The sequence below is a fragment of the Camellia sinensis genome, chromosome 13, assembly GCF_055761805.1.
Source record: "Camellia sinensis isolate YWXY chromosome 13, ASM5576180v1, whole genome shotgun sequence".
Taxonomy (NCBI): domain Eukaryota; kingdom Viridiplantae; phylum Streptophyta; class Magnoliopsida; order Ericales; family Theaceae; genus Camellia; species Camellia sinensis.
This window is the reverse complement of record NC_138973.1, coordinates 67,900,815-67,972,903: the sequence shown is the minus strand read 5'-3', so window position 1 is coordinate 67,972,903 and position 72,089 is coordinate 67,900,815. Positions and strand designations below refer to the sequence as shown.

Here is a 72,089-nt window from a genome sequence, read left to right as displayed (position 1 = left end):
AGTATTAATACTTTAGGACTTAATAGATTCAATTAATAGTTTAAAAAATAAATTTTAATTTATATATTTTATGGAATAAACAGACTCAATCAATAATTCAAAGGCTAAATAGATAATTTGATAATAATTCAAGAGCTAAGTAGATAATAAATTTTCCTATTTTTCTCTTCTCTCCAAATCTCACCATCTAAACGAAGTGAGTATCTTCAATATGCGCTAAAATACATGTCAAAAATAAAATTACCTTAAAAAATGAATGCTCTTTAACTTGTGGAGACAAATTTAAATTAAAGGATATAAAAACTCTTTCAATTTTTGTTTGTTTTCTTATTTTAAATTTTTTAGACGTGAAAATTTAAAAAATTTAAAGACGTAATTCAATCATTATACATATATTTTATAATTAAAAAAAGGAGAGAAATTCATGTCAACATTTCCACCACTATAGCCATTTGGTTTGAATGATGACACACAATAACAGGAGAGGTGAGCAACCACTTATTAGATTGATGAAGATATTATGGAACAAAAAATCTCATTGATAAAGAGAGATTTTAGATCAGACATACCGATTAACCACATGTTTAAGTTTTATTTATTTTTTATTTTTTTTTTTTTTTATTTTTATTTTTTTTTTGGAAACAAAATGCCAAAGTGAAAATTGATTGTGAGTGACCCTTTTGAAAGCGAAAATTATTCCATTCCGTACACTATCATCACACATCCATCCACTAATTGACAGTGATTGATTGTCATTGTGATTTTGATTGAGAATTTTCCCAAGTGTTCTTGAAATAATGTTTAGATTAATGATTCTTTTGGTGAATTTATTCAGTTTAAATTCATTTGGATGAGCCTCTTCCAAATAAATGATTCGCACACACAGCTTTTTAAGAAGAGATTTGTTTAAACAAATTTAAATTAAACAAATTCAATAAATATAACGGTATTATAATGTTTGAATAGTTTTATTCCCGTGCCACATGAATGTGCTTAAAATTTAATTTTATGTACATATGATTTTTTTAATAACAGTACGTCAACTCTCTCTTTTGATGTCATATATCCAATGACTCCGAGCTACATAAATTCAAAAGTTATGTTCTTAGCAAATTTAATAATAAATTAATTTTCATAATACATGCAAATAGAAAACATAAAGTAATTTGTTATTACAATTCAGAGAAATACATAGGAATTCAAAACAACAATAAATTAACTTAGTATTGTACATAAATATTTATCAAAATTGTAATGATATGAACACAAATTATTATGAATTCCTGCAATTGAAACACATAATATTATTATTTTTTTTTTCATTTTCAATTGTTTAACAATTGTATTTTTAATTTGATCTTCTTCTACTTTTTTTTTCTCCCTTTTTTTGGTAAAACTTTCAAAACAACAATCAATTAACTTATTATTATACACAAATATTTATAAAAATTGCAACGATATGAACACAAATTAATATAAATTTATGCAATTGAAACACATAATATTATTTTCAATTTTTTAACAATTGTATTTTTAATTTGATATTGGTAGAAAACATAAGACGCCTCTGCAAGCATCCTTGATGGAAGAGACATAAATTGAAACACATAATATTATTTTCATTTTCAATTTCAATTTTTTAAACAATTTTATTTTTAATTTGATCTTCTTCTTTTTTTCTTTTTTCTAAAACTTTCAAAACAATAATAAATTAACTTATTATTGTAAACAAATATTTATCAAAATTGCGACAATATGAATACAAATTATTATGAATTTCTGCAATTGAAACACATAATATTATTTTCATTTTTTGTTTTTTTTAGCAATTTTATTTTTAATTTGATTTTTTCTTTTTTTTATAAAACTTTGAATATAGTTTAAAATTGTTTTTTAAAAATAGGTTATTTAAAAAAATTATAAAAACATTTTGCTAAAATAGTTCCACACAGGCATGTTAGGTATTGATTTAATTTGTTTCCCCCAAGAATAGAACAATTTTTGAAATGATCAATTAAAAATTCTAACTATAATTGTCTCATAACACGAACGCACTATAAAATTTTTAAAATATAAAAATATTAATGGAAATTCTTTTCATCTCCTCCCTCTCATATATTTATGTTTTCATCTGAAAAATCTAAAAATTCCTTAAATATTAATTTGTGATTAATCAAACAATCAAAGACAAATCGACACAACGATTTTTTGTGAAAAAACCACAATTGGAGCGCATCCAATTATGATAAAGAAAAAAAAACTACGGGCAAAAGCCACAAAACAATCCATTAAGACAAAAATGAATTACACAATTGTACTCTCAATTACCTAGCGAATCCACGCTCAAATCGAACCGACCCCTATGTGCCTCTTCCAACCCCGTCTTCACCTCGGAATTGTCTTGTACAACGTTGAATCCACAACGCCGATGTCAAATCTATGATGATGAGCCACTCCAGAATCCACCAAAGTTTCAGGCCCAAATTCTCCGGAATCTACCGAAGAACAACTCTCTCTTTTGTATTGAAAAAATAAAACAAACATACCCTTTAATATAATCCACTCAATTCATGATTGAAACTCTCACAAATATAAAAGGAAATAAGCAAAGAAGCTCCAGAAGAAAACCCTTATACCCAAGAAGAAGATCTGGAAGTCGTACTCTAAAATTGGACTGAAACACATATTTATAGAAAACGATCTTCGCTCGAGCGCAAGAATGGCCGCTCGAGCGGATCTACGCTTGAGCGCATGAATGACCGTTCGAGCAAAAACAACTTCGACTGTAATTTAGCTTTTTGCTTCAGGGGCGCTGCCCATCGAGAACCTGGGCACTGCCCTGGACCCGTCAAGGGGCGTTGCCCCTTGGACCCCCACGAGCTGACTGGACAGCTCGATCCCCAACATAGTCAGCGAAGTGGCAAACATGAAAGAATTAACTTTTAAAACATCTCTGCATGGCACAATTCGGGTTGGATTCGCATTTAAAAACTCATAGCTTCACTGAAATAAGAATTGAATAAAATTTCAACTGAAAGGAGTTTTGTTAAACGTAATTGCCAATAACAAAAACCTAACATCATCAAAAGAGAAAATAAATAGAGAGAAGGCAATAGATGAATGAAACTTAGGGGTTGTTTGGGTGTTCTAAATAAGTGCACTTTTTGTCTTTTTGGACTAAAAAATTGAAAAAAAATATTGGATGTTTGGGTTAACTTTTTGACTTTTTATGGAAAAATGTGCATTAAAAAATTATATAAATTAGTGTGTAGGGAAAAATTAGGATTGGGAGTTGTGCAGCCGTAATTTTTGACTTTTGGTGAATAGTAATAACTTTTTAACTTTTTGAGTAACTTTTTGACTTTTTAACAACTTGCCAAACTTGACCTTATTATTGAATAAAGGTAAAAGAACACAAAAGGACAACAACAAATATTTTTTTTTTTGCAAGTATGTCACATGAAACAATTTTAAAGTATCTGAATGAAAGGCACTACTTTTTAAAAAAAAATAATTCATAAATCATTTAGACATTGTTTTCATATAGTATATATATATTTTTTAATTTTCAAGAATAGAAGACAATTTTTTGAAATTCATATTCAAATTGAAAAACTAATGTCTCATTTTCTTTCCATCTATCCTACATTCACATCTCTATCAAAAGGGAAAATAAATACAAATAAAAAGATGAGACAATTTATGGAGTTAACAAAGACAAGAAAGACACAAAAATGAAAGGCACTACTTTAAAAAAAAAATCATAAATGCATTTTAGACATTGTTTTCATATAATTTTTTTTAATAAAAAATTCAAGAATAGAAGATAATTTTTGAAATTTATATTCGAATATTAAAGCTAATGTCCCATTTTCTTTTCATCTATCTCACATTCATATATTTACATCTCTATTAAAAAAGAAAATAAATACAAATAAACTGGAAAAGGCAATTTATGGAGTTAATAAAGACAGAAAAAAAGGACACGAAAATGAAAGGAACTACTTTTGAAAGAAAGAAATATCATAAATGTATGTTAGGTTTTTGTAATTGACAATTCTATTTGATAAAACTTCTTTCATTTGTAATTTTATTCGTTCTTTTATTTTAGTAAGACTATAAGTGTTTAGATGCGAATCTAACTCGAATTATGCCTATGCAGAGGAGTTTGTTATCTTGAGGCATTCATGTTTGCAACTTCGCTAACTATGTACGGGGATCAAGGGGTAGCCCCCCCGAAACAAAAAGCAAAAATATAGTTGAAGTTGTTTGACCGCTTGAACGAAGAAAATGATCATCCAGTATTTATGCAGAGCACCTGAACTTCTGGGAAGAAAGTTTTTCCGCTCGAGCGGTTAGCTTATATGTTTCGCACCGCTTTTAGTCACATTGCTCGAGCGATGAAATGTGCGCTCGAGCTGTCTTCGCGATCCAGTTTACTAAAAGTGCACTGTTTACTCGTTTTAAGATTTGAGCCGCCTAGATTTTTAGAGAAAAAGGGGAAAAAAAGTGTTTTATATTGGAGGGTGCTTTATGAGTATTTCCTCGATGATTTAAGAGTGATCAATGAATTTATGAATGTTTTATCAATATCATCAAGGGGTTTGTTTTTTTTTTTATTCACAAAAGAGTAAGTTGTTCTTCGGTGGATTCTGGAGAATTTGGGCCTAAAACTTTGGTGAATTTTGGAGTGGCTCATCGTCGTAGATTTAACATTGGTGTTGTGGATTCAACATTGGGCAAGACAATTCTGAAGTGAAGATAGTGGTAGAAGAGGCACATTGGGGTCGGTTCAATTCAGTCGTGGATTCTCTAGGTAATTGAGGATAGTGTAATTCATTTTTGTCTTCTTTATGGATTGTTTTGTGGTTTTTGCTCGTAATTTTTTTTTATCACAATTGGAGGCGCTTCAATTGTGATTTTTTTACGTTAAATCATTGTGTCGATTTGTCTTTGATTGTTTGATTAAAATTGTTATTCGTTATTTAAAATTAAAATATAATCACAAATCAATATTTTGAAAATTTAAGATTTTTCAATGCATTTTAGACATTATTTTCATATAAATTTTTTTTTATAAAAAAATTAAGAATAGAAGACAATTTTCGAAATTCATATTCGAATTAAAAAACAAATGTCTCATTTTCTTTTCATCTACCTCACATTCATATATTTGCATCTCTATCAAAAAAGAAAATAAATACAAATAAAGAGATAAGGCAATTTAACGAGTTAACAAAAACAAAAGAAAACAAAAGGACACGACAGATAAGGAAAATAAATAAATTGATACACACTACAGGAAAAATAGGTTTAGACGGCATTTTTTTAACGGCATTTTTTTAAACGCCACTTTTTTTAATATTTAACGACGTTTTATAAAAACGTCGCATATTTCGTTAATAAAACGACACCATTTTAAAAACGCCTCCAAATACGTTGGCCTTCATGCGCTATTTTGAATGTGAGAATACTTGTTAAAGCTTTGGAAACCCTTATTTTGAATCTCACGCCTTCACAATCCTTACGCCTCTCTCTTGCTCACCCTCAATTGCTTCTAAACCCTTGACAACGATTTCGATTCAGATCCATTTTCTTTGAGATTCATAATTTGACTTGGTTGGAAACCAGAATTTCGATTTGAAGCTCACATCAGAGCTCTTTCGATTTGAAGCTCTGAAGCTCCGCTGTCTTGCTCTCTCTCTCTCTCTCTCTCTCGATTCATCCTTTGTACTTTGCGATATCGATCTGAAGCTCTGGGAGATTGCGAAGAGAGAAGAGGGGTTGGTTTCGATCGCAGAGGAAGTGATCTCAGGAAAGGCTGTGCTTGATTTCTCAGATCGGTCTCAGAGTGATTTTGATTTTGAGATTCATCTCAGAGCGATTTCGATTTTGAATTTCTCTCTCTCGATTTCAAAGCTTTACCGCGATGTATTGATCTCTCTCTCTCTCTCTCTCTCAAGCTAAAGTCTTGTTAAAACAAGTGTTTAATTGTGTTTTTTGCTTGTATTTCACAGGTATTAAGTCTGCATTAAATCAATGTTTCAATTTGTGTTCTGATAATTGACTTTCTCATTCATTTTGTTTGTTAATCTTTGTAATCTATCAAACCAATGTTTCAATTTGTATATATATAATAGATCCGTGTGTTCTTTTTAGATTTCTCTTCTATGTTTTGAGTTTGTCTGCTGTGTAGAATTAGTGAACTCGATTAGGATAAATTGATAGAGACTAACAAGTTACTTCATGGATGCCTATTGTACTTTCAGTTGTGTCTGACTTCCGTGTAATTTCTCCTCTTGTGATTTCAATATAATTTATGCTAAAAAACACTAGCCATCTCTAACAATCTGCTCAACATAGGTACAATGTTGATTTGGTTGTTGATTTTTTATTTTATTTTTTATGTTGTTATTAAATTTCATCACCTTTGGATACTTTGACCATTTTAATTATATTCTTGTGTATCAGACTTCAATATAGTAATAATATCCTTCTGAGGTGGTCCACTTATCCTGATGAGCTGAGTTGACCCTTATTCTTCTCTCTTTTGTGTTGTTGAATAGCTTTGACAATTTTATGTAACTTGTGATTGGTACATTATGAACACCCATGAGCTGAGTTGAGCTAACCTGGAGCTGAGCTGCAGCTTTGGACTCTATTTCGTCTTCGCTTGCCAATTGCTCCTCCTCCAACCACTCATCTTTGCCCTAGGTAACATTATTCCACTTCGTTCTCTTCTTCTTCAACCTCCGAATTGGTTTCACTTATATGATTCGACTTTAAGTTCAATCTTGTACAGAATACTTGTGGTTAATCCACTATATTGAGTTCTATACATATATATATATATATATATATGTGTGTGTGTGTGTGTGTGTGTGTGTGTGTGTGTGTACTAGAATGTATGCACACCTGATGGGTGATATGAAAATAAAAAATATATGTGGGGAAAAAAAACTGAAGAAGTTACAGAATTTGAAATTTGAAATTTAAACTAGGCCTCAACTATATAGTTAGAGATATGAGTCTTGGCTTTCTGTGATATTATGCTCCACAGAGCAATGATTTTTTTATTTTTGGACTACATTTTGCTATGCGACTTTTTGTTCTCACTTGCTAAATGTTGGCAATACTTTTAGAGATGGTTTTTGTTTATCCTATCAAAGTTATCATTTTACTTACCCAACTTCTACTACATAATCCGATTCATCTATTTATTATTAGGATATAAAAGCATACCTCATCAAGATAACTAAATGTCATTTGTTATCATCACTATCATAGTTCACTCCACTTAGCTTAACACAACAATGCACCAATTTTACTTGTTAGTTTGACTTAATGAATCCTTTTCTAGAAAGATTTCTGAAGAGCAATATCCTCAGTCAAATCCATGGCCATTATGCCCTTTCCTACTAACCCTCACATGCTTAATTTCCTCATCCTCTTATACTCAACTTTGGCTGTGTATTTTTGTTTAACTGTAAGACCCTAACTAAGCACAATAAAGGTGAGTTTTGTCCCCTTTTCTCTGTGTAATGGATACTTGAGAGCCAATTTTTGAGCTCGTTAGATGTGTGTCTTCTTACATTTTCATATTCCTTACTTATATTGCTTGCATGTAAATCAGGTGCTCAAGGCCATGCGAGAGTTGGATTCTACTAAACCTGCCATTTTTGCTATGTCAAATCCAACATTGAATGGTTTGTCTTTACAAGACCTCTAAATTAACCATATTTTACTTATAGAGCTCCCAATTTCTCTATTGAACATAGTATTTGCATATACTTTGGTGCAGCTGAATGCATTGCTGTTGATGTTTTCAAGCATGCTAGAGAACATATAGTTTTTGCAAGTGGGAGTCCTTTTAAACATGTTGACCTTGGTATTGTTTCTTTCTCTTGATGATAACTTATTATGAAGTGTTTTGGCACAATCTGCCATCACTTTTTGCCGATCCTGGGTTCGCCGAGAGGGCAGCGAAGTTTTCCTACTTCGGAAGTCGGAGTTTCAATGGAAGAACGAGCCAATTGGGTTTGAACAATGGTGAATTTTCCATACAGATTGAGTCCATTGATGGCAAGTGTGAAGTTGCCGAGAGTTTTGAGTAGTCCTTCTATCAAGAATTCATTACATAATGCCAAAAGTTGAGAGCTTTGTCTTTTCATTCCCATTTCTTATGAAACTTTTGCTAATATTTGCAAGAGAGCACAAAAGTTTATGATAGTTGTTAATCTACAATCACATAATCAAATCTGCCCAGACCTTGTACTTTTCAGTTGCCCTCATTATTGATTAGAGATAGATGATAGGGTGATTGTTTTATGCATTTTGTGGTAACCACAATGGTTAAAGCCATGGAGACTTGAGTTCTAGTTTTGGATGTTTGTCTTTGGAACATAGTTATGAACATTAGCGATGAATCTTGATGTGTGTATTTTGCAAAGAATAACTAGAAATAATTTTATTTGGTTGTGCAGAGGTATGAGATGTCTGTTTATTATTTTTACCTTTTACTTCTCTTGTTTTTGTTTCTGAAATGGGATTGGAAACCCCATCAGTTTTTAATACTTAGAATTATTTCTTATTTTAGTCATGGAAAAAGTTACAGATTTTGGGTCAACCGGGATGGCGTGAATCATGATTTGTCTAGCTAAGTCTTCAAGCAAGTACTTTGTGCATGTACTGCATAATGAACATCCCGTTCCAATGCCAGTAAGCTTTTATGGACTAAATTCTTATTCCTCATATTGATATATATTTATTAATTTTTAGTTATTTTTCGATTGATGTTACTTAAGTAGTTGTCTATCATGATTAGCAATTATTATTATTATTATTATTTTATTTTTATTTTTTGGGGGGGTTTTCATTTTGCTTTCAGTTGTCTGAGGAGCATCGGTGCTCCTCAGACAACTGAAAGTGAAAGTTTGGAATTTGTAAAGGTTTTAGTGCCTATGGGCCTCATCCGATCAAGTTTTTGGTCAATTTGGGTCTCATTTTATGTCATTTACAAGTTATTTGATGCTAGTTTGGTTTTATTTATGTGTTATCCGGCTTTAGGGTATGTATTAACAAATTTTAATTTTTTTTTATTATACGTCTTGTATTATTAAACTTATTTTTAATTTTTGAGTCTTTTCAGATGTTTAATTCAATGCTTTATGTTATCATCTTGTCAATGTTATAGGTTTTGTTTGTGAGCTGCATCCTGACAAGAATAGTGATAACAAGAAGCATGTGCTTTACACACATAAAAACATTATTGTAATATACAAGGATCAAGTTCTTTGCTTATGAATCATTTGATTTTTTGGTGGAGAATTGTAAATTCAATTTTTGGATATGTTATTTTGTGAGTAATGTTAAAACATCATTTGTGGATATGTTATTTTGTGGGTAATGATGATTGGATATTAAATTGAATGGGAAAGTGAATTAATGCTACATTTACTATTTGAATGCATGTTATTATTTCATATTAGTGCTATTCAATTTTATTAAAGGTATTTTTTTAGTTTAATCACATAAAATTAGCACAATTTTTATAAAAAAAAATTAAAAAAAAGGATATCACGACGTTTTAAGAAATGCCACCTAAACTCTAGCTAATGGTCAGTTTTTAAAAAAAGATATGACGGCATTTTCAAAACGTCGCTAAATCATAGTGATGTCATAGTGCTGTTAGGGTGGGACATTTGGCGGCGTTTTAAAACGCCGCCTATACTAAATATAGCGATGCTTTTAAAGCGTCATAAAGCTATGGCGACGGCCGCATCTTCGACGTTTAGTACTAAACGTCACAAAAAAAATTAACGGTGTTTTTGATAGCTATAGCGGCGTTTTTTAAACGCCACTAAAAGCCTAATTTCTAGCAGTGACATGTGTAGACGTCCCCGAACGCCCCCGGGAGGGTGAGCTCCCGTTCTGTTCATTTTAGGGTCACTACAGCTCAGGACTCTTCAAATTTGTCACGGTTCTAAATCTGAACCAAAGAGTCCAAATCCGGCAAATCGTTTTGAGAAAACGGATTTTTAGAAAAGAAGTGCCAAACATGGACTGCTTTGCCAGATACAGAGTCGCCACCTAAATATTTTATTTTGGGAAATTTAGGAAACCCTGACTCGTTGCCTAAGGCCACGTGTCCGCCATCACCAAAGTTGCCTCGGCTCGGGAACTTGGGTACGATTGGGGAAGGTCACTTCGTGAGCACCCCCGCTCGCCCGGTCAGAGACCGGCCTCTACTAACCATGATATCTATTTTTGAAAACATTGTATGTTCTTATTCCGGTTATTAGCCTAGGTTACTATGTGATGCGCACAGCATACAAGTATAGACGGGGTCGCCTAGATTGGAATAAAACATTTCATGTTTGTTTTTGAAAGATGGTTTGCTACTCGCAAGTAGGCTTAAAATGCAGATTTTGCCACCCTCGAGTGGGCTTAGAAAAGATGGTCTTGCCACTATCTAGTGGGCTTAAAACTCACAGTTGATGTTTTGTCCCAATCCAAATAACCCAACCTTCACCCACAGGCATTCAGGCAGTTATGTCACATAAGCATATAGCCTCATGGTAAGCATGCTATTCATGGCAGTCACTTACACGCATGCAAGGATGCTAAAGCATAAAACTCACAGAGTACTCCAAGCTAAAACAAAGACTTTATTAGAAATCATGCATGATCCTAAATATACAGAAATGCCTAATGCAACACATGCAAAAATGCAACTATAGCAGGCTCGGCTATTCTAAACATGGCATATGGTATGCTACAGCTAACATGTATTTCAATTTGGAATTGAAAGTACAAATGCAGTTAGTATGATGCGCCGAGCCCGGTGCATGCAAAACAGATGAATGAATGCAAACATGCTGTCATACTGTATGCTAATTGAAATATGCCCTAATTTAACCATCATAAGCGGATAAATAAAAGGGAGAAAGACGTGGGGTTGGAAGACATACAACACACACACGCACACTTATTACAGTTGTGCCCTCGTGCAGAGGGTCCGAATAAATATACAGTCCCGAATAAAAGAATAGTACAGTCCAAATAATACAGTCCGAATAATGTACAAATTCCTAATTAATTAACAAATTAACTAAGAAAGCTGTAAAAACTGGCGTGCAAGCCAGGGACTGCCTTGCTTCTGATGAAGGATGTATGTTTAGGCTGTCTTGCGCGGAAATCCATGACAATGCCCCAATTAGCCTCTGTTTGCACCTGTTCTTGAAATGCATGCCAAGCCTCGAAAGACCGCTGATTCTTGATTTGCTGAAACAGAGAGCAGGAAAGGGGGCATAGCAATGTATTTTCACAAATATATGCAAGCCTCGATCCTCGTGCCACCAATAACGCACATCGAGGCATGATGGCCGAGGAGTCGAATTGCACAATTCAATATAGGATGAATGCACATGAAAACACAACAAGACCTAACTCCATCATGGATGATCCGGAGTGTCGGTGATTGGGGAATTGAGACACGTTTCGTCACTCGGAGTACGAAACGTACCTCGTTTCTCGTGCCCGGGCTAACTCCTATCCCAAGCACAATGCAATATGCATGACATGTATGAAATGCAACTAAGATACAATCCTAACATACACAATGTTATGGAATGGCACACACACTATACGAGGTAATATACAACCGAGCATACACAATGCTATGGATGAAATGGCACACGCAATGCAATAATGGGCTTACACCAACATGAGAGAGCCTCAGCCACACTCACATAGGAGGCCAACAGATGAAAATAAGACACCTCGAAAAGCGTGCACGCGTGCACGCAAACCGAGAACCGACCCTCAGGCACCAAAATGCCACTCTAATGAGACATGGCAAAGACATGGAATGTGATATGCAAACATGCAAAAACCAGTAGCAAAACGAGGGACAAAACAGCCCCGAAATAAGGCGAAATAACACCCGATGCATGGAATTTCTCCCGAAATGCAAGACTAGGTACATGAAATGGCTTACAGCTATACAAAGCATGCATAATTGGTACATGGAATGAAAAGACAGAAGCAAGGCAGCCCCAAAATAAGCACTTTTACAGTTCAAAGCATGGCCAAACAGCAAACAAAAATAGGGCAAAACTAGCATGTAAAAAAAAATAGCCCTAAATGCGAGATAAAGAAGCAACTCACAGCTGCTGGCCCCAAACAGGTTAGGGCCCTTCAACAAAGTTGAAGAGGGGCCTAAAACATGATCTTTTACAGTTCTGAAAATAGCCCAAAAACAAACACAGGTATGGCTAAACCCTCATGCAAGAAATAGGCCAAAAGGTGGACAAAGAAGCAAGTGGTAGATGCAAAGCCCAAAAAGAGAAAGACTCTTCGACAACACCGAAGAGGGACCAGAAATAATGCATTTTACAGTTGATGGTTGGACCCAAAACAGCATACATACAAGCCAAAAATAACATGCAAAATATGGCCAAAAAAGAGAGATATAACACAAAGTATATGAAGGATGCCTCAAAAAATGAAATACCCTTAATGAAACATGAAGAGTAGGCTAAAATAAGACTATTTTCAGTTCTGCAAAATGCCCAAAAATAGAAGCACAATAGGTTAATAAATCATGCAAAAATGGGGACCAAAGAGGGGTATAATGCCAAGTGGCACATGGAGGTCCCAAACAGTGGTGAGCCCTTCTTCAATGTTGAAGAGGAGCTCAAAATAAGCCTATCTACAGTTTACATCATGCTCCAAAACAGATCACATATAGGCCAAAAATACTATGCAAGATTATGGCATACAAGAGGGATAATGAAGAAAGTGCAAGATGGGAACCTCAAACAGTGAGAGGCCCTTAAGAAAAAGTGAAAAAGAGCTCAAAAGAAGGCCACTTTCAATTAGGGCCAGAGCTCAAAACAGCAAGCATGTATGGCTTACAAATGACACAAGATATGGACCAAAAAGAGGGAAATGCTACTCACCCTTGAAGACAAGTCTTTGGTTGCTTCTTGGCTTGAGAAGTGATGCCTCCTAGCTGCTGGAAAGCTCCCCAAACTGCTGGAAATGGAGTAGTGGTGGTGATGCTAGGTGGTGATGAAGAAAAGGTGGTAGAACTTGGATGCTTTTGCTTGAAAGAGAGAGATGGAGGGAGATTTGTATACCAAAGCTTGAAGGCAATTTCTTCCAACCCTTCTTACAATATTGGAGGCTGGTTATATGGACCAAGGAGAGGGAGAGAATGGAGGGAAAAGGTGGGGGAAAAAGGACCAAGTCTTTTCCCCAAAAGTTGTCCCCCCCGGATACAGATTTTTTTGGGGAAAAAAGTATACAGCTGGAATGTACACACCCTGAGGATCATGGCCGGCCAACTTTTGGAGCTGCAGGTGGCTGGCCGGCCACCTCTTATGGCCGGCCGGCCAAGGGTCAAAAAGGTCAATGAGAATTAGTAGCCGACCATATGATATTGGTGGCCTCCCATGTGTGCACAACACAACCATGTGGTCAAAAACTGGAAAAAGTGACCCAGGAGAGAGAACAACCCACTTTTAGGAGGGGTTCAAAAGGGTCAAACAACATTAGTGGCCGGCCATATGATATTGGTGGCCTCCCAGGTGTGTACATCACAAATATGTGGTTTTGGGTGCAAGAAAGTGGCCCTAGGGTGGTCAACATTGGCTTGGAAGTGAGAAAAACGGGCGTCGGAGGGCGCCGGAGGAATATAACTGGTTGCTGAAACAATTGCTGGCCTCCCACCTTTCTACGGCCTTCCTGGCGATGAAACAGAGGTACCTGCCAAAAATGAACGAAAACGATGCAAAACGGATGTTCGGGGGCCAGAACGCGCAGTTCGGGGCCCTGAAAACTACCTGTTAAGCACCGAAAGTGGCATTCGACCACGAAGTGGGTCTCTCAGACCTCAGTGTCCCTCAAAAGGGAGCAAATAAGAAGTACGCCAAAAACCGAAGCAAACGGAGATGGCTAGGCGGTCCCGAACCGAGGCACACGGCCAACGGCTCCGAAAAATCGGGAACCGGGCTCCGAAATGGGCAAAATGGCCTACAGCCACAAAAGTAGCCCACGGCCACTGAAAGATGGTCTACGGGACCTCTCCCTCCCTATGGTAAGAGAAAACAGAGAAAACCGAGCCTGGTTCGCAAACCGAGGCAAAGCATGAAAGGGTCCGGAAGTCCGGAGGCAAGGCTCGCAGCCGAGACTCTAAAACTTCTGAACGAGCACATTATGCAACATCACCAAGCGCTCAATCGGTGACGTCTGAGTCTTAAGGTCGGTCAAAAATGGGGTGTCTACAACATGTCAAGTTTTGAGTATGCCACATGGTACACTGTTAAAGTATGCTAATGAAAAGCACTATGATATGATTTAGCAATGAAAAAATGATAAGAGTGAGAAATGGAGTAATTACTTAAAAGGTCGATGATGTAATTTTTTTGTGATTTTATTGCACATAAAAAATTATAACCCTCATTTATTTGTAATTATTTTTGGCATTGCTACACTGATTTGTAAGTCCCCTTTATTAATTAATTGACACATTTTGTACTATTTCTTAATATACCAACATAAAAGTGATATATTTTAAGAAAAATTACATTAAAAAAAAATCATAGGATTTAACCCTTGTAACAAAATAAATTTTTAATTTTATCAATTTAAATCTTAATATTTTGAATTTTTTTTTTCAATTTAAATCATATGCCTATTTTTGTTAATTAAAAACTAATGAAAAATTGGTATTTTAGTCATTGAACTCAACAAAAAATAATATTTTAGACATTTTATGTACGTTTACATTGAGTTTAATGACCAAAATATATATATTTTTTATATCAATTTTACTTATCAAAAATAAGCGAATAGTTTATATTAAAAATAGATCTAAAAATTATGGTTTTAATTTAATTTTATTTTTTTAAAATTTCCTTATATTTTATGAGTTAGATCAATAATTATTTATTAAGTGTCACTTTAAACTTGTTTCAAGAGTATTAAATAATTTCTCAAGTTTGATGTGGAATCAATAATAACTTTGATTTGTTTTGTTGTATCACTTTCATTACCATCAATGATAATGAATAATTACTCAAATGCAAAATTATTTTTTCATATTCTTTTGACTACCACATGGAAGACTTGAAGGCTATAAAAATCAATCTCAAAAGTAAAAACATAATTGAAATCTTCGGAATAGGTTAAAAATATTAAAAAGTCAAAAAATTGTTACGAAAATGTCAATTTTGTTCTTTATTTTTCTGTAAGTCTTTTTGCAAAAAAAATAAAAAATAAAATAAAAAAATCAATTTTCAAAGAACTCTAAGTAAACAGCTCCGTTTTGTAGCTCGAATTTTCCGTGACTCGAGCAACCTGAAATTCCAAAACGACGTCATTTTGGGATTTTTATTTTTATTTTTATTTATTTATTTATTTATTTTTCTGTTTTGCCCCTTTTCTTCATAACTCAAAAAAAGAAGAAAGAAGAACGGAGAAGAAGAAGAAAGAAGGGGATCTGGAGATCATCATCACCATCATCATCACCATCATCAACAACCAACACATCTGGAAAATACTTGACTAGTTTAGAACCCCACACACATACAGAAGAAATTCAAACCCACACACACATATATCTGGAAAATCAAACCCCCCTCCCACACACACAGAGCAGCAGCGGAAGCAGCACGAGCCTCGTCAGCGGAAGCACTAACCTCGTCGGCACACACAAAAATCGGCGATATGGGTCGTCGTTCGTCGTCCTCCGTCGTCCTCCGACGGAGGCGAGAGTGAAGAGAAAGAGAGGAGAGAGAGGCGAGAGTGAATGAGAGGGATGAGGCGAGAACGACAAGAGGGATGAGGCGAGAGTGAGAGTGTAGACACCCCATTTTTGACCGTCCTCAAGACTTGGACGTCACCGTTTGAACACTCGGTGGTTATCCATGTTTGTGTTCGTTTGGAGTTCCCGGAGGTCTCGGCTCGCGCGCCTTGCCTCAGGATCTCCGAACTTGGCTGTTTAGTGTCTGGTTTTACACCAAACACTTGTGTTTTGCCTTGGAGGGGCAGGGAATGCCTTGTGAGGCATCCCCACACACCACCGGCAATGGCTAGAGGCCACCGGCTGGTTTTTGCTGCCACCGGCAATGTATATTGCCGGCCGGCACTATTTGTTGCCGGTCAGCACTGTTTAGTGCCGGTCGGTACTCTTTTTTGCCAAGATGGCATTTTTGGCCGGCCGACTACTGTGCATCTGCTTTTGCAGATATTTTAAGACAGCTGTCTTGCTTTTTGCTCCCCTCCATACACGTGTATGGAGGGATCTCCCTCTTATGAAGCTTGTCTTGTAAGCTTTACAAGACAAGAAGTTCCATAAAGGGAGAGGCTTGTCTCTTGGCTTGAGAGGTTAGAGACTTTAGACATTTTAGAGACAAAAAACACAGAGAGAAGCTCTGGTTTTTAGGGTTAGGATCCATACATATCCTATCTCTCTTTTTCTCTCTTTGTGCTCTAGGTGTTTTGTGTCTTACTATTGCACATAAACACCTAGTGTTTCACCTTTGTCTAGCTACTGAGGTTCTAAGGGACTGATTTTAGTGTTTGGTGTTAGATTCAAGCCAAGGAAGGCCATTGGAGCATCATTGTTGAAGAAGTCTTCAAGGGTAATGTACGGGGAGCAAATATTCCGGCGTGCCCGTATTCCTTTCTTCCGAGCTCCGTCGATGTCCGATCACCTGCGAGTCAATAAGGATGAGCTACCCGGCGGTGTGTGGCCGGAAAAACCCTCCGACGGTCAAGTTAGCACACACCTTAGAGGGAATAGAGAGAAGGGAGAGAGTGTTTGAGTGTAAGGATTTTCTTACACAGTGTTCGTCTGTCGCGTATGGGGGGCGCAGACAGGCTTATATACCTTCTGTGCCCCATATCCACTCCCTGTCATCTCCTGACACGTGGCTCTGCTATCCCATCTGTCAGCTTAAACCATGCCGTTCATCACCTGCTCTCAACTGCCTGCCAGCATAGCTGGAGCTCGGCAGCCGAGCTGCCCTACCTCGGTCATACCATGCTTCATACCTTAAGCGCCCGACCGGATAACCGAATGAAGGACCGGGCTAGGCGGCATCTCGGCAAAGCTTAGCCCGGGATCCTCCTTTGGTCGGTCTTCTCGCCGGTCAGTCAACTACCTCGGCTGACCGCGCCTTTCCGAGCGCCGGCCTCTCGGTCTGTCCGATCTCGTCAATCCTCGGACCGAGCATCCTGGTCTGCACGGTTCGGGGCAGCACATAGTCCAAACTCTGCCCGGCCCAAGTTCTGGTAGCCCATCTCCGGGTGAACAGTCGATCACCTCGGCCCACTGCTCTGCTGGGCCCCCAACCTGTTCGGTTTATACCTCGGCCCAACGCCGGAGCATAAATCACCCTCTCAATTGCCCCTTAATTCCGTCCGCGGAAGCGTGACTGGGATTATTCACCTCGTCCGAGATAACGTTTATCTGGTCGTCAAGATGCCAAGCTTCGACCGAGCTAGTTGACGCAATTGTCCGCAGATCTGACCGGTTATATTCCTCGGCTGACCTTTTCTCGTTGAAAGTAGCTCGGTTGGCTCTTCGTCTTTTCAACCCGTCGCTTCAGTCCTGCCAAAGCCATAAATGGTGACACGTGGCGGTCTGCCATTGGTCATCGGGCAGCCAACCCGCCGTTTTTGCCAGAATTTGAATTTGGGCGGTCTCTAACGCCTATACAAACTTGCCCCCCCCCAGTTCCATTTTTCCTCTACTGCTGCATCCATCTCTGTCGATTCTCAGACCCAAGCTCGACTGCCATCCCGCCGTTCTTCGTGTTTGGGAAGAACACCTTCGGCCCTTCACAGGTAAGATGTCCAATCTCTCTTATGTTGCTATTTACTCTTATTTTGCACACATTAGGACCCGAAAACATAGCTTTTAGGGCTTAGACCATAGAAAACATTCTAAACCTCCCAATGTTCTTGGTGTTCTTCGTCTTCCTGAAGAACGTCGAAGAACTGGGGTGAACCGGGCTCTGGACCTTTTTTTTGATCCAAGAAGCCAGCCAAACCGGGCAAACAACGTGTTTGTTCTAACCGGGGCAAAAACCGAGATAATCAAAGGACTTGGTCGCTCATCCGGGCTAACATCAGGTCTGCTTGGGCGACCGAGCTCCTTAATCAAACAACCGAGGTAGTTTGGCCCCCTTACCGACCGAGCTGAAGTCTAGCTCCCTTTACGAAACCACACTTACACTTGCCATCCTTTTCCTGCAGAGTCCAAGGGGACCCCTGTCATTCCTGAACCTCTCAGGACCGAGCTGCAGCAATTTATCACCGTGCCCAACCCATCAACCGGGCTATAGTAAGTCGGCCACAAATGGGGAAGTTCCGCTTCCTTGTGGATACTCCGGCCGCGCTAGCCGCTTTCAGAGAGGACTACGGCGTCCCGGCCGATGTCCATCTCGAGCTGGCCGAAGAAGAGACCACGCCTTGGGGTAGGGAGGAATGCCCCTTCACCGTGCTGTCCATTGTCGAAGGGGGCCTTCGTTTCCCTCTCAACCCACTGATTACCGAGTTCTTACGCCGTACCGGGCTAGCGCCAACCCAAGTGTCCACCAACACTTATAGAATAATCAACGGCGTACATGAATTGAACCAACGGCTAGGCACCAACTTAGGCCTAGCCGAGATATTGAGGCAGTACACAATGGGCCACACCGGTGACGGCCTAGCTTACTATTTAAAAATAAGACCGGGCAAGGAAAAAATCGTAACCGGCACCCCGGACAAAGATATGCACGATGATGATTTCTTCTGGGTGTCCGGCAACTACGAAACAGCCGAGGTGCCGGGCTGGTTCATAAGCAAGGACTTCGGTTCTTCATGTAGGCCACTCAAATTTGCACGGTTAACTTTATTCTTTTAGTTTTATTAACCGGTTTCCCTGTTTCTTTTGCAGCCATCCAAGCCTTGCAAGCCAACTACCAATTCCCCAACGTCGAGGCAATTCGGGCCGTGCTTAGGTACCGTCACCGAGACTGCAACGAATTGCTCGGCTACACACCCACCTACAGATATTCTGCACCGCGCCGGAGTAGAGTAACTGACTTCCTCAGAGCTCCTTCGCCACCTCCAGATCCAACCCTACCAGACGTCCCATTAATCCGGTTAACCGACGAGCAAGAAATGGCCAAAAGATCTCGGATCAAAAACCTCCTAACCGCGACCTCAGCCGAGATTCCGAGCGTCACCACCCGTTCCCCGGCTGCCGGTCAATCGAGTGCTGCCGTTATAGCCCTTGCTTCTCCAGCTCCAGCTGCCGTGCAATCTGCCAGAGAAGCGCGCCGGGCTGGAAAAAGACCAAGGGCAGATCCCTCCGCCGAGCTCGTCACCGAGCTGACAACCGAGCATCCTGCTGAAACTCCTGCTCCCGTGCCCGCTTGGCGTCCTCAGCTGAAGCACCGGGGACAGGACATCCCGGCGACTGCATCGATCAAGGCAGACAAAGAACATTTGCTTGCCTTCGATCTCTCCAAAGCATTTCTCCTACCGGGCGACGTGGTAGGCAGTGACCACGTCCCTGACACCCGGCTGGTAAAATCTTCTGTGAAGTCGATGGCCAGGGTAAGTCGGCGTTCTTTTTAACATTTCACAAGTGTTTGCTCGGTTCTTCTTGCTCGGTCCCCTTTCTGATGTACTATGCTTCTTTGTGCAGGCCATTCAAAAACAACATTTGGTCCTAGAGCGCATCCACCGGCTTAGGCAGAAAGCCAACGACACTGCGAGCCATGTTGAAAGCCTCCAAGCCGAGCTCGGCCGGGCTAAAGCTTCTCTCGAAATGGCCAACCATGACAATAATAGACTGCTCGGTCAGCTGGGCGCAGCCGAGAAAAAACAAGGTGAGCTTCAGGCCGAGGTTGACGCTTTGAAGAAGGCGAAGAAGAAGGCTTGCCGGGCTGCCAACAAGGCCGGGTTCAACGAGGCCGAGGAGAGCTATAAGAAGCAGGTGTTTGCAACACAAGACATCTACTTCAAGGCCGGTTGGAAGTCTGCCTGTGAACACCTCGGCCAGGGCTCTGACACCGACGTTTTTGCCAATCCTCCCAAAGCTTCACTACCGGTCTACCTCGTGCCATACGCAAATGATGTATTTACTGCGCTTCAAGCGGAGGCCGAGGAAGGACTTGAAGATGGAGAGGATGACACAGATTCTGAGGAAGAAGAGGCCGAGGTGCCTGAACAGCCCGGCAACGATGAGCCCGGCGCCCAAGAAGCAAGCCAAGCTGTTGACCTTGATGCTGATGCTGCCGAGGATGAGTTCACCAATCTTTCCCCCTTAGTTTAGGTTTCTTTTCTTTGTATTTTTGCTTTCAATACACTTGATGTAACCGGGCTTTGTCCCCACCTTTTGTAATGAATTTCTTTATCAATGAAAAATTTTGAATTTTCGCTAAGTGTTTGCCCGGTAGTAATTAATTCCGTCTTCAGCAAACTATCTCGGTATGACTTATCATTTGAACACTTGGTCGACCGGAGTCCATAACATGGTCGACGCACTTGAGCATAACAAAACAAATTCTCGCACCGAAATATCCATCTCGGTTGTTGCTAAGTTTGGACAAGATACCGTGTTGGACAAGACGCCAACTCTTCCAACCGGAGTACTTCATCACGGTTCGGAATCCCAAGTTGGACAGAACACCAACTCTTCCAACCGGAGTACTTCATCTCGGTTGGGAATCCAAAGTTGGATAAAACACCAACTCTTCCAACCGGAGCAAATCATCTCGGTTGGGGATCCTAAGTTGGACAAAACACCAACTCTTCCAACCGGAGCAAATCATCTCGGTTGGGGATCCTAAGTTGGACAAAACACCAACTCTTCCAACCGGAGCAAATCATCTCGGTTGGGGATCCTATGTTGGACAAAACACCAACTCTTCCAACCGGAGCAAATCATCTCGGTTGGGAATCCTAAGTTGGACAAAACACCAACTCTTCCAACCGGAGCAAATCATCTCGGTTGGGAATCCTAAGTTGGACAAAACACCAACTCTTCCAACCGGAGCAAATCATCTCGGTTGGGGATCCTAAGTTGGACAAAACACCAACTCTTCCAACCGGAGCAAATCATCTCGGTTGGGGATCCTATGTTGGACAAAACACCAACTCTTCCAACCAGAGCAAATCATCTCGGTTGGGAATCCTAAGTTGGACAAAACACCAACTCTTCCAACCGGAGCAAATCATCTCGGTTGGGAATCCTAAGTTGGACAAAACACCAACTCTTCCAACCGGAGCAAATCATCTCGGTTTTAAACATTAAAAGAACAATCCGAGTGCTAATGCAAAATGACTTCTATAATTTGACAAAAAGAATTACATTCTGCTTTGCAAGCCAAAAAATTGCTTTACAAAAAAGAGGAAAGTAAAAAGCTTAAAAATAATACAATTTCAAGTTGGCCGCATTCCATGGCCGGGGTATGGCTCTTCCCTCTAGATCCTCCAAGTGGTAAGCCCCCTTGCCCGCCAGACCAGTGATCTTGTAAGGTCCTTCCCAATTTGCCCCTAGTTTGCCTTCTCCTGGCACCAGGGTGTTGCCCATAATTTTCCTCAAAACCCAATCCCCAACTTTGAACGGTCTGGGGTGCACTGTCTTGTTATACTTCTTGGAGAGCTCTTGTTGGTAAGCGGCAACATGGATGAGGGCTTTCTCCCGGCGCTCTTCCGCTAAGTCCAACTCCAAGGCAATAGCCTCGGCATTTAGCTCGGGCTCAAAACTCTCAGTTCTGAGGGTGGGCATTTCAACTTCCAAGGGTATGACCGCCTCCATGCCATAAGCCAAAGCAAATGGAGTTTCCCCGGTCGAACGTCGCGGGGTTGTTCGATATGCCCAAAGGACGCTCGGTAATTCTTCAGCCCACTTGCCCTTAGCCTTTTCCAACCGTTTCTTCAACCCATCCAGTATAGTCTTGTTTGATGCTTCGGCTTGACCATTGGACTGCGGGTAGGCCGGGGTGGAGTTGTAGAATTCTATCTTTAGATCTTCACAGAATCCTCTGAATAGGCGACCGTCAAACTGGGTACCGTTGTTAGAGATCAAAATCTTGGGGACGCCAAACCGCGTGACAATGTTCTGCCAGACAAATCGCTTCACGTCTTTTTCTTTGATGGTTGCCAAGGGCTCAGCTTCAACCCACTTTGTGAAGTAATTTGTGGCCGCGATGAAGAATTTCCGGTTGCCCGGTGCTGTTGGCAACGGTCCCACTATATCTAGCCCCCACATGGCGAAAGGCCAAGGACTGGTGAGGGGAAGAAGTTCCCTGGCAGGCTGGTGGATCTGATGAGCGAATTTTTGGCATTTCTCGCACTTGCGGACATATTTTTGGGCGTCGGCCTGCATGCACGGCCACCAGTATCCCTGCGAAATAGCTCGGTAAGCCAAGGACCGTCCCCCGACGTGGCTGCCACAACTGCCTTCATGAATTTCAAACAAGAAGGCCTCCACACTGTTCGGGTGCACGCACTTGAGATAAGGACCGGTGAAGGACTTCTTATACAACGCGCCTGATGGAGAGAGCCAAAACCGCTCGGACTTCACCCGGATTTTGTGTGCTTCTTTCTTGTCCGCTGGAAGAGTCCGGTCTCTGAGGAACGAGATCAATGGGTCCATCCATGAAGGACCTAGCTCGGCGCAGAGTACATCCGTCTGCCCGGCGTTTTCAATGCTTGGCCGCGGAAGAAAGTCAATCAACAGGGGGTTTGGAGATGTGCTATCTACCATGGAAGCGAGGCCGGCGAGTTCATCAGCCCGGCTGTTTTCTTCCCGGCCAATCTGCTGGACTCTGATTGCCTCAAACTGCTTGATATGGTCCCTGACCAGAGCTTGGTACTTCGCCATCCTGTCGTCCTTCGCTTCATAAATCCCGGAAACTTGATTAACCACAAGCTGGGAATCACTATATACCAGAAGCTCGGCAGCCTTCATTTGGATTGCGCTCTTGAGCCCAGCAAGAAGCGCCTCGTACTCAGCCTCGTTGTTAGATGCCGGGAAGCCGAGTGTGATAGAATGCTCTATGGTTAGGCCGTCCGGGGATATAAGAACAATACCTAGGCCGGCACCATGGCGGTTGGACGCTCCATCAACAAAAAGCTTCCACATGTCCCCCACGAAAAGCTTCCAGCAGTCAGATGGGTCCTGAGAGTTGCGAAGGGCAATGGGATCACAACTGCTCGGCTGTGCGGTGTCAAGTTTGGTGTTGACCGGTTCAAAGTCAGTGCCCCTTGGTGATTCGACACCGGACTCAGCAAGTTGGTCCGTAATGCCCAAGTCCGTAGGCGAAACACCAGGTTGCGGTGTGAAGCCGGCCGCAGGTTCTGAGCTGCCTGGAACCATTCCTTCCCCCCTTGGTGATGCGGTACCGGACAGAGTGGATGGGTTGGTGATATACAACTCCGTCATCGCAACACCGGGAGATACTACCGTGCAAACTGAGGGAATTTCGATGGTGCGCGCTAACTCCGCGGCGCGACCTTCGGCAGATAGTAGTTCCTCGGTTGGCATTGTGGGCGTCTCATCATCTGCCCCGGCAATGGCGACCGGGCATACCGGATGAGTGCCAGGTGAGAACTCGGCAACAAAATCGGCCAAGGTTTGGGCTTTGATGGCGGTGCGCGGCTGGAACTTCACATCAAACTGTCCCAACTCGACCGCCCATTTTAATATTCGGCTGGAAAAGTCTGCGCGCTCAAACAAGGCCTTGAGAGGGAACTCGGTCAGTACGACGATGGTATGGGCGTGAAAATAATGTGCCAATTTCCTCGAAGCCATCATCAGTGCCAACGCTAGTTTTTCCAGCGGCAAGTACCGCGTCTCAGCCGGCAGAAGGGTCTTACTTACGTAAAAAATTGGGAGGTGCTTAATTCCTTCAGCCCGGACTAACACCGCACTTACTGCGTGCTGGGAGACGGCAAGGTAAAGGTAGAGTTCCTCACCGGGCTCTGGTGTAACCAACAGCGGCGGGGAAGACAAATAATCCTTGAGCTCAGCCAAAGCTCGGTCACACTCGTCATCCCATGAGAATTTTGACTTCAATGCTTGAAAGAAAGGGCGGCAGCGATCTGATGACCGGCTTATAAATCGATTAAGCGCGGCGGCCATACCGGCCAGATGCTGTACGTCCTTAGCCGAGCTAGGTTGTTTCAATTCTTGCACGGCTTTGATCTGAGTAGGGTCTGCTTCGATGCCTCGGTTCGTGACTAAGAATCCCAAAAATTTCCCGGATCCCACGCCAAAGGTACACTTCGAGGCGTTCAAGCGCAGCTTGTGCTTCTTAAGAATGGAGAACATCTCGGCTAAGTCGGACAGATGGTGTGCCTCATGTCGGCTCTTTACCACCATATCATCGATGTAAGCCTCCATTGTCCGGCCGAGCAAAGGAGCGAACATTTTGGTCACCATCCTCTGAAAGGTTGCCCCGGCGTTTTTCAAACCAAAGGGCATAACTCGATAGCAGAAGAGTCCCCTTGGAGTCGTAAAAGAGGTGATTTCTTGGTCAGGCCCATGCATGGCAATCTGGTGATAGCCGCGGTATGCATCCAAGAAACTGAGCCGACTGTGTCCAGCCGTCAAATCCACTAGCTGGTCAATGCGCGGCAAAGGGAAGCTGTCTTTTGGACAAGCTCGGTTGACTGTCTTATAGTCGACACAAACTCGCCACTTTCCATTTTTCTTGGGCACCACTACCGTGTTGGAAATCCACCGAGGGTAGTGCACTTCCTATATTGCTCGTGCCTCAAGAAAGTTCTTTACCTCCTCGGCTACTACCTCGGCGTGATGCAGCGCCGATCGCCTTGTTCGCTGGATGACTGGCTTTGCTCCAGGGAAGACATTGAGGTGATGGCAGATAAAGCTTGGGTCAAGACCAGGCATGTCATAGGGCGACCATGCAAAGACTTCGATGTTCGCCATTAAAAACTCGATCATCTCGGTTCTCTCCATGGCCGAGAGACTCGAACCGAGCAAGAAGAACCTGTCCGGCTGATCGGCATCAATCCGCACCTCAACTAATTCTTCAACTGCCTTGTCTTCTACTTTGGTGCCAACATCATCCAAGACACTCTGATCCTCCGGTCCCTCGATCATTTGAACGAATCCTTTGGCAGCCCGGCTCCCGTTGACCGCCACGAAGCACTGCTTGGACATGACCTGATCACCCCAAACCTCCTCGATTGCCCCCATAGCCGAGGGGAATCTCATCACCTGGTGGTAGGTCGATGCTACAGCTTGCATGGCGTGAAGCCATCCTCTTCCAAGGATAAGGTTGTACGTTGAAGGCACTTGTAGCACCCAAAACTCCACTTGCTGGACCACGGATCCCGCTTTGACCGGCAGGATAATCTTTCCCAATGGCCACTCCGGCTGCGAGTTAAATCCAACCAGTGGCGAAGTGGCCGGTGCCAAGTCTGTCTCACGAAGTTTGAGCTGTTTGAACGCATCATAATACATGATCTCGACCGAGCTTCCCTGATCGATCAAGATCCGTCTAACATCAAATTCTTTGACGCGTAGTGTTACGACAAGAGCATCGTTGTGCGGCGTCTGGATACGCTCTAAATCCCTTGAGGTGAAACTGATCACGTCTTTCTCCTCTGTCTTCCCCCTTTTGATGGCAGGCTGTACTGACAAAACTTCCCTCATGTGCTCTGCCTTCTTGATCATGCCCCGGAGTTCGCAGACACGCTCCGGTTCCACGATGCCGTGGATGACATTAATGACTCCTTGTGGTGGTGCATCTCGGTCGTCCTGTCCCCTGGGATCAACCGGAGCCTGATTTGGTTTCACTCCGCCATCAATGTAAAGGTCCAGATGCCCGGCCGCAACCAATTCTTCCAAATGTTGTCGCAAAGGCAAACAATCCTCAGTCCGGTGGCCCCTCTCCCGGTGAAACGTACAACGATACCGCGGGTTGTACCCCTTTTGTCCATCGCCCAACTTAGCAGGAAACCGAACATACTCCTCGTCTCGGATTTCGCTAAGTATGCGATAGATTGGAATCTTAAAGACCGTGGTTATGCCAGTCCTTGCCTTCATTCTCCTGTTTGCGTCCTCAACGTCATCACGGGGGTAGTCATCCCGGTCATTCCGACGTCCTCTACCCCGGTTTTTTCGATTTGAACCTCGGTCTGATTCCTCTGCCCGGTCATTTGAGCGGCTGGACTCTTGCCCAACTGCGTGCACCTTGCCTGCTGTCTTCTTGTCTGTTCCGACCGGAGTGGCCTTCACGGTGGAAGCCGACGCATCATCCTCTACTCGGATGTGCTCGTTGATGCGCTGCATGAGCTGGCCCATGGAAGTCGGTTGGTGCATGGTAAGCGAGTCCCGCAGTCTATGTCCGACCGGGAGACCGCGCTTGTACTGCGTGATAGCAAGGTTGACCGGGCAGTCTAAGATCTCGTTGAAGGTTTCCCAATACCTTGAATTGTACGCCTTCAGTGTGTCGCACGGTTCCATCTTGACACTCAGCAAGTGATCAACTTCCTTTGGTGTTTTTGTGTTGGTTTTGAAGCGCGTAACAAACGCCTCGGCCAACTGATGCCACCTTTGTATACTCCCTTCCGGCAACCTCTCGAACCACTTTAAGCCCAGCTCGCCTAAACTTGACGGGAAGATTAGGCACATAAGTCCGTCATTGCGCCGATGTCCGGCCATAACCTGTCGGAAGTGGCTCACATGCATGTACGGATCGGTCTTCCCGTCGTAAAGTGTGAACTTAGGCTGATGGAAGCCCGCTGGAAGCGGCGTTGTTTCTATTTCCAGGGAGAAAGGAGTGGCATTCAACCTTGCCAAGTCTGTATCTTCGAATATCGGCACTGCCTGGCGGGGTGGAGGCATTCCGACCTCCTCACTGGCATGAACCCCGTAGGAGAGCCGCTGGAAAGCAGGTATTCTCTGAGCTTCGCGCCGGCGAGCCCGCTCCCTTAATACTGCCCGTAAGTCCTCTGACTGAGCTGAATAAGAATACCTCGACGTCGTCGCCGGACGTGAGGGTTTGTAGGTGCTGTCTTGCGCGCTGGACTTTTCTGCACGCACGTCGGAATCACCAACCTGGTAACTTCTGGTAATAGATATGGACTGAGTATGTCGTTGGCTCTGTCCGCCTGAACGGCGGGATAGGGTGCGCTCACTGTGGTCTCCCACTCCAGCTACACCTTTCCCTTTGACATGCCGTTTAAGATCCTCCATCTCCGCCGCCATCCGCCTGATGACAGCGTCTTGGTCCCTTAACTTGCTTTCCAGTCGCCTGGCGTGTGAGTCTCTCCGCCGGTGACCGTCTGGACTCCGTGAATGCCCATGACTCCTTCCGCGCTTATCCCGCGCGTCTCCTGACTGTCCTCCAGTGGGCGTCCCCAACTCAGCCATTGGATGGACGGCAGGTGGTCCCTCTCTCCTTCGGGTATACTCCGGGGTGGCTCCATCGATGGCGGACAACGGGAACTCGTCGTTGTTCGCCATGGACGGCGATCAGATGAACCTGGAAGACAAGGTTTTGTCTGTCAAGATTCCCACAGACGGCGCCAATTGTACGGGGAGCAAATATTCCGGCGTGCCCGTATTCCTTTCTTCCGAGCTCCGTCGATGTCCGATCACCTGCGAGTCAATAAGGATGAGCTACCCGGCGGTGTGTGGCCAGAAAAACCCTCCGACGGTCAAGTTAGCACACACCTTAGAGGGAATAGAGAGAAGGGAGAGAGTGTTTGAGTGTAAGGATTTTCTTACACAGTGTTCGTCTGTCGCGTATGGGGGGCGCAGACAGGCTTATATACCTTCTGTGCCCCATATCCACTCCCTGTCATCTCCTGACACGTGGCTCTGCTATCCCATCTGTCAGCTTAAACCATGCCGTTCATCACCTGCTCTCAACTGCCTGCCAGCATAGCTGGAGCTCGGCAGCCGAGTTGCCCTACCTCGGTCATACCATGCTTCATACCTTAAGCGCCCGACCGGATAACCGAATGAAGGATCGGGCTAGGCGGCATCTCGGCAAAGCTTAGCCCGGGATCCTCCTTTGGTCGGTCTTCTCGCCGGTCAGTCAACTACCTCGGCTGACCGCGCCTTTCCGAGCGCCGGCCTCTCGGTCTGTCCGATCTCGTCAATCCTCGGACCGAGCATCCTGGTCTGCACGGTTCGGGGCAGCACATAGTCCAAACTCTGCCCGGCCCAAGTTCTGGTAGCCCATCTCCGGGTGAACAGTCGATCACCTCGGCCCACTGCTCTGCTGGGCCCCCAACCTGTTCGGTTTATACCTCGGCCCAACGCCGGAGCATAAATCACCCTCTCAGGTAAGAATCTCACCCCTTTATTCCCCATTTTTGCACCTTATTTCTACCTATCTTAGAAATGTTTTTGTGCTTAGTGCATAATACAAAAAAAGTTCTATTTTTCAGTCCTCTTGATTGTTTATTAAGAGTGTTTTGTGGTTTGAGGGTGTTTGACCCCTCTTAGGCCTTGAAAGGCCTCATTTTGTGCTATTTTGTGCTAGTTTCGGGACTTTGATGTTTGGGCCTCTTCACCACTGAAATCTTGAGGGATTTCAGTGGTGAAGATGGTGCCTTGAAGTCTCCAAAAGGAGAGGGCCACCCCCTCTCCTTGTTGTCCTTGAAATGGACCATTTTTGGCCTCTTGAGGGAGCACCATGTTAGAGTATGTATTGAACATGCCTTGGCTGTTTTTTGTGCTTAATATGTCATATTATGCCTCTGTTTTTTATTGGTTTTGGTACACCATGCATGCTTAGCATACCTACCATGTAATGCCTTGTTTATGCCTTAATTTGCCTTAGGTTGTTAGCCTTTGTTCGAGCATGTTTTAGGCTTAGTCTTGTGAAGATTTTGTGCATATTTTGCCATGTCTTAGGTCTGTCCATGGTTGTTTGGGTCGGATTTGGCATTCTTAGTATAGCCTCTTTGCATTCCGGCTTGTTGGCCTTAAGTAGGTGCATGTATAGCATGACATCTTTGCATTGATTTGGTGATTTGGGGCCACCCTACGTGTTATTTCAGTCCCATTTTCATGCCTATGTGTTTGCCTTGAATGCTTCTTTAATGCTTTGAAAGCATGTGTGGCATGTTCCATGTTTTGGCCATAGTGCATGCTTTGAAATTGAGCCCCTTAGATGCCATCTAGGGAGTCCCTTTTGCATGGTCTAGGTCTGTCTTGAACCTATTTTAAGCCCTCTTAGCCTTGTGAGGCTTGGTTGGCTTAACCATGGTTCAAGTCCCCTTGACCGGCTTCAAGTACTTGGACCATTTTGCATGTTAATGTCAGCCTATCTTGTTGCTTGGTTTGACACCTTCCTCATGCATTTTCAGAGCTTATGTTGCATGTTAATTGTCCACCATATGCCTCTTCCAAGTGTGCTTGAGAGTTGTCCAGTTTGTGCCTAAGTGTTGGTCCTTGTATGCATGTGTGTTTGCATGCCATTTAGCCCTCATTTTATAGCACTTTGGCCGCTGTTTTGGGCCTATTTAGAGTTGCCTGAATCATGTATAAGTCCATCTTTGTATCCATTTGCATGCCCCCATGTTTGCTTGTATGCTTGCATAAGTTTGTTGCCATGCCATGTTGCATCCTTAGCTTGCATGCCTAGGTTGCATTGCATCTTGCATGCATGCCTTGCTCCTTGACTTGATGATAGGAATTGGGCCTTAGTTTGTTTGATTGGTTTGCATTTCATTTGACATGAAAGTTGCATACTTGATTCCTTGGGCCATCATGCATGGAAATGCGTGATTGGTGGTCCGAGAATCGAGGCACATGCCCCTTTGAGTCATTACCATGATAAGGGACATGGTTGGTGCATATATGCCTTGGATTGTGCTGCCATGCTTTGTCTTGCCCTCTGTTGCTGTGAGTTGCAGGTTCTGCAGACTTTCTTTGCCGACCGGCAGTATATATTGCCGACCGGCAGTAAATCACCAGCCGATAGCTTTGTTTTGTGCCGGTGACAACACTACACTGCCGGTAGCAATTCCATTCAGCTGGTGATGATCCCCATTGTCCAAGGAAGCAGTCCTGAAGTTTTGGTAACCTCCAGAGGAGCAGAGGAAGGAAAACAAAGGCAGCCTATGCATGGCGGTGCATTTCCGAGCAGGACCGAGCATGCATTGCATCGAGCTCTCCTCCCGAGGCGGTTTACTGCTTTTCCTAGATTAATTAATTTGCTTAGTTGATTAGGCGATTTGTAATATTTAATTAGCTTGTGTAGTTAATTAATTTGTAATATTTATTTGGTCCCTCCGAGTGAGGGCAAGTCTGTAATAAGTATGTGTGAGTGGTGTGTATGTCTTCCAATCCCCATTTCTTTCTTCCTTTTTACTTACCTGCTTTGATGGTTAGTATTAGGGCACATTTAATTTAGCATACCTTATGCTATGCATGCGTGCATTCATGTATTTGTATTGCATGCACTAGGCTCGATACATCACGCTAACTGCATTTGTACTTCAATTCCAAATTGAATACGTGCATCGATTGATCGCATTTCACATGCCATGTTTAGGATTAGCCGAGCCTATCTAGTTGCATCCTGTATGTGTTGCATTAGTCAAATTGACATGAACTAGGACATGCATGTTTGCTAACTAGTTTATTGTTTTGGCACGAAGTACGATGTAAGTATTTATGCTTTAGCATCCCGCATGCGTGTGAGTGTTGCCATGACAGTATGTCTGCCATGCGGCTAAGTGCTTATGTGTTAAATTGTTTTAATGCCTGTAGGTGGAGGTTGGATTGTTTGAGTTGGAAAAACTCGTTGAAATCCGTATTTTAGCCTACTTGCGAGTAGCAAATTCTAAAGCGCTTTTCAAAACCGAACGGATATGCAATGCTTATTTCCAAATTAGGCAATCTAGTCTATACTTGTTTGCTGCGCGCATAACATAGTAATTCTAGGCTAATAATTGGAATAAGAACACGTAATGTTTTCAAAATCGGATATCATGGTTAGTAGAGGCCGGTCTTCGGACCGGGCGAAAGGGGGTGCTCATAGCTGACCTTCCCCGATCGCACCCAAGCTCCCGAGCCGAGACAACTCCGGTGATGACGGACATGTGGCCTTCGGCACCGAGTCAGGGTTTCCTAAATTTCCCCATTAAAAAATATTTAGGTGGCGACTCTGTATCTGGCAAAGCAGTCCATGTTTGGCACTACTTTTTCAAAAATCTGTTTCTCAAAATGATTTGCCAGATTTGGACTCTTTGGTTTAGATTAAGAACCGCGACAACAAAATTGTGAGTCCGAACTGTAGTAGCGAAGGGCCCCTCGCGGGACGCGTCTACAGTTTCTGGCGACTCCGCTGGGGAAATTAGAGAGCTTGACTCGAACTCGTGATATCCTGTTTTGATTTCACTTATGTGTTTCTTTGCATTGCATGTGCATTGGTGCGCCTAGGAACATTGTGTTTGCCATCTGCCATTCCTGAACGGTTTGCCGGAGGCTTGTCTTGTCAAGGCATGACCATAAGGCTGACCGGTTATGGGCTCTGACAGCATGGGAACACAAACCCCGGTTTACCGGGGCACCCTTTTCGACCCTTCGACCTAGTGCATATTCGGATCCATAGTGACCATTCCAAGTTAGGACAGGCTGCTTACCCGATGTTAGGTTGTTTGAAAACTGTTGCGTGCATAGTGAAACCCTAGCTCCTGACAAAATAGGACAGGGAAACCCTACCCTAACATAGGGGTGTTTTGGCTCTCTTTACTTGCTATGTGCTTCTAGAATGTATTTCTACAGGGAAAGTACATATCAGTTTGCAAGTTTGAGTATCAGAACTGAGGACACCAGTATCAGTGTCAGTTATAAGAATCAGTTATCTGCGGGTATCGGGTTCAGTTTTTGGGGACAGTGATTTCTGGGAACAGTGATCAGTATCCAGAGCCGGTACAGAATAGCCAGCGCCCCCCTTGCCGCGGCAGGGTTTGTGATGACGCAGAATTCAGAAGAGATCGTGGTTATGACAGCCGCATTAGAGCAAGGGATCACCCTGCAAGGTGAGGCCAGCATTGATGTGTCACATCCACCCAGGTCGCCTGTTGTGCACCCGGTTTGGGCCCCCCAGCTATACCAGGCTCGCGAGCCTACTACATTTGAGCTAATGGGGATGATAGGTGATCTCCAGAGGTCTGTGGCGGATCTCGCCTACGGAATGTCAGCTTCGCCCCCAGCGGCACCGTATGCCGGGAATTTCATACCACAGGAGCCCCCGCTGCTGGGGCAGATTGTGATAGAGCTCAGCCAGCCAGAGGTGGCTTCCGGCTATAGCCACGACATGTCAGCAACAACCGGGCTTCGCTCTGAAGTAGCAACCCAAACCCTTGACCAAGCTGAGGCCGGAGGAAAAGCCAAAATAAAGGTAGATGCCGATCCCATTGAACAACTGCTGTGGGCAGTTGAGGCTTTGAAAGTTGGGGAGATGAACAAGCAACAGATATCCGCAGTTGTGGCAAAGACTGTGGAGGATGCTTTCCCCACTCCACTTGAGGGTAGTTCAAGCCAGTCAGAAAATCGGGACAGGCCCCGTCATGCCAAGACAGTTCCTCCTATTCCCGCCCCTGCACCCGGGAAAGATCAGAAAGCTAAAGTGGCGCCTGCCGACCCTTTCGCTTGTGCGGCTAGTAAGAGCGCTCCGACTCTAAAATACCTGCCCCGGGGGCGCAGGCCTTTTCATGCTCTCTACATGCCTCTGTCCAAGGCACTTCAGATCCTTGCCGAGAAGGGACATCTTAAACCCTTGGAGCCTCGGCCTCTCCCGAAGAATCTCCCTGCAACGCATGATGCTACTCAGTACTACGCGTACCACCAACAGACAGGCCATGCTACCGACAATTGCTTCCGCCTCCGTCATGAGGTGCAAGATTTGATTGACAACGAGGTTATCCTCCCACTCACCGCAGCCAAGTCCGTTACCACCCAGTTATTGGATTTTGAGGACACAAATACTGTAAGTATGTAATTAGAAAGTGAACCACCTGCGGGCGGCGTCCGGTGTATTTTGAATATGGCGTCTGGCACGCATTTTTGAGTGGCTGTGAACGCTAACTTTGTAAATCTTGGCTTGGGTATCGAGTCAGTCTTTTGTTTTGAGTCTGTCTCTTTGTCATGAGTCAATCTTTTTGCTTAAGGGTCTGTCTTGTTGTATCGAGTCAGTCCCCTTTGTATATAATACCAGGTGATTCTGGGATTGTTGCCTCGAACACCGTTTTGTCTTGTAATTACTTGTTTTGTTTTTTAGTCTGTTTCTACCTGGAGACAGTTACACCAACAAATCTGAATGAAACAGCTGTGGTTATCTCATTTTCATGCTTGCTTCTAGTATAAGTTAGTTGTGCCAGAGGATTTGATTGGGCTAACAGTACATCTTGCCTGCTCTCCTGCGCGCCAAACTCATTGCATTAGCCTAAGTTTTTCAAAAAACCTTTTGAACACTGCGGTGATAAAAACGAAGAGGAAGGAATTCCTCGGGTTTTGCAAAACTTTGATCATTTTGAGAGAAAGAGAGGCGTGCTAAGCCCTTAATGAGTGAAATCATGCTTGTCGGCGTGAGTACTGAGAAGGATCCTGGCTTGATCCAGATTGGTTCCACACTATCTTCAGCGCGAGCGATTTGTCGCTTTCTTAAAAACTTTCAAAAACAAATGTTTTACGCGGCCCTGTGAAGACCTGTGTGGAATTGCTCTTGAGATTGTGCAGCCTAGGATCGCTCTCAGCCTCAAGATTCGACCTATTGTCTTGAACCTCGAACTCATTCGGAACATTCAACAGTCAACCGTTAGAGGAGGCCCGTGTGGCCAGTTTTGAAGCAGCCCTCGAGCAAGAGGCACCGAAGGCGAGTCGAAAGGATTAGATCTCACCAAAAGAAGCTTATGGAGCAGCCATGACGAATTCTTCTAAAAGTCATTGCAAACAGTCGTTCTCCTAGATACAGAGAGGCTTCAACTCCAAAAACCATTTGGCATGGACTTGTTACACTTTTACCCTTTGAGAGGCTCGCTGGGCCGAAAACCCGGAAGGGCGACCCAGGCAAAAGTTAGAGCAAGAGAAAAACACAAAAAAAAAGAAGCGAAAAATACAAAAAAGAAAAGAGAAAAAGAAAGAAAAAAAGGAAATGCAAAAAAAAGAGAGAAAAGAAAAAGAGTAAAGAAAAAGAAAAAAAAAATGAAAAGAAGCTCGCAAGGTCGAAAACCCGCATCGGGCACCTTGGCAAAAGTTAGAGCCTGAAAAGTGAAGGTTAAAATACCCGAGTGTACCTTAACCAGAACTACGTAAGGCTTGATTCCCATGTTTGGGATACGTAGGCAACTTCATCATGAAGTCCAGCCCCCAACGCTTTCATAGCGTCTCAGTCCATGCAATGGTTTCGACTTCATCCCAAAGTCTAGTCGCCAACGCTTCTAAGGCGACTGTGTCCATATATTTTTTGTGACTGTCTTCGTCATCTTTGTGTCCAAAGAGTTCGGCCACCACCAATGAAGACTGTTTGTGGACTGCTGCGACATCATCCAAACAAGGGGCAACTTTCCGTTGCCATGAGCCGTCGTAAGCCGCCATTCAAACTAGGGGCAACTTTCCGTTGCCTCCCACCCCCTTCAAACCAGGGGCAATTTTCCATTGCCTCCGATCCGAGGTTGCGGATCTCCGATCCGAGGTTCCATGCCCGTTGAGCATTGACTGTTTGAAAAATAGTTTTTGAAAATTTTTACTGAGGTTGACTATTTTCTCGAAAACTATTTCATTTTTCAAAACTGGACCATTGTCTTGGACCCAAAAAGGAAAATTTTTAGTGCTTACAGCCTGACTTGCATGATTTTCAAATCAAAAGTCAAACAAGTACGTTAATCCGACTCTCATTTTGATCAAACTTGTTTTAGTAGAAAACCAAAACGAAAAGAATGGTTAAAATGATGAAACAGGGGCACAGTTGAGCCAGGCGTTCTGTCCCCCCTCGTTATCGACGTACTTGCCAGAAGAGCGCTCTACCCGCCAGAAGAAATAGCCGTGAGCTAACGGTGTTGAGCATGAACCCACACCTTTCTATTTATCCATCAATCACCCCGGGGAGGGATGAAAAATGAGAGAATGAAGAATAGAGAGGTGTAAGTTGAGAGAAAAGTGGGGAATAGGGTTTTGAGAGAAAATCCGAGCTTGAGAGTCGAGTGATGTGAGAATCACAAATCAGAAAAGGGTGGGAAACGGTACCCAGAGAAACTGGCTCCTCGTGATCTGAGGTCCCCCGTCCCTGTTAACGCGTCTGTGTATCGTGTCTTTTTGATTTGTCGGTCTCGTCTTTTGTTTTTCCCGGGCGTGTCTCGTTGTGTTTAAGTCGTGTACCTTTGTTGAGTCCTCCCCGCTGTGTCCAGTTGTAGGCTCGATACCCTAGTTGAAAACCCTTATTTAATTTCAAAAATCGTTTATGCTCAGAATGCTGTGCCATTCTCTACATTTGGGCGAACCAAAAGAAGGAAGGGAAAATTTGGGGCATCTGAGCATGTTTCAACCCTAGCCGGTTTCACCTTTGAAGGCCGTCTTGTCAGATTGGGCTGTTGTGTTTAAAGTTTGCTGTGCTCAGAATGAACCGAATGCTGTGTTATGGGCTGTATGCAGATTAATCCCCAGTAGAGTAAAAGGGCTGTGTGTCCAGAATCAGGCAGTGGGGTGCTTGGGTTTATTTTGCTGTTGGCTGTTTAATTATCTGATTATTACCATGCAAGTGTTCAATTTTCAGACAACTAATCATATTTCATTTACATTGAAGTGTAACATGATGGGATGCGATGCAATACATGAGATATGTAAATGTAACACTTTCTAAGCAAAAAAATTTGTTCATTTCATAATCTTTTTTTAAGTACAAAGTTTCGAGGAAAACAAAAATCTGCCTGCGGCAGTACAAAGTATCCTGACTACCAACAAAAGGGAAAAGTACAAAAAAGAAGAAAAACAACAAAAATTTGTATCCATGTCAAGCGATTCCGAGGGCTATCGGTCTGTCCTAGTCCTCTTCCTGGACGAAGGTCCAGGAGCATCATCAGCATCGTCATCAGAACCCGAGCTAGTGCTGCCTCCGGTCTCCTCCTCCGATGCCTCCGCCTCCGACTCTGCCGCCGCCTCCGACTCCTCATCATCATCATCATCAGGAACGGGAGCCCGCGAACTACTCCCGACATGAGTGTGCCCGCCTTGGTGCGGGGGAATACTCTGCCATCCTCATCTCTCCCTCAGGTGGGGACGGAAGGTCCGGCTGGAGCACCTCCTACCACGAGAATCTGGAAGGGAGGCTGAAAAAGTACATAAAAGGCAAATGCATCAGTATATTGTGGACAGTTTATCAGTGCAGAATGCAACATATGAGTACAGTGTGTAAATACTGTGGACAGTTTATCAGTGCAGAATGCAGCATATGAGTACAGTGTGTAAATACTGTGGACAGTTTATCAGTGCAGAATGCAGTGTATGAGTACAGTGTGTGAATGCCGTGGACAATCTATCAGTGCAGAATGTAGTGTATGAGTACAGTGTGTGTATACCGTGGGCAGTTTAACAGTGCAGAATGCAGCGTATGAGTACAGTGTATGTATATTGTGAGCAGTGTATCAGTGCAGAATGCAGCGTATAAGTATGAGAATACCGTGAGTAGTGTATCAGTGCAAAATACAGTGTATGAGTACAGTGTGTGTATGCCGTGGGCAGTTTAACAGTGCAGAATGCAGTGTGTCAGATGCTGTGAGATCAGTGTATTAGGTGTTGTGCCGTGCATCAGATTATGTGAAGCCGTGTATGAATGGTTTGAGGCCAGTGTCAGAAGAACATACCGGAATGCTGTAGAGGGCCAGGAGATCGAAGGTCCGCTGGAGCATCCCCATCATGGAGGCATTCATCTCCAATGACTGTCGGGTGTACGCAGAAGAAGCCTGCAAAAATATCAGATACATCAATATTCTGTGGAATATCAAATAAACCGAAATGAAATGACTGTACAGAAATGCAGTAATACATACCGGAGGTAAGTCGGGGACGCCGACGAACTCGTGATCATCTGGCGGAGGGGCGAAGGGGATCTGATAGGTCACCCCACCCTGCCCTCGGAAAGTCAGTACAGCAGGCAGGGCGGGCCAACCAGCCCCCCGTCCTCCCTGAGCTCCGCCCCTGCCACGGACTCGGGCCCTCCTCGAAGCTCCCGCTCTAGCTCCTACTCCTGTCCCAGCTGCTGGCGCCACGGGCCCGGCTCCCTCCGCTCGACGGCCGTCGCTCAGAGGTCGCATCAGGTACGTCTGTACGTACTCTCGATAGTCACCGATACCTCTGAAGCGGGCCTCCTCCTAGCCAATAGTGTAGTCGTCCATCTGCTCGGTGGTGAGCCTCTCGGTCTCTCTCATGTCCGCAGGAGGGTGAACCGGGACTATCTGCTCAGGTAACCCCAGGGTCTGGCGTAGGAAACGCTCACCCAGGTACCAAGCCCGACAGACCGGACCCTCCAGTAGGATCCGGAAACGCGAGGTCTCCTCAGCACCAGCAAACCGATCCCGCGTCACCGCTGGCAACGGAGCCCACGGCCGCCAAGTGATCTGAAAGTGACAGACAGTTTGTTATCTACTGTTATTGAAATATGCAGTGGGAAAGCGAAGCTTAAATAAACTGCAAGTAAAACATACCTCTGCGGGGGTGATGGTGTCGAAGTATCGACGGAAAAAGCCGAATGTCTCTCGCGGCCGCCAGGTGCATCTCCCGTCAAAGCGGCGTGAAAAGGGGACAACCAGAGGGGTCTCTGTGACTGGTACGGGGGCAAGCCTAGGAAAGTAGGCGTAAACCCACAGCTGCAAGGTAAATACCAGTGCATTTATCAGAAAAAGCAGAATATACAGAATAAAGCAAAAATGACAGAGCCGTGTGTTGTGCAGTGTATTGTGTGCAGTGTACAGTGTGAGCGGTGTACAGTCAGTGTAAAGAAGAGCGTATGTGTGTGCCGTGTGTACAGTATACAGCAAGTATAGAGCAGACTACAGTGTGTGCAGTGTACAGAGTACAGAAAATATCGGACAGAAATGAAAAGCGGAGAAGAAATGTACCTCCCAAGCCCGCCAGTAGCCTCCGAGCAACTGGCCGCTGCCGCGCGAAGCCGAGTTCATGTACCCGTAGAGAGTGGCCAGAGCGGCGCCACCCCAGTCGTAATGCAAAATGTCCCGGACGTCCACCAGTGCGCTGAGAAGACAGAGAGGCACGGTGTTTGCCCGGTCGGCGAAGATGGTCGTCCCGAATAAGAACATCAGGAAGCTGCGGGCGTACCTCTCCACGTCCTCCTGAGTCAGCTGCGCCTCCTCCTCCAACGCGGGCTGGACCCTAAACTGTACCTCGAACCAGGAGTACCGCACGAAGCCTGGACGAGCAAGAGGTGGGGCCTCCCCCAGCAGATGGACCTGAGCGGCAGTCCACTCATCCATGTCTATGTCAAAGGGGATCGGATCACCCCCTACCCCGATGCCTGTGAGCATCGAGAAATCATAAGGGGTCATCGTCATGTCCTCTGCTGTGGAAAAGTGAAACGAATCGGTGGTATCCCACCACTTCTCCGCCAGAGCGGCAAGGAGAGGTCTGCATGTGGAAAGCCTGGAGAGTCCTCGGCAGAAGGCGCCGAAGCCCGCTCGGTCCACTATGCGTCGGACCGCGTCAGGGAGCTCATCGTACCACTCCCGAGCGCCAGTGTTCCCATACCCGCGGATGGTATGGGAATCCTCCTGTAAACAGAAAATAGCAATGGCAAGGCAACATTCAAAATGCAGTTTTGAAAAGCATACAGATACAGCATGCGTGCAAGTTTGACAGATTTTGACAAATACCGGGTGCCGGTGTGCTTACAGTGAACTACAGCGTGTGATGCGTCAGCCTGTTCCGGTGGTTCAGTACAGATACAACATGCGTACAAATTTAACAGATTCAGACAAATACCGGGTACCGGTGTGTTTGCAGTGAAAAACAGTGTGCGCCGTGTGTTTGAGTGATTCGGGGTTAGTGCAGTGTATGTGCATGTGCCAATCTCAAAAAGATGTCAGTTGTATGTATGTTTATAGTCAACTACAGTCTACGGTATATCAGATTTCAGCAGTTAAAGAGTACAACTAGCTACGGCAGTTTTGTATCCTACATTGCGGAAAGTAAAGCAGAAGACAGAGAATTACCTCGGAAGCGCCGAATAAAAGGTGGGAGGTAGGCTCGGGCAGCAATAGCTCGGGCGCCACGTGCCTCTCGAAGCTCCGGAACTGGCGCAGACCGTCGGGGGGCAGAACATGGATCGCCGATTGGTAGGTCGCCGGGTCGAACGGACGCTCGCTCAAAGGTAGGAGCTCGACCTCGGGATCCATCTCGTGGTCCGGGGGAGTCCCGTCACGTGGAATGTCATCTGCCATGTCAAGAGTGATGAGAAAATAGCCGGAGGAAGGAAAATCGGGCTAGAATACGAAGAGTCAACCGAATAGTCAACTCCCGGGAAGGTCGGAAATGGCCGGAAAGGCCGGGATGTGAAAAGGCACGGAAATCAAGAGGAAAGTGAGGGGAACAAACTCCAAAAAGGCGAGAATGCCAAACGAGGCACCGAAATGAAGATGTGTTCGGTTGAAAATGTCCGAAACGCGAAGGAAATCGCGAATCTGACGACGAAACGGGCGTAGAACGCGAAGAAACGGGCGAAAGAGGAGAGACAAACACTCTAGAGAGAGAGGGTTTGGGTTTTCGGCGGTGGAGGAAGTGAGAAAATAGGGAATGAAACCCTATTTTAAAACACTCGAAGTGAAATCTCGAAACTGCCCCGACTCAGCAACTTTTTGCCGATCGGCAATGTTTTGTGCCGGCCGGCATAATATTGTTCCGATGAATTTATTCTGTAGCCGGTGGACAGCCGGTGGCCTCCCCTTCCGGCCGGTGGTGTTCCCACAGCCTTGTTTAGGCCATATGAGTAGTTTTTGGTCTTCATAGCTCAAGAAAGTGCAAGAAAGTGCATCTCCGACGCTCAACCGGCCTCTGTTGTGACCTTGGGTTGTGTCTTCTGTGCGTGGCACTCGAATTCGTGCAAGGTGTATCCTTTTTGTATCCTTTTAAATTCAAAAGTTACCCCATGTGCGTTGCACGCGTTCATCGCACTACTTCGGTGCATTACGTCGCGCTGTCATGCGCCTCACATTCGCATTGTTATGCACATACTACATGCGCTGTAACACGCACCCCTTGCATTGTCATGCACATCTCTCATGCATTGTCATTACATTTTTATTCCGTGCATTGTCGTGCATTCCGAAACACGTGCGTTGTTACGCATTTTAGTCCATTCCGTGTGGCATGCGTGTCACACTTAGCATCATCTTACATTCTGTGTGGCATGCATGCTACACTTGCATCATTTTGCATCTTATGAGGCATGCGTGTCTCATTTATTTTATTTGTATTATTTTGCATTGGCATGCGTGCCCCCATTTTGCATCAGCACGTGTGCCTCATTTTTATCAGCACGTGTGCCTCATTTTCATCGGCATACGTGCCTCATTTTCATTAGCACGTGTGCCTCATTCCCATTGGCACGTGTGCCTTATTTTCATCAGCATGCGTGCCTCATTTTCATCAGCATGTGTGCCTCATTCCCATTGGCACGTGTGCCTCATTTTCATCGGCACGTGTGCCTCATTTCCATCGGCACGTGTGCCTCATTTTCATCGGCACGTGTGCCTCATTCCCATCGGCACGTATGCCTGATTCCGCATTAGCACGTGTGCCTCATTTTCATCGGCACGTGTGCCTCATTTTCATCGGCACGTGTGCCTCATTCCCATTGGCACGTATGCCTCATTCCGCATCAGCACGTGTGCCTCATTCCCATTGGCACGTGTGCCTCATTTTCATCGGCACGTGTGCCTCATTCCCATTGGCACGTGTGCCTCATTTTCATCGACACGTGTGCCTCATTCCCATTGGCACGTGTGCCTCATTTTCATCGGCACGTGTGCCTCATTCCGCATCGGCACGTGTGCCTCATTTTCATTGGCACGTGTGCCTCATTTTCATTAGCACGTGTGCCTCATTCCCATCGGCACGTGTGCCTCGTTTTCGTTGGCACGTGTGCCTCATTTTCATTAGCACGTGTGCCTCATTCCCATCGACGCGTATGCCTCATTCCGCATCGGCATGCGTGCCTCATTTTCATCGGCACGTGTGCCTCATTTTCATCGGCACGTGTGCCTCATTCCTCATCGGCACGTGTGCCTCATTCCCATCGGCACGTGTGCCTCATTTTCATTGGCACGTGTGCCTCACTTTCATTAGCACGTGTGCCTCATTCCCATCGGCACGTGTGCCTCATTCCGCATCGGCACGTGTGCCTCATTCCCATCGGCGCATGTGCCTCATTCCGTATTGGCATGCGTGCCCCATTTGCATCGGCATGCGTGCCTCATTTACATCGGCACGTGTGCCTCGTTTGCATTAGCATGCGTGCCTCGTTTGCCTTGTTCATACATTGTTTTGTATATATCGTATATCATTTTGCATCCACTTTTGCATTGTCATGCATATTAATTTCATTACCTGCGTAGACCGCATGTTTTGATTGCGTAGACCGCATATTAATTTCATTACCTGCGTAGACCGCATGTTTGTAATCAATTTTATTACTTGCGTAGACCGCATTATTGTTCAATTTCTTTACTTGCGTAGACCGCATGTATTGCTTGCGTAGACCGCATGTATTGCTTGCGTAGACCGCATGATCGTTCAATTTCTTTATTACTTGCGTAGACCGCATTATTGTTTAATTTCTTTACTTGCGTAGACCGCATGTATTGCTTGCGTAGACCGCATAATTGTTCAAATTTATTACTTGCGTAGACCGCATTATTGTTCAATTTCTTTACTTGCGTAGACCGCATAATTGTTCAAATTTATTACTTGCGTAGACCGCATTATTGTTCAATTTCTTTACTTGCGTAGACCGCATGTATTGCTTGCGTAGACCGCATAATTGTTCAAATTTATTACTTGCGTAGACCGCATGATCGTTCAATTTCTTTACTTGCGTTGACCGCATGTATTGCTTGCGTAGACCGCATAATTGTTCAATTTTATTACTTGCGTAGACCGCATTATTGTTCAATTTCTTTACTTGCGTAGACCGCATGTATTGCTTGCGTAGACCGCATAATTGTTCAATTTTATTACTTGCGTAGACCGCATTATTGTTCAATTTCTTTACCTGCGTAGACCGCATGTATTGCTTGCGTAGACCACATAATTGTTCAATTTCGTTACTTACGTAGACCGCATTATTTTTCAAATTCTTTACTTGCGTAGACCGCATGTTTTGATTGCGTCGACCGCATGATTATTTAATTTCATTACTTGAGTAACCGCATGTTTTGATTGCGTAGACCGCATGCTTGTTCAATTTCGTTACTTGCGTAGACCGCATGATTGTCCAACTTCATTGCTTGCGTAGACTGCATGCTTATAATCAAATTCATTGCCCACGTAGACCGCATGCTCCATTTACACACCTGTACCTTCATAGCATTGTTATGCTCCCCACTTGCTTTGCGCTGTCACGCATTTTGAGTACACTACTATGCATGTTGTTAACGATATTGTACCTGTTAAGTTTGTTTTCATTGCAGGCACGATATTGTATGTACGGTTCATTTGAGGCTGGTGCAACCAGATGAACCGCACAGGTATTGTATCCTCCGAGTGAGACGTATTGAGAATTGCATAATTCTCTTACATCCTTTCTGCATTGTAGTGTAGTTCGGTGTATGCTAGCTTAAATCTGTCGCATGTGTGCTTCGTTACAGCTTTCTTTGCATGATCATAAGTTATGTCCGGCTCTGTGCATTGTCTTGCATTTTGCCCGTGCCTTCGGGCACATATCTTGTTTGTCTTGCATGTTTGTCTAAGTCTTCGGCCTTGTCAAAAATGGGTCGTCTCTGGGCTTTGACATTCACTCCCGTCATTGTTATGACTTTCGAGTTCTGTCAAAGAGGGGCAACTGTAGACACCCCATTTTTGACCGTCCTCAAGACTTGGACGTCACCGTTTGAACACTCGGTGATTATCCATGTTTGTGTTCGTTTGGAGTTCCCGGAGGTCTCGGCTCGCGCGCCTTGCCTCAGGATCTCCGAACTTGACTGTTTAGTGTCTGGTTTTACACCAAACACTTGTGTTTTGCCTTGGAGGGGCAGGGAATGCCTTGTGAGGCATCCCCACACACCACCGGCAGTGGCTAGAGGCCACCGGCTGGTTTTTGCTGCCACCGGCAATGTATATTGCCGGCCGGCACTATTTGTTGCCGGTCAGCACTGTTTAGTGCCGATCGGCACTCTTTTTTGCCAAGATGGCATTTTTGGCCGGCCGACTATTGTGCATTTGCTTTTGCAAATATTTTAAGACAGCTGTCTTGCTTTTTGCTCCCCTCCATACACGTGTATGGAGGGATCTCCCTCTTATGAAGCTTGTCTTGTAAGCTTTACAAGACAAGAAGTTCCATAAAGGGAGAGGCTTGTCTCTTGGCTTGAGAGGTTAGAGACTTTAGACATTTTAGAGACAAAAAACACAGAGAGAAGCTTTGGTTTTTAGGGTTAGGATCCATACATATCCTATCTCTCTTTTTCTTTCTTTGTGCTCTAGGTGTTTTGTGTCTTACTATTGCACATAAATACCTAGTGTTTCACCTTTGTCTAGCTACTGAGGTTCTAAAGGACTGATTTTAGTGTTTTGGTGTTGGATTCAAGCCAAGGAAGGCCATTGGAGCATCATTGTTGAAGAAGTCTTCAAGGGTAAGAATCTCACCCCTTTATTCCCCATTTTTGCACCTTATTTCTACCTATCTTAGAACTGTTTTTGTGCTTAGTGCATAATACAAAAAAGTTCTATTTTTTAGTCCTCTTGATTGTTTATTAAGAGTGTTTTGTGGTTTGAGGGTGTTTGACCCCTCTTAGGCCTTGAAAGGCCTCATTTTGTGCTATTTTGTGCTAGTTTCGGGACTTTGGTGTTTGGGCCTCTTCACCACTGAAATCTTAAGGGATTTCAGTGGTAAAGATGGTTCCTTGAAGTCTCCAAAAGGAGAGGGCCACCCCCTTTCCTTGTTGTCCTTGAAATGGACCATTTTTGGCCTCTTGAGGGAGCACCATGTTAGAGTATGTATTGACCATGCCTTGGCTGTTTTTTGTGCTTAATATGTCATATTATGCCTCTGTTTTTTATTGGTTTTGGTACACCATGCATGCTTAGCATACCTACCATGTAATGCCTTGTTTATGCCTTAATTTGCCTTAGGTTGTTAGCCTTTGTTCGAGCATGTTTTAGGCTTAGTCTTGTGAAGATTTTGTGCATATTTTGCCATGTCTTAGGTCTGTCCATGGTTGTTTGGGTCGGATTTGGCATGCTTAGTATAGCCTCTTTGCATTCCGGCTTGTTGGCCTTAAGTAGGTGCATGTATAGCATGACATCTTTGCATTGATTTGGTGATTTGGGGCCACCCTGCGTGTTATTTCAGTCCCATTTTCATGCCTATGTGTTTGCCTTGAATGCTTCTTTAATGCTTTGAAAGCATGTGTGGCATGTTCCATGTTTTGGCCATAGTACATGCTTTGAAATTGAGCCCCTTAGATGCCATCTAGGGAGTCCCTTTTGCATGGTCTAGGTCTGTCTTGAACCTATTTTAAGCCCTCTTAGCCTTGTGAGGCTTGGTTGGCTTAACCATGGTTCAAGTCCCCTTGACCGGCTTCAAGTACTTGGACCATTTTGCATGTTAATGTCAGCCTATCTTGTTACTTGGTTTGACACCTTCCTCATGCATTTTCAGAGCTTATGTTGCATGTTAATTGTCCACCATATGCCTCTTCCAAGTGTGCTTGAGAGTTGTCCAGTTTGTGCCTAAGTGTTGGTCCTTGTATGCATGTGTGTTTGCATGCCATTTAGCCCTCATTTTATAGCACTTTGGCCGCTGTTTTGGGCCTATTTAGAGTTGCCTGAATCATGTATAAGTCTATCTTTGTATCCATTTGCATGCCCCCATGTTTGCTTGTATGCTTGCATAAGTTTGTTGCCATGCCATGTTGCATCCTTAGCTTGCATGCCTAGGTTGCATTGCATCTTGCATGCATGCCTTGTTCCTTGACTTGATGATAGGAATTGGGCCTTAGTTTGTTTGATTGGTTTGCATTTCATTTGACATGAAAGTTGCATACTTGATTCCTTGGGCCATCATGCATGGAAATGCGTGATTGGTGGTCCGAGAATCGAGGCACATGCCCCTTTGAGTCATTACCATGATAAGGGATATGGTTGGTGCATATATGCCTTGGATTGTGCTGCCATGCTTTGTCTTGCCCTCTGTTGCTGTGAGTTGCAGGTTCTGCAGACTTTCTTTGCCGACCGGCAGTATATATTGCCGACCGGCAGTAAATCACCAGCCGATAGCTTTGTTTTGTGCCGGTGACAACACTACACTGCCGGTGGCAATTCCATTCAGCCGGTGATGATCCCCATTGTCCAAGGAAGCAGTCCTGAAGTTTTGGTAACCTCCAGAGGAGCAGAGGAAGGAAAATAGAGGCAGCCTATGCATGGCGGTGCATTTCCGAGCAGGATCGAGCATGCATTGCATCGAGCTCTCCTCCCGAGGCGGTTTACTGCTTTTCCTAGATTAATTAATTTGCTTAGTTGATTAGACGATTTGTAATATTTAATTAGCTTGTGTAGTTAATTAATTTGTAATATTTATTTGGTCCCTCCGAGTGAGGGCAAGTCTGTAATAAGTGTGTGTGAGTGGTGTGTATGTCTTCCAATCCCCACTTTTTTCTTCCCTTTTACTTACCTGCTTTGATGGTTAGTATTAGGGCACATTTAATTTAGCATACCTTATGCTATGCATGCGTGCATTCATGTATTTGTATTGCATGCACTAGGCTCGGTACATCACGCTAACTGCATTTGTACTTCAATTCCAAATTGAATACGTGCATCGATTGATCGCATTTCACATGCCATGTTTAGGATTAGCCGAGCCTATCTAGTTGCATCCTGTATGTGTTGCATTAGTCAAATTGACATGAACTAGGACATGCATGTTTGCTAACTAGTTTATTATTTTGGCACGGAGTACGATGTAAGTATTTATGCTTTAGCATCCCGCATGCGTGTGAGTGTTGCCATGACAGTATGCCTGCCATGCGGCTAAGTGCTTATGTATTAAATTGTTTTAATGCCTGTGGGTGGAGGTTGGATTGTTTGAGTTGGAAAAACTCGTTGAAATCCGTATTTTAGCCTACTTGTGAGTAGCAAATTCCAAAGCGCTTTTCAAAACCGAACGGATATGCAATGCTTATTTTCAAATTAGGCAATCTAGTCTATACTTGTTTGCTGCGCGCATAACATAGTAATTCTAGGCTAATAATTGGAATAAGAACACGTAATGTTTTCAAAATCGGATATCATGATTAGTAGAGGCCGGTCTTCGGACCGGGCGAAAGGGGGTGCTCATAACTGACCTTCCCCGATCGCACCCAAGCTCCCGAGCCGAGACAACTCCGGTGATGACGGACATGTGGCCTTCGGCACCGAGTCAGGGTTTCCTAAATTTCTCCATTAAAAAATATTTAGGTGGCGACTCTGTATCTGGCAAAGCAGTCCATGTTTGGCACTACTTTTTCAAAAATCTGTTTCTCAAAACGATTTGCCAGATTTGGACTCTTTGGTTCAGATTAAGAACCGCGACAACAAAAATCGCGAGTCCGAACTGTAGTAGCGAAGGGCCCCTCGCGGGACGCGTCTACAGAGAGCATCGGGGAGAGGGATGAGATGAGAGTGAGAGAGAGGCTCGAGTGAGAGTGCTGATTTTGTTTGGAGAGGAAAGAGAGTGAGAAGAGAGATAAATTTTTAGTTTCGAGCCATTCGAGCCCGGTATAATTCGAGCTACGGATGATTTTTCCTAAGTAAAATACAAATAATTTTTTTTTTTACATATAAATTTTTACTAGACAAAATGCAAAATAATAGTAGTAGAGTTTATATTAGATGGCGAAACTGTGTGGTTGGCGAGGCCGTTATAATCTTACTTTTTAAGCACGGTAACCTATGATGTTTTGTTGCACTAGTCGTTGTATTTACTTTTACCTGATGGTCAAAGTGAAATTATGAAAAATTGGATTTTGTAATTGATTAAAATTGTGAAGTTTTGGGCCGGTTGGTGCATTTTTTTTATTTTTTAATAATTAATTTTTTAAAATCTATTTAAGTTATTTTTATTGTAAAAACTATAAACAAAAATTACACTAAGCATTCTGATTCAAATTTCTAAAATCAATAAAAAAAAAAAAAAACAATTAGAGGCAACTTCACAAGTAGAAATGTAAAAATGGCCTGCGGCCCGGTGTGAGCCTGGCTCGTTTGAGCCCGAGCCCCTAGGCTTGGGCCTAGGTTATCATTTTGAAGCCTAGCTCGGCCCGTGGCCCAACACATAGACCCGTTTAAGGCTCACTCAAGGCACGACCCAAGGCCCAGAATCTTTTTTAGTGGAAAATAATAAAATTTGATAGAAAAAAATTAAAAAAATAATAAAAAAAAAGTCAGGCCCACCCAAACCCGGCCTAAGGCTGAGGCCTGGCCTACCAACCCACCCAAGGGCTAAATACCCATGGGCTCGGGCTTGGACCCAGTCCTATTTTTTTGGCATGTGGCCCGGCACAACCCGAATTTTGGTCAGAGCCCACAAAACTCGACATGAACTGGACTTGGTTAAATTTACACCCCTATTCACAAGTTACACTAAACAAGCTTATTTCTGTAACAAGGAATTGTAAGTAAGTGGAAAATGGACACATAACCACAAAAGATGAAAAAGTAAGAATTTTTGTTGGTGCAAAATTTTAACAGTAAATTGTAAATAGGTGGGACTCTTATAAAATAATTAGATTATGAATAAGAATGTTTTTTGGTACAACTATGACATACAATACTCTTTAGAGGCTGTGAGTGCACCATCCACCATATTTGGAAACAAGGGAATTTGTGTGCGGACGCTCTAGCCAACCTGGGTGCAGACCAACCGGAGGACATGCTGGTGGTGCACGAACCACCAGCTGAGCTGTGCAGTTATCTGCTCGCAGACATGATAGGAGTCTTAAGGGAAAGGGGCTAGCCCTCTCTCTGTTTCTTTCTTTCCGATGTAACCAAAAAAAGAAAAGAAAAGGGTTGCATCAAATATAAAAATAAATTTGTATCATGCACATAAGAGAATTGTATTATCATAAAAATATTATTTATTTTTTATCACTGTTCTATTGAAATGCCATTTTCCCAAATTTTAATGTTAAAACATACAAAAAATTTGCACCTCACCTATAAATAAATATCTTTGGTCATCCTTTTCCGGTGTAACAAAAAAAAAAAAAAAAATCTTTGGTCATGTATGATGAATTGTAATTCTCCTTTCATTTAACAATGATTACAATTTTTGTTTTTCATGTTACAATCTCACAAGTGGAAAATAAATTTTAAAAGTGAGTTTTATTAAATTTTATAAATAGTTATTTATTTATATATTCTATATTTAATTTTTGTGACTGTAGGAAAATTTTAGTTATTGAAAATAATTTACAAATGAAATTTATATAGATAAAATATATCTAAAAGATGTGATTGTGATTTTTTTAAAATTATGAGCAACAATGATAAGTGTTTGGATTTAAAATATAAAAAGAAAAATCATAAAAAATAATGGCATTTTATATAAAATTTTGTATAGTGAAATCTATTATGTTATATTAATTTTTTAGAGATACCAAAATAGTTGTTACACTTTCAACATGAATAATGTGGACTTGAGGTCGCTGTTGTGTTGGGTGCACAACAGTTACTGTTGTGTAGTCAAATGGGACAATTTTGGGGCCAATTTTGGAACCCATTTCGATAATCTGAATCGTTCACATTTTAGAATATATCAAGTAGAACATATCTGTAAAACATCAAATTAATTGGATATCGTTAAACAACTTAAACTGAGGTATTTGACAAATTAATTGTGTAGTACTACTTTATAGTATGAGATTGTGAGTTTAAATAATACCTTTTGGCTCCGTTTGAGAGGAGAGGTTTGGAGTTTTTTTTGGCTAAAATAGTCACAAAAAACAAAATAGACTTTTTAGCCTAATAAGACAAAACATCACATCCAACCTATAATCATTACATTCTTTCTCTCATAAAAAAGTCAAAAAAGCCAAAAAAGTCAAAAACCCTTCCCAAACTAGGCTTTTTAGCCCCAGATTAAAATAGCTAAAAAAGTCAAAAAGTCAAAAAACTAACCCGCCTCCCAAACGAAGCCTTTGTGTTGTTCATTTTCCTTTTTCTTCTAACTCTTCATTAATATATATACTATGTGCCAAAATATATATATATATATATATTACAAAATAACTTCCAGTCATCGTGATATTTTGATCATAATATTACAAATCTAAAAATTTTACTTACAAATTATTCAAATATATCAATATATAATTTAGATTTATTATGCATAAACTCCACAATATACATTTTTAACCTCTATAAAACACTCATATTCTTGATACAAATATGGAATTATGAGGATGGTCCTGTATTAGGATAGAATTAGTCAACTAAAGTCCACGAGAGGTTGTTGTTGGGGAAAGAAGTCATGAGTGGTTAACTTACCTAGTCCAAGGATCAACAAAGTAGGCTTTGCAGCGCCAACGACATTTGTCCCATCCTAGCTTTACCCATTCACATTTTAGTTGTTTCCTTTCTTTCTTTCTTATAATTTTGTTTTGATAAATTACACTGATTATAATTTACAAATTTAGCATAAGTTTATAATCCATTTAAGGATTAAAAAGTCCAATCTAACATTTGTCTAAGACATTAGGTCCAAGTGATATTTTTTTTATTAGTGAGAGATCTACCTTTTGTGAAATAATTTGATTTCTTTTGTTGGTTATAAAAGATATTTTATTTCAAATTTTACCTCATAATTTATCTTTTATTTTTTTACCATCTATTCAAATTTATTTCTATCTACTCAAATTTTTTGATTATTTGTTCAAAAATTTCACTATCTGTTTAAATTTATATCTATATGTTCAAATTTTATTATTTGTTCAATTTTTTTTCTATCTATCGAAATTATTTTAATATATATGTTTTAATTAATTTATTTATTTTTATCTATGCAAATAAGAGAGGAGAGAGTGAAGATTATCTATTCAACCAAATTATTTGTTCAAATACAAAGCTATTTGTTCCACCAAACTTTATTTTTGTTGAAATACCAAGCTTATTTTTCCTGTTTGTCTATTTTTTCACTGTGCATATTACCTTGGGAGCTTGTCGTTATAGACAAAGTGTTTTAGAGTGTGAATCTTTGGGCAAAGAAAATTTAAGATTGGACTTTTGGACCGAATGCCCTTTTTTAAATTTTAGTTCACTTAACATCTAATTTTTTTTATCAATAATTTGTTAATCATATAAACAAAAAAAGAATGTTATTATATCTTTTATACTAATATATATAGTTTACCTTGTTTATTCCTGTGATTTCACTTTATCTGTATTAATTTTAGTTTCTTTAATCAATTTAATTTAATTTTTTTTATTAGTTTATTTTAAACAACAACGCAATTGAAATATATGAGGACTTTTTATTTTGAAAAATTTACCCATAAATTCTATATGAGGAAATATTCATCTATTTAGTTTTAAGAGTTTTCTTATGGAAGTGGGGATGTTGCTGCGTAGCCCGCGCAGTAACGGCTATTGTGCGGCAAAATGGGCCTATTTTGATAATCCGAATTGTTTACATTTTAGAATACATAAAATAGAAGATGTCTGTAAAAAATCAAATTAATTAGATATCATTTATCTATTCATCCACTCAAATTTGTATTCATTTTAATACTTTAAATCACAATTATTATTTATTTTTGTAGATACAAATGTGAGTGGATGAATGGGTAAATGATATCCGATTAACTTGATTTTTTGCAAGCATCTTTTACTTGATGTATTTAAAAATGTGAACGGTTCGGATTATCAAAATAGGCCTCGAAATGGGCCCATTTTACCGCACAACAGTCGCTTCTACGTGGGCTGTGCAGCAGCGTCCCCACTTCCTTTTCTTATGAACCAATTAGTCCCTTTTGTTTTGAAAAGTTATATTTATTTGATTTGATACCATTTGAATTTAACTGAATGCCCTTTAATGATTCATTTTTTCAATTTTTTGATTTGTTTTGGGAATGGAAATGAAAAGTGAGGTGTGGAAGATTTTTTTTAGGGAGATTGGTGGTTGTTAGTTGTTGAGCGTTGAAATCTACATTTCTGTTAGTGTAATTTTTTGGTGTTACATAGGAGTGTTATATTAGATTGCTACATTTGAAAAAAGTACACTAAAAGTTTTTGTGTGTTACATTGATTGGAGTGTTACGTTTTGAAAAAATACATTAAGGGTTTTTTTTGAATATTACGTTATTATGTTTAAGAAAAGTACATTAAAGAGTTTCTTAGTGTGTTATATTGGAGTGTTACGTTTGAAAAAAATACACTAAGGAGATTTTTTTGAAATGTTATGCTATTACGTTTGAGAAAAGTACATTAATAAATTTTTTACTATGTCTGATCAAATATTTTTTTTACTATGTTATATTGGAGTGTTACCAGTGGCGGAGTTAGAAAAATAATTCAAAAGGGACACTTGTTAATTAAAATTTTGAAAATTTTCTCATAATCAATAACAATAGATAATAATTTTTAAATTAGTATTAAGCCCAAAATCTTAAATCTTAAATGTTTAATTTTTAAATTTTTATTTTTACAATTGACTTTGTGAAAAATCAGAATTGGAAATATATGATGTTACTTATAACTATTGTATTATAGGCAATGTAAAAAAGGCTTGTATGTCTTATAATAGATTATATAATAATATATAAATAATGGTGTTACTATATTATCATTGATATATGGTATCACTAATTAATAGTAAAATAACACATGAAAAGTCAATCCCACTTGTCAAATATTGTTAGGTCTTTGTAATTGGCAATCTCGTTTGACAAAGCTCCTTTCAGTTGCAATTTTATTCGATCTTTTATTTCAGTGAGGCTATTAGTATTTACATGCGAATCCAACCTGAATTATGTCCATGCAGAAGAGTTTGTGATCTTAATCCTTTCATGTTTGCCACTTCGCTGACTAAGTACAAGGATCGAACTATTCGGTCAGCTCGTGGGGGTCCAAGGGGCAGCGCCACGGCGGGGTTGAGGGGCAGCACCCCCGAAGCAAAAAGAAAAAATACAGTCAAAATTGTATGACTGCTCAAGCTGTCATTTGTGTGCTCGAGCTAACAAACAAATCATCCAGTATTTTTGTAGAACTCCTAAACTTTTGGGAAGAAAGTTTTACCGCTCGAACGGTCAGCCTATATGTTTCGCACTGCCTTTAGTCACACTACTCGAGCGGTGAAATGTGTACTTGAGCCGCCGGCGCGATCCTGTTTATAAAGTGCGATGTTTGTTGTTTCTAGGGTTTGTGGAGTCCAGATTTTCAGAGAGGAACAAGCTACAAAGTGTTTTATATTGGAGGGTATTTTATGAGTGTTTCCTTAATGATTTAAGTGTGATCAATAGATCTGTGAACTTTATTTCAACATCATCAAGGGTTTATTCGTTTTCCTTTATTCACAAAGGAGAGAGTTGTTCTTCGATAGATTTCGGGGAACTTGAGCCTGAAGTTTTGGTGGATTTCAGAGCGGCTCCTCATCGTGGATTTGACATTAGCGTTGTGGATTCAACGTTGGATAAGAAAATTCCGAGGTGAAGACGGTATTGGAAGAGGCACATTGGGGTCGGTTCAATTCGGGCGTGGATTCGTTAGGTAATTGGGAGTACACTTGTGTAATTTTTTTTTGTCTTCTTAGTAGATTATTTTGTAATTTTGGCCAGTGATTTTTTTATCATAATTAGAGGCACTCCAATTGTGATTTTTCCACATTAAATCGTTGTATCGATTTGTCTTTAATTGTTTGATTGAGATTGTCATTCGTTATTAAAAATTGAAACATAATTACAAATCAATATCTAGGAAATTTTTAAGATTTTTCAATTAATAATTCAATAATTTCTCATTTTCGTAGTGTGATTAATTATATTTAATTGTAAGTGATGATTTGATATCACTGTTTAACTGAATTTCTTTTTTTATAAATTTTTCACACATAATAATGTGACTTGTTATAGTTTTTTCATTTTCAATCAAAACAACCAACATTATTTTCGTAATTTGAAAAATGTCATTAAGAAATCATTCTAAATGTTATTTCTATAGAAATTTTTTATTTGTTAATTATTTTTCTTATATACAAAAAAAAAAAATTACAAAAAAATGAGGAGTGCACGTGCCTCCTAGTCCTTTCATACCTCTGTCACTGGATGTTATGTTTGGAAAAAGTATATTAAGGAGTTTTTTGTGTGTTACATTGATTGGAGTGTTACGTTTGAGAAAAGTACACTAAGGAGTTTTATTAGAATGTGACGTTATTACATTTGAGAAAAATACACTAAGGAGTTTTTTACCGTATTACATTAGAGTGTTACATTTTTTGAGTATTAAATTGAAGTGTTATGTTTGGAAAAAATACACTAAGGCCTCGTTTGGAAACCTCCATTTTAGCCAAAAAGTCAAAAAGTTACTAAATTAGCCAAAAAGTCAATAACCCATAGCAAAAAGTCAAAGATTCTCTTTTCTCTCTACTTTTTGCACATATTTTCGTAAAAAGTCAAAAAGTCATCCCAAGCATACTATTTTTTTAGCTCATATTTTAGCGAAAAAGCCAAAAAGTTACTAAATTAGCCTATTCCCAAACGAGGCCTAAGAAGTTTTTTTGAAGTGTTACGTTTAATAATTTCAACATTTTGAGAAAATTTACATTTGTCCCTCAATACATAACACACATGTTTATGTTTGGTTTTTTATGTGATTTACACTAAAATGAGACCTTTGGGCGCATAAGAAAAAATAGAGGATCAAACAGTTTATAAGATCACTATTTATGATTTATTGGTGTTTCACCATTTTATTTTTTATTAAGAAAAAAATAATTTTAGCAATGTGAAACTTGTGCTTTTGAGTAAAATTTTAAAACAGAAAATAACTACAACTTTAAATTTTATTTTAAATGACAATATACTAGAATTTTAAGAAGTGTTCATGCTGAATTGAAGGGGTATGGATTTGTTAAAGTTGATTTCATGATAAAGTTGACATATTATAGAGTTAACTTAGACCTATTTTAGTGATCTAAAAATCATTCATTTCATATAATTAATTGGGAAAATTATTTATTTCAAAATATAGTTAATCTAACATTGATTGTTATATTATTAGACTATTTTTATCTATACTGTGTAAATATTTTAAAAATCGACTATCCATTTATTATAATATATATGCGATTTGATTATATAATTATTTATTTATGATCAAACTAATCTTTTATATACATATTATTATCATTTTGTCATATAAGATAAACTTTTACCTTCAATTTTAACAAATCTAAACTCGAATTGATGGTTTTCAATGAAACACTTTTTATTTAGGGTTCGTTTGGAAAGTGAGTTTACTTTTTGACTTTTTTGATTTTTTTAGTTATTTTAATCTGGGGCTAAAAAGTTTCGTTTAGAAAGGGCTTTTGGCTTTTTTGGATTTTTTGTGAGGGAAAAAATGTAGGGCTTGTTTGGTTTGTTTTTGGGAGAGTTGTTTTTGAAAAAAAATTTGGGGAGAGAGTTTAGAAATTTTTTTGATTTGTCTGGTTGTATATTTTGGGAGGGTTGTTTTTTTGAGAGTTTGGGATGATTTGATATTTTGAGAGAATTTGAGTAGATGTGTGCGAGAGAAAAAGTGATTGAGAAGGAGAGAGGAGAGAGAAAAAGTGATTGATTAATGTGTAAGAGAGAAAAAGTGATTTTAAATTTTTTTTTAGAAAAACTCAAACCAAACAATTTTTTAGAAATTTTTTTCTAAAACTCATCTCTCAAATGCAAACCAAACATATCCGTAATGACTATGGGTTGAATGTGATGTTTTGTCTTATTGAGTTAAAAAACTTATTTTGTTTTTTGTGACTGTTTTAGTTAAAAAAACCTAACTTTTTTCTTCCCAAACGGAGCCTTGCGGTGGTTGAAAACTTTGAAATTTTGTTGGCTTATTTTAAGAAGTAGATTAAAAATTTATTTTTTAATTTTTTTTAAAATTATATAGAAAAATAACAATATAATATAACAAAAGAAATTAAGCCGTTGTATGCGAATAAGCCCGTCTCTCTCAAAAATAATAATAATTAAAAAAAAAAAGAAAAAAAAGAAAAAACAGCTCTTTTTGCATGTTCACGAGTCACATTACCTTTCCTGTCGGGCATTATGATTATTACCCTTTTAATGAAAAGACTAAACAATATTGTAAAGTTTGATTTGGCTCCCATTTCATGATTGGATAATTAATTGCATGAGAATGAATAATGATAAATAAATGATTACTGTTTATACCCTTTTTTTTTTTTTTTTCCTTCCGCTATGTTTGACGTTATTTTTTTTATTTTATTATTTTAATTATAAAAAATAAAATAGATTAAAAAATTAATAAAATAAAATATCACATTCAAATTATAATTATTTTATTTTTTTCCGATAAAAGTCAAAAAATTTAAAAAATTCATCCCAAACGAGATTTTTTAATTTCAGACTAAAATAATTAAAAAATAAAAAAATAAAATAGTTAAAAAGGCAATTTACATTCCAAACAAAGGCTTAACCAATCTTCTAGTAATATTAAAGATTTTTTTTTGAGAATAAATTTATATTTTACATCCCTTAAAAGTAGGATCTAGCTTGTCTCATTTTCAGATCAAAACTGGACTAGTCTAGTCAAGCCCATAAGCCTATTTTTGGGCTTCGTTTTGATAATCTGAACCGTTTAACATGTAGAACTCGTCTAGTATTATATCCTTGCAAATAATCACGTTGGTCGGATATCGATAGCTATTTGATAGGATCAGAATTCTGTCAACCATTTATTTTTTCACCGTTCATTTTTTTAATACAAATCTGATTTGATCAATTAGCTATCGATATTTGACCAACGTGATTGTTTGCAGGGATATAATACTTGATGAGTTTTACACATTGAATAGTTCGAATTATAAAAAAGAGGCCCATAAATGAGCCCATAGGCCGAACTAGACAAGTCAAGTCTTGATCTCAACATGAGACAAGCTGGACCTAAAAGTATTACTCAATTTGGCCTACAAGAATTACATTTTTCACTTTTAAAAAATTATTCAATTCTCATTTTCACTTTAAAATTTTAAATTTTTCTACATTCATTTTTAAACTATTAATTTTTTTTATTACTTGGGTCACATTGATAAAAAAAAAAAAAAATCAATTTTGAACGAGTAAATTTAAAAAAAAAAAAAATTTAAAGACAAAAGTGAAAATTAAGTAATACTTAATTTGCTTTCTTTTTTATTTTTCTTTTCCTTTTTCTTCTAGTAGAAGTTTGGTATTCTTGGTATTATACTATAGCAACTGTCTAGTAAATTATATTTCTTCATGGATTCATTTCTATCTTAGTTCTTCACTGACTACAACAAAAAAGGGTTTTTATAGCGCCAAATACATGTCGTGGATACAATTCTACAACGTGCAAGGTAACGTCGTATTATGACCGATCATAGAAAGTTATTCACTTCAACGACATGTCGTAGTACGCCGTTAAAAACCCTTTAACAACAGATCTTGTACGTCGTATTTGATTTTTTTACAACTATTTTTGCATGCCGTTAATTTAGGAGACAAACCACGACGTTCATTGCTAATTATTAAATATTTAATACAACAGCCTATTTTGCTTGTAGTTCTCTACAATTTAAGAAAACATTACAAACAAATTTCACAAACATATATATATATATATATATATATGCATTAATCAACCACCAACATATTATTTCAAACATCCAAAAAAACAATTATCCGTAAGTTCTGAATATCCAAAAACTATCTATATACATTCCGAATCATCTAAAAATTATGTTTCTAAACATCAAAAACTATCTTTAAGTTCAAAATTATCCAAAAAAAAAAAATTGTCATTAAGTTCTAAACTATACAAAATTTACACAAATAACTTCTTGTGAGTGCACCATCATGGACTGATTTAATTGCATCAACACTCACTTGCGCCTTCCAAATCTTTGTATTAGGAAATTCCTAGCAGTTTGGATTGTGAGTGTACCATCATGGAAGTGAACTTCTCTCTCTAGTTTTACAAGTAAAACAAGACTCAAAAATTGTAGCCAAGATTGCCATCATACCAACACAACTAAATTGGTGAAAAACATGGAAAGTCGTAAGGTCCTATAAATTAACAAAAACTAATTCAAGGGATTACCTTCTGTTGGGTTTGTAATCTAGCCATTTGCTCCATTAAGCATACAAGAGCAACACAGTCACACAAAAAGGATAGCTCCAAAAAACCAAGTATTTGAACAGAACGTCACAACAACCCAAAGTTGGCTAGAACTCTATATATTTGCATTACCCAAATCCTGGACCTGATATGAGCAATAGAAACAACCAAACACAAATTCAAACCACAGCTCTACACAGACTAAAAAAATCCATATGAATGACTAAATTCTTAATCATTTTAAACAATAAGCATTTATGGAAATATATGTATATACATTTATATCCCACGTTGAATACTGTAAAAGTTTTGTATCAAACAAATGTTTAGACTTGAACAAAGGGTTAAACATGTTATTTGGGAACCAACGGGGATGTCATTTGTTCATTAGAATTGTCCAAAAAAATTTAAATGAGTGGAACTATTCTATGGAGTGTAGGGGAGGTCATTGGAATTTGGTGCAGTGCATAAGAAAATTATAGACACCTTTTTGGTAGCTTTGAAAGTTGCTTGTGCATGTAGGCAACTTCAATGGCAGTCTATAGTTAAACTTTGAAATTAATTAAAAACTGATTTGTGTAGCATTATATGGCCACAAACAAAAGGTTAGTTTCATGAAGAACTAAATAATAAATTAATTTCTGTGTGCTATTTTGTTTGCTAATTTCGATAGATATCGTTGTTGAACATATAGTTAGATATAAATGCACGAACCTTTCCTTTGTACCCAAACAAAAAAAGCATAAATCATCGTGGACACTTATCATTATCAGAGGAGAAAAAAAAACTTCTTGCTAGTGCTTTGAGGTTTATTTATCTACAACCATGCATATATGCATAAATCTAATGCTAATTGCTAGATCAATAGGAAACAAATTTTGCGTACATGTAATTAATTAAATTCATGTATGAAACAAACCTGGCATGCACGTCTATAAACGGACATAAAAAAGGAAAACACTACCTCATTAGGGAAGTAGAATCTCTCATGATCTAGGTTTTCAACAACACTTATCCAGTTGGTTTTAGGAGCCTATACTTCAACATTTAAAATTAGAAACAAAGAATGCACTTTACCAAATTGCACATGTAGCAAGATAAAAATAAATAAAGTAAGATACAGAATGATGTGAAAAAAAAAAAAAAAAAAAAACAACTCACAAGCTGCTTGATTGAATCAATAAGGACATCAATATACCATAAACTCATCAATGGCAGATCAGACAAACTGTCAATGCCAAGAGCATAACAGCAAGTCGAAAATGCATTGTAAAAATATATGTATTATTGATTGTTGTATAGATATCTATTACAATGATTCATGATTCCTATATATAGAAGAGGGTGAGTGTGTAGTAGGTAAGGAGTAGGTGAAGTGGAGGTGGTAGTGGTGTAGTGGGTTAGGTTTAGTGGAGTAGGTGAGGTGGTAGTGATGTAGTGGGTTAGGTTTAGTGGAGTAGGTTTAAGTGGGTGAAGTAGGTGGAGAGTAGGTGGATTTTAACAGCCCCCCGCAAACTCAAGGGGGATAGGAACTAACCAACTTGAGTTTGGAGAGAGTAACAAAACAAGAAAATACATAACGGTGTAGAGGACACTGGATGGCGGTGTCAGACCGATGTAGAAGACAATTTATGGGGTCATGTCGGACCGTTGTAGCAGACACTGTGTGGTCGTGTCAGACCGATGTAGAAGACAGTTTATGGGGTCATGTCGGACCGATGTAGAAGACAGTTTACGGGGTCATGTCGGACCGTTGTAACAGACACTGTTGTGACAGTTGTTGTGACAGTTTACGGAGTCTTGCTGGACCCTTGTAGAAACTAACCGGAATCAATGTCGGGACAGTTTACAGAGTCTTGTCGGACCCTTTGAAGGAGCGAACCGAAATCAATGTCGGGACAGTTTACTGAGTCTTGTCGGACCCTTGAAGGAGCTAACCGGAATCAATGTCGGGACAGTTTACAGAGTCTTGTCGGACCCCTGGAAAAGTGGCACCCTCAAAAGGTGTGCCCAATCTGGCAAAAAAGGCGTGCCATCAAAAGGCGTGCCCACTGTATCAAAAGACGAGCCATCAAAAGGCGCGCCAGACACGCGGCGATGCACGTGATCGACAGTGCGCGTGTCGGCCTCTGCGTCATGGTCATTATAAACCGAAGCGGAGGCGGAGGCTGGGAAGCATAACAAACCAGTCCGAAACCACTGAACATTTGCATTCGGAAACACGCTGTAAACACTCGGTAACCAACCCTTCTCTGAAACACTCAGCAACCCATAAAATGGCCTCTTCTTCCCGTCCAGCTAACCAGAACATGGCCTCCTCTTCCCGTGGGCTGCTTACGCTCTTTCCAGAACTGAACGAGTCCACAAGAGAAATAACTGGTGCGGTAGCCAGTGAACCTCAACCAAACACCTCTGTGTTTGCTCCGTTGAACTTTCCGATACGGTCGGTGGAGCAAAAAATGGCGGTGCAAACTGATATTGAGGCCAATCAGTATACTTTAAAGTCATGTGTGGAGACCATGACGGCGGTCACAAACTTGTCGCACCGGCTGCAGAGTAGGACAAATGAGGTGCAGCAGTTAAACTCCCAGCTGGCTCTGCTCCAACGCATGTATAAGGATGCGCGAGCAGAGATAAGTGTGCTAAAGGCAGAAAACAAGGAGCTGAAGCGGAAGGCCATCGTGATGTTCCGATTTGGAGGTCCACCATATGCTGTAGTGGAGGAGCAGGGAGGAGGCAACGTGCTTGGTGGGCTAGGAAACACGGAGGCAACACCGTCAAGGGCCGGCCAGGACGGAGGCAAAAAGAAGAGACCTGCAGTAGAGTAGAGAAGGAAAAAGAAAAATCCCACTGTGCCGATTTGTGTTTTTTTTTTTTTTTTTTTTTTTGTGGTGTAAAATGGTGATCGGGGTGAGCCCCGACATGAATAAAATGAGTTTGGTGTGCAGGTCTGCTTGTTCTGATTCTTGTTTTTTTTTTTTTGTGTGTAAAAATAAAAATAAAATGAAAGAAAACAAGGGATAAAGAAAAGAGATAAAAATATGTGGAGATGGATTATATGAAAAACATCAGTGTGATGGTTTCAAAATAAAGATTATTGGAGAGTGGGTATTTAAAAAAGATGAAAAATGAATTGAAAAAACTAAATAAAAGAAAAGTCTGAGATGAACAAGGGGCAGTGCTTTATAATAAAAAAAAAAAATAAAGGTGAGGTAGTGGATGCTTTTTTTGGGAAATTGTTCACCACGTGAGGTGTATGGAAATTGTTCAGCAACCGAGAGGGAACTTAATTTTCTCTAGAAAGCCTGGAATGCATACGAAAGTTGGTGGTGGAGGTTTAGTTGTAGATTAGAAAGGCTCGTGAGAGATAGAGAGATAAGAAAGAAACAACAAGAGCAGAAAGCTGAGTCTTCTCCCATAAAAGTACAAGATGCACTTGATGAGGCTCAAGGGCTGCTTAAAACTGTAATTTCCACTGGTCAATCAAAAGAGGCAAGGTTAGCTCGGATTTATTTGAAGTTGTAGATCGAAGGGCAAAGCTTGCTGTCGGCGATAATCCAGAGGAGCAGATAAATTCTCTATTGCCAGCTGCTTCCTATGTGGAGCAATATTTGGAAGGGGCCTTGGCGGCACAGGCGCTTGGTGAAGGATGGGAAAGGCCAGAGGGGAGACCCTTCAGGCAAAGACTGTTGGTGGTGGCCAAGAGGTGACCTGTCTCTGCAGTTAGAAGAGGTGAAGAAGTACTGGTTACAGAGGTACGACCTGTTCTCCAAATACGATCAGGGTATAAAAATGGACGAAGAAGGATGGTTCTCGGTCACGCTCGAAGCGATTGCTGTCAGGCACGCCGAGAGTGTTACAGAGGAAGTCGAGGCGTCCTGCGTCGCGAAGAGGAAATTGAAGATGTGGCCGCCGATCTCGATCGACGAAGTGTGTGGCGGCGGTGCGTGGGTGGAGTAGAGGCAAGGATGCGTTGAACCGGACCAGTTCATGGAGTAGAGGCAAGAGGACCGGGTTTATAAGAAGAACTTTCTGGTATTCGGAGCTGTGGAGGAAGCACATGCAGAGTGATCAAGGTATGTGTAGAGGTCCGGCGGACTAGGTTGAGGTCCGGCGGGCGGCCAAGGCGAGGTTGCCGCCCGCCGGTGACGCGAAAAAAAATATTAAACTCTTAACCTTGCTCTGATACCATGTAAAAATATATGTATTATTGATTGTTGTATAGATATCTATTACAATGATTCATGATTCCTATATATAGAAGAGGGTGAGTGTGTAGTAGGTAAGGAGTAGGTGAAGTGGAGGTGGTAGTGGTGTAGTGGGTTAGGTGTAGTGGGTTAGGTTTAGTGGAGTAGGTGAGGTGGTAGTGATGTAGTGGGTTAGGTTTAGTGGAGTAGGTTTAAGTGGGTGAAGTAGGTGGAGAGTAGGTGGATTTTAACATGCATTCTGATTGTCCTCAAGCCCAACATGGGTGCAGACAAATATGCCAAGTATCATAGAGACAGTGATTTCAGTCAGCGATAAGAAAAGAGATAACATCTCCATGCATTGTGAGACATTAATTGTGCATCCATAGCCTAATTCCTTCATTATATCATACATGCTCATCTCCTTTACCATTTCTGCTAGAACAGAATCAAAATCATTGTCATTGCCTTTGAACAAATCCAAGCTCCTGGAGCAAACAAGATGAGCAACAAGGCAAATGATGATCTTAAAACAAGATACATAAATTAACAAAACAAGTATAAAACTAATAGCATAGCTATTTCCAGAGGAAAAAAAAAACACAATTAATACCTCAAGAAGGTTGCCTCATGCAATTCATCTGAAAACAATGGAGCTAAAATAAAGTGGTCACCATTTTTCAATTGCACTAAAGATAACATTTGCATAAATGAATCCACATGCTTGGACAGGCCCTCAGATCGATGACGAAACATAAAAATTGTTAGACATATTTATTTTTGATGATTATTTTGATTATGTTTCTAATTTATTTGATTTATTTGGAAGAGAAAAATATATTAAAATCTTATGTTATATACCATTATATTTTCTTTCCTAATCATATTTTGGAGTGTAAAAATATGCTTAATCAGGTGTTAATTTGAGCCCAAAACAGCACCTAAAAAGCCTAGCACAGTAGCAGTCGAAGTAGTCCAGCCCAAAGGGGGGTTGGACGTCTGGGTGGACATTCGGCTAGACGACTAGCCAACGGTTCTTGGCCAAGCTTTCCTCTAATTCAGTTATGTTTCTCACCAGATGTCAAACCAGTAGTATCCTCGACAACCGTGGAAATCATCCTTGACGATCGGGACCCCACCGGATATTTGGGCAGACGTTCGTCAAGAACAATATTTCATTTTGGACATTCGGCTGGATGACCACTCTGTACTGTAACGGCTCTTTTTCAAAAGATAGTTGTCATAAATCTGACTTGTATTTCAAATCCTTCATGATCTAATCTTGTATGGGAAATACAAATTTGAGTAGAGTAGATTTAACCAAAATCTTACTCAATCTTTTCATTACACACAACAGTCAACGATTCTTGATTTTCTGCTTGATAAATAGCAGAGTTTCTGCTGAACAAACATACAAGAAACAACACAAGCAAGAAAACATTCTTTGATCAATCATCACTCTCATCTCTCTATTCTCTGAAGTGTTCTTCATCTGATTTTTGTTTTCCTTTCAGAAATTACAGTGAGCCTTAGCTTTAAGCATATATGCCTGTGAGAGTTGTATTTTTCTTGATATAAACTCAAAGCTTCAATCTTTGTAATATTTCTTGAGAGAGTTTCATTTCAAGCTTTTTTGTGAAAGTAAAACATATCATTCAAAGATTGTAAGAGTGTGGTACACTCAAGTTTCTTGACTATTTAAGTGTGATTGAGAATCAGCTAAAGAGGGCAAGGTTTTAGACTTGGTATAGTCTTTGTAAAATCTATGGACGATTGGTCCATTTGTGAAATGGTTGCTAGCACCCAGTGAAGCTAGAAAATAGTAGAAAAATCTCAAGTGAAGCTTAAGGAATGGATGTAGGTTTTGTTGAAGCTGAACCACTATAAATCTGTTTGTCTCTTCTTCCTTAATCTCTTTACTTAATTGTTATAACTATTTACTGTGATTTCATACCTCACTGATAAATTTCATCATTAAGCATTGTCATCAACAGTTTTTCATTTACTACTTGGAATTAATTATCTGTTGTGCAAGTTGTAATTTTTATTGGGGTATTATTTTTTAAAAACCTAATTTACCCCCCTTTTAGGTTATCTTTTGGGTAACAATTGGTATCAAAGCTTAGACTCTTGATTTAGATTTAACCATCTGGGAGTTTCGATTCATGGCAACCTTAGCTAGCACTAACACTGTTGAAGGACAAGCCACCAATAGACTACCCTTGTTTGATAGAAACAACTACAGCTATTGGAAAAATAAGATGACCCTATACCTTCAAGCCATTGATTATACTATGTGGATTATTCTCACCAAAGGTCCAAAAATCCCTACCAAATTAGTAGACAATATTAGTGTATCTAAAACTGAAGATCAATATGATGAAAAGGATCACAGATTATTGTAAACCAATGCTAAAGCCAAACTCACCCTTGTTGGTGGATTAGACTCTAAGGAGTATAACAGGATTTCAAGCTGTGATTCAGTAAAGGAAATTTGGGACAAACTTGAGGTAACGTATACAGGCATTCTCGTATTGATATGCTCGTTCATAGTTATGAATTGTTTAAAATGAACTCTGATGAATCTATTTCAAGCATGTTTACTAAATTTACTGAAATTGTAAATTCTTTGAAACCTCTTGACAAAATTTATACTAATAGTGAGTTAGTGAGAAAAATGCTTAGGTGTTTACCAAAGAATTGGGAAGCAAAGGTGTAGACATCCCATTTTTGACCACCCTTGTGACTTGGACATCACCACTTGCACACCCAATGATGAGTGTATATGCTTGTCAAATGCTCAAAGTCCTTAGCGAAATGCCACAGCTTCGAGCCTTTCAAACCCTACACCCCTCTTGTCTTGTTTTGGACCAAAACCAGAGTTTTTCAAGCCTGTAACCTCTTGTGGCCTACCGGCCACTGCTATTGGTTGCCAGCCATTGATGTGGCCTACCGGCCAACATTGGTGGCCTACCGGCCACAAGTGTGTTTTGCAGATATTTTTCTGCTAGCTGTGCCAGCTGTTGGCACAGATACATGCACCTTCTTACACGTGTATGTATTGATATTTCTGAGGGAGTGTGATGTTTCTATATATAGAGGACCTCCTCTCTTGCTTTAAAGGTTAGAAAATTTTGGAGCAAATTATTTTCTCTCTCTCTCCCTCTTGTAGATTTCTTGACCTTTTGCCTATACACTCTAAACCAAACCTTGCCATCTTGGAGCTGAGGTACTTTTGAGCCTTCTTTGAGTTCTTGAGTGTGTGTTTGTGTTGAATTGTTGCTTGGAAGTGTTCTCCTTTTCAAGAGGTATAAAGCTTGATTTGTTTCCTTATTTTGTTTGCTATTTTTTTACTATTTTTCCTACTATTTTTCTATTGTTTTTGGGATGTTGAAGCTCTGTAATTTTGGCTTGAAACTTGTGGTTTAAGGCCTTAAAGGGTGGAGGGGTGGTTCACCTTTCTTTTCATCTTACTTCTCTAGCCTTTACCCTTGTGTTTCCTACCTTTACACTATTTTTTTTTGGAGCTTTTAAACACTGATTTTCAGAGTTATTTCAGTGGCTAAAATGTTGTTTTGAAATCCAAAATTGGAGGGGTTAGCCTCCCCTCCTTGGGTCTTACTTACCAGCCTAATATGCTCTATGTTTTAGCTTATTGTTCTAGCTATTTTTGTCTTAATTCCAGCATGTTTTAGGACTAATTTAGCACTATTTTAGGACTATTTTTAGCTTCTTATTGCATTTGAGCTTTGTATTACATGCTTGTAGTGTAATTGTCCTCATAGGTTTAGTGGTTTATGCCTTAGCCACCAACCTATTTGAGTTGATAGCATTTATTTAATTACCTCTGCAACCTCCCTCATTTCTTGGCTTTTACTTTGCTTTGAAAGTTGGTTAAAACTAGTTGCTTGTTTAAAGCAGGAGATTGAGGTCTTGTGCTTAATGGTTTAATCTCTTTGGGGGTTCATTACCAATGGTATGACACTTCTCTCATGCCTAAAACAACTCTTGGTTTCCATTAGAGGACTTAAAGCTCAAATTTGGACTTAATTTACTAAGGAATGGTTGGTAATTAAAATGGAGTAACAAGATGAGGACTAAAAAAAGTGGTGCAAGATAATAACTTGTTTGGGTTCAATCAGACATTAATTGAACTTTTGAGTCTTAAATCATTTCATACTTGTTAGTGATGCAAATGGTTCAAGAGTCATTGCCGACCACTTCCCTTGATCAATCCATGATAGGGAGAAGGTTTGAGAGTCTTTATTTGTTGCATTTATTGAACTTGCACCTTTTGGTTCATAGGCCATCATGCAATGAAATTGCATCGATTGATGGTTTGTGAATCAAGTTTACCACTCCTTTGAGTTGTTTGATGATAATGAGGGGCAATTTGTGCAAACAACCCTTGAGAATACCCTGTGCTTGCTATGTTTGTGCTTTGTTGCAGCAGGAAGAACCAGCCATCAGTGGCCGACAAGCCACCATTTGGGGACGGCAGGCCATTACTTCTAGCCTACCGGCCACCTTTGCAAAATCCAGCAGTAGCTTTTTTGAAATGAAACAGAGTTATTTTTGAGGAGAAAAAATAGTGCAAGTGTTCTACTATGCAACAGAGGCTTCTTGGCAGCAGAACAGTGGCTTTTTTGGGTGGAAATCCGCGCGCATGCATAAGCATTCCTCGCTACCAGGGCTGTTTAGTCTAATTACTTAGTTTAGATATTTGTTCTAATTAGTTAGTTGTAGCTAGATAATTTTGTAAAGTGTTGTAAATAATTAGTTAGTTAGACTAGTTATTTAATTTTGTCTTGTAATAATTAGTTAGCTAGAATAGTTTATTAATTTGTTGTTGTAATAATTAGTTAAGTAGCTTAGCTTATTTATTCATTTGGGTTTGTAATAGTTAGTTAATTCACAGTAATTAGCTTAGCTAGTTAGTTTAGTTGGACCCTCCTGCGTGAGGGTGCAAATGTTGTGTAATAATGTGTATGTCTTCCAATCTCACGTCTTTCTCCCTTTTATTCACCTGCTTATGATAGTTAGTTTAAAGCATCATATTTCTTTTAGCATCTCTCATGCCTTGCATCCACTTGTCTTGCATGCATCAAGGTTCAGTTCATCATTCTAACTTGCATTGTCGTTTAAATACTTTTTTGAATACGTGCTTAGACCACATGCTATCAAATTGATTCATATGCCATATTAGTAGCTGAGCCTAGTAATTACATATTGTATGCGTTGCATTAGTCATATTGCATAGTTAGTATCATGCATTATTCTAACTCTGTCATCTTTTTTGGCTTGGAGTACTAGGTGAGCTTTTCTTTGCTTTAGCATATTTCATAAATGTGGTTGTTGCCATATCAAAGAATGTTCACCATGAGGTTAAGTGCTTATCTGATAAACTGTTTGAATGCCTGTGGATGAAGGCTAGTTGCTTGAATTGGAATAATTTGAGTAATATTTATATGCGATCACTTTTTCAAGTGGTATATATTCGAAACAATTTTGCAAACGAACATGAGCCAAATGTTCTAATTCTTGCAAGTTAGTCTATACTTGTGTGTGTGCGCATCACATAGTAATGCTAGCCTAATAAGTCGGAACAAGAGCATATAATGTAGATAAGATTCATATCATGATTAGTAGAGGCTGATCTTTGATTGGGGCAAGCGAGGGTGCTCAATTCATGAGCTTTCCCTCTCGTACCTAAGTTCTCGAGCTGAAACAATCTTGGTGATGATGGACGTGTGGCATTCGGCACGAGTCATGAGTTTCCTAAATTTTTCAAAAAAATATTTAGGTGGCGACTCTGTATCTGACGAAGCAGTTCATTTTTGGTAATTTGATTCAAAATCAATTTTCTAAAAGATTTGCCAGATTTGGACTCTTTCGTGTTTATCTATTTCACATTGCACTTATGGAATTAGATTCAAAACCGCGGGAGTCCGAATTGTAGGGCTTATTCGTCTTTCGAAAGGAGCATGAAAAGTTAAGCTACAAAAGGTCACTGCCATTATAGAAGCCCAGAATCTCTTCACACTTGGATTAGATGAGCTCATGGGCTGCCTTATGAGTCATGAGATCACTATGAAAGGTCATGAGGATGTTGAAGATAAAAAAAAAAAAGTGGTATTGCATTCAAAGCTTCATCCCATGAAGAAGAAAATGAAAACTCTAGTGAGGATAAAAGCTATGCCATGTTTAGTAGAAATCTCAAAAAGCACTTCAAGAAAAACTATCATAGAGGAAGAAGACCTTTCAAGAAAGAGTACAACAAAGATAACAAGAAAGAACCTATCATTTGCTATAAGTGCAAAAATCCAGGACATATAAAGATGGATTGTCCAAGATTGAAAAATCATAGAAAAGACTACAAAAGGAACAAGAAGGCCATGGTAGCAGCTTGGGGATAAAGTGAAGATGAAAGCGAAAGTGATGAAGCTAAAAATGAAGTAGCCAACTTGTGTCTCATGACTCTTGAAGATGAAGACTCTACTCAAAATGAGGTAACTATTCTTTATGAAGAACTTGAGAGTGCGTTCTAAGAATTACAAGATGAATATAGAAAAGTTTGTGCTAAAAATAATGTATTAAAGAAATTTGTTGCATCTTTATCTAGTAATGTAGAAGAATTAAAGAAAGAGAAAATTGTTTTGAAAAATGATTTTGACACCATCAGTAATGAAAAAACTGCTTTGAAAAACAATGTCGATGATTTGACAAAAACACTTTAAAATTTTGTAAAAGGTAGAGATAATCTCAACATGCTTCTTGGAAACCAACGATGTGTTTTCGATAAGACGGGGCATTGGATATGACCCTATTAAGAAACAAAAGAATCTCAATACAATTTTTGAAAAGACACCTCTCATGACACGCCCTCATGTTACTTGTCATTATTGTAGAAATGAAGGCCATTATATATCTTTTTGTCCATTCAAAAAGAATATGAACATGGGAATTAAAAAGATTTGGATTGTTAATAGAACTAACAAAACTAACCAAGAAGGACCTAAGAAATTATGGGTACCAAAATCCAACATTTGATTATCATTTTGTAGGTATGCCTTAAATCCAAAGCTAAAGAAGGGAAGTGGTACCTTGATAGTGAATGCTCTAGACACATGACCGGAGATAAATCTTTCTTTACCACTCTATCATCCAAAGATGGAGGATTTGTCACTTTTGGAGACAACAAGAAAGGAAAAATTATTGGTATTGGTAGCATCGGCATTTCTCCTAACCCTTTTATTGAAAATGTTCTCCTTGTAGATGGACTTAAGTATAACCTACTTGATAGTAGTCAATTATGTGATAAGGGTAATAGAGTTATTTTTGATAAATCACATTGTACAATTGAAAGCACAATTAATTACAAAGCTTTATTTGTTGGTAATCGTCTTGATAATGTTTATGTTTTTCATCTCAACGATCTTTATGCTAGTGATATTAAATGTTTATATGCTAATAGTGATAACAGTTGGTTATGACACAGAAGACTTGGTCATGCTCATATGGATTTAATTGCTAAACTTTTGAGAAAGGATTTGGTTGTTGGACTTTCAAAAATTAAATTTGAAAAAGATCGACTTTGTGGTGCTTATCAACAAGGAAAACAAACCAAAATATCTTTTAAATCAAAATATCATATTTTCACTACTAGACCTTTACAATTATTGCATATGGATTTACTTGGTCCCTCAAGGACATCTAGTCTTGGTGGTAAACATTATTGTCTTGTTGTTGTTGATGATTATTCGAGATTTACATGGGTTATGTTCTTAGCACACAAAGATGAAACCTTTTCTTCTTTTACAAAACTTTGTCGTAGAATTCAAAATGAAAGAGGTTTTTTTATTACTAATATTCGAACTGACCATGGTAGAGAACTTGAAAATGAAAATTTTGAATTGTTTTGTTATGAGGATGGTGTTGGACATAATTTTTCAACACCTAGAACCCCTCAACAAAATGGTGTAGTAGAAAGGAAAAATAAAACTTTAGAAGAAATGTGTAGAACAATGCTTTGCGAAAATAATTTTCCTAAATATTTTTGGGTCGAGGTCGTTCACACTGCATGCTATATTTTAAATTATGCATTGATTAGACCTATTCTATAAAAGACTCCTTATGAACTTTGGCATGATAGAAAGCCCAACATTAGTCACTTGCATGTTTTTGGTTGTAAATGTTATGTGCATAATAATGGTAAGGACAACTTAAGTAAATTTGATTCAAAATCTGATGAAGCAATTTTTCTTGGCTATTCCTTAACTAGCAAAGCTTATCGTGATTTTAATAAAAGAACTATTGTTGGTTAAGAATCTATACATGTGATATTTGATGAAACTAACATCTCTTCTGAAAAGCAAGTTGCTTGTGATGATATAGATTTGGAACCAAATATGGAGGATTCAAGTATCTACACAGAAGAGTACCGATTGTGTGAGTTGAACAAAGAGGTTGAACAACCTATTCTTCCTCCTCAAGAAGAAAGAGAAAACAATGATGATTTGCCAAGAAAATAGAAGTTTGTTCACAATCAACTTAAGGATTTAATCCTAGGCGATCCCATCAAAGGTGTTGCCACTCGCTCTTCATTTAGAAACATTTATGGTAACTTAGCTTTTCTTTCACAGATTGAGCCAAAGAATTTTCAAGAAGTCGAATTCAATGAACATTGGATGATAGCTATGCATGAAGAGCTCAACCAATTTGAGAGAAACAAACTTTGGAATCTAGTGGCAAGGCCTAAAGATCATTCCATTATTGGCACACAATGGATCTTTAGAAACAAACTTGATGACTCTAGCACCATTGTTAGAAATAAAGCTAGACTCGTAGCTCAAAGGAACAATCAAGAAGAAGGTATTGATTTCGATGAAACTTTTGCTTCGGTTACTAGATTAGAAGTGATTCGTATGTTACTTGCATTTGCATGTTATAGAGATTTCAAACTTTATCAAATGGATGTAAAAAGTGATTTTCTAAATGGTTTCATAAATGAGAAAGTTTATGTAAAACATCCCTCAGGTTTTGAAGATCATGTTTTTCAAAATCATGTATTTAAACTCTCAAAGCTTTGTATGGTTTGAAACCAGCACCTTGTGCATGGTTTGAATGCTTGAGTAAATTTTTAATTGAAAATGGTTTTACTAGAGGAAAGATTAACATAACTCTTTTTATTAAAACCAAAAATGATGATTTACTTATTGTGCAAATATATGTGGATAACATTATATTTGGTGCTACTAAGGAAACCATGTGTAAGGAATTTGACAAGTGTATGCAAGGTGAGTTTGAGATAAGCATGATGACTACAACAAATCTGACTTTTTACGGCACCACATCAACGGCATACAATAAATGCACGTCGTAGGTTCTCACTTTTACGACTTACTTTTTTTGCATGTCATAAATACTTTTCTAACCACGGTGTGTCTATTGCATAGGCCATGAATGGTAATAACGATGATTTTTTTATGGCTTGCAATGCACACCGTAAATAATAAAAATTTCTATGACGTGCATATAGCATGCCGTTAATACATCAATTATACACAACACACAAACGCCAGCCGTGAAAAGTAAATACTTTTCATGGCGCACACAATACCCGCCGTTAAAAGTATTACACTTTTTACGACGCACAATGCATGTCGTGAATTGTATGATAAAAAAAAAGTGCCAAAATGAAATTTAGGGCGCCAATCACCAAAATATATATATATATATATATATTAGAATTTTTTTTCCCAAAATAACTATTTTGCCTTCCTCTAATCAGAATGGAACATCACAAGGGTTTCAATCTCTCTCTCTCTCTCTCTCTCTGTGATGATGATGAAGGCCGAATCAATTGGTAGGCTTACCAGGATCATCTCATCTCTTCTCTTTGATTACGTATCTAAAATCAAAGGTATCTATCGTCATCTCATGCTTCTCTTCTCTTCTTGGTTGTGTATTTGAAATCCCTAATTCATTCTCACTCCTAGCCTAGTCTTGCCCTAGTCTCTTTCGTTTCCCTCTCTCTTTCAGCAGCCACAACACTGTGTAGTAGCGCTGCCATAGGCAACGTGGCACCGCTGTCCTGTTTCAACCACAACAATGGCGTCTCTCACCCTTGGTATCCTTTACCCTCTGCCTTCTCTTTGTTGTTCGATTTTCAAGTTGTGGCCTTTCTATCTTAGATTCGCGTATGATTTTCTTGACAGAATGGACGAAAGGGTTTCTTCTTGCGAGTCTTTGATTCGATGCACTCGGTGTACGTTTCGATTTTGGTATGGGTTTGAATATCAGCTTGGATAGCGTTGTGCTTTCTTCGTCTCTCTGTTCGTCTT

At 40.5% G+C, this 72,089-nt stretch overlaps 1 protein-coding gene across 1 annotated transcript; it reads left to right on the top strand.

Moving 5' to 3' along the window:
* Positions 1-18,643: 18,643 nt before the first annotated feature.
* Positions 18,644-61,519, top strand: LOC145805463 (uncharacterized). Its single transcript, XM_082900599.1, has 4 exons — positions 18,644-18,878; positions 18,953-19,617; positions 19,709-19,999; positions 61,178-61,519. The coding sequence occupies exons 1-4, from the start codon at positions 18,701-18,703 to the stop codon at positions 61,517-61,519; spliced, it is 1,476 nt and encodes a 491-aa protein (XP_082756725.1). The 5' UTR covers positions 18,644-18,700.
* The last annotated feature ends 10,570 nt before the right edge of the window (positions 61,520-72,089 follow it).

Coding starts and splice junctions, on each gene's coding strand:
- LOC145805463 (XM_082900599.1), top strand. CDS start 18,701: ATGGGCCACACCGGTGACGGCCTAGCTTACTATTTAAAAATAAGACCG. Junction 18,879..18,952: donor CAAGGACTTCGGTTCTTCAT/GTAGGCCACTCA, acceptor TTTCTTTTGCAG/CCATCCAAGCCTTGCAAGCC. Junction 19,618..19,708: donor CTGTGAAGTCGATGGCCAGG/GTAAGTCGGCGT, acceptor TTCTTTGTGCAG/GCCATTCAAAAACAACATTT.